General features: G+C 39.3%; 1 protein-coding gene across 1 annotated transcript; it reads left to right on the plus strand.

Annotated features, from left to right (window-relative positions):
• Positions 1-2307: 2307 nt before the first annotated feature.
• On the plus strand, positions 2308-19744 carry LOC114274707 (uncharacterized). Its single transcript, XM_082922898.1, has 7 exons — positions 2308-3480; positions 17370-17504; positions 17622-17788; positions 18268-18478; positions 18714-18951; positions 19037-19187; positions 19281-19744. The coding sequence occupies exons 1-7, from the start codon at positions 2388-2390 to the stop codon at positions 19587-19589; spliced, it is 2304 nt and encodes a 767-aa protein (XP_082779024.1). The 5' UTR covers positions 2308-2387; the 3' UTR covers positions 19590-19744.
• The last annotated feature ends 52345 nt before the right edge of the window (positions 19745-72089 follow it).

A 72089-nucleotide genomic window follows, 5' to 3' on the forward strand; every position in this document is an offset into this window, starting at 1 on the left:
TATTGTTTCACTTTTTTCATTTATCAAAAAATCAATATATTGATAATTTTTTTTTTAAAAAAAAAATTCATACTCCATATTAATTTTGTTTGAAAGATCTCAAAAGAATAAATCCACACATATCAATTTTGTTAAAAATAGATTTGTAGAACTCAAATCTTTCAATTTAAAAAAAAATTAGTACAAAATACACATAAAGGGCAAAAATGTCAATAATTGTCCTCGTCACCACATGTTTGGACTTTACCAACTCATCACCACATGTTTGGACTTTACCAACTGAGAAGTGGCGTGCCTCTGTCCTTATAACCAACAAAATCGAAAGCTTGAACCTAATACCTAACGCACCATTCAACTTGGATTTATCATCAATTTTTCATGTTAAATAAAAAGACAAATTCAACATAATTGAAATTATAAGGATCAAATTAACATGAGAAAAATTATGAAGACTATAGCCTTGTTTGTTTAGAGAGTTAGCGGGGGGATTGAGATTAGTAGTGAGGTGAGATCTACTAATATTATGTTTGTTTTGAGAAATGGGGAGATGATTGATAGTGAGCTTCAGATTAGGATGGGCCTCCCTAAGAGGATTCAGACGGGCCTCCAGGACTTGGTATTAGAAAAATAGTCCGGCGGACTAGAAATTTTTTATTTTTATTTATTTTTTATTTTATTTTTTACATGTCGGACATTTATTTTTGAACATTAACATTTAATTTTTTATATTTTTTGTTAAGTAAAAATTATTATTTTATTTGTTTTATTTTTTTCTAGAATTTTTTTTTTTATTTTTATTTTTTAAATTTTTTTTACATGTTGGACATTTTTTTTTTAAAACATTAAAGTTTAATCTTTTTGTATTTTTTTATTTGTTTTATTATTTTATATTTATTTTGTATAAAAATAATTTAACAATCTCTACACTAACAACTATCATCAAAACAAACACAATTTTATTTAATTCCTTCACTATTAATCCCTTCATTAACAATCTCCTCACTATCAATCTTCTCTATTCTACATCGGAAAACAAACGGAGTCTATAAGTATAATTTACCCTTTTATGAGTATAATTTTTTTTTCTCAAAATATCCGTGGATCATTTAAATACACATTTAATACTTAAAATAAATAAATAAATAAATAAAATATTAGGAAAACGACACCAATAGTTTAAGAAACAATACTGTAATTAACCCAAATAATAATACTATTTTAGATAGGAGTCTCGATATTTGTATTTGAAAAATCTATGACCATAGAAAATTTTAAATATGGATTGCACAGATGTAACATATATGTTCGCAATTACAAATGTAAATATTTTTTGCATCTTCTTTTTATTTATTTATTTAATTTTTTTTTTTATGGATGACAATTTAGGAGAGCGTTTGGGCTTAACAGACCATTTTGAAACTGATTTCGATTATCTAAATAATTCATTTTTAAAAACTTGTTAAGAAGAATATTTATGTAAAAAAATAAGATAATTGAATATCAACAACTATATATTTGAATTATATTTATTTAAAAAAATAGATGACAAATATAATTTTAAGAATAATTATTCATTTTTTATAATTTAAATTTGATTAAAATATATAATTATTGATATTCGATTATTTATTTATTTTTATTTTTTTTATGGACACTCTATTCAGCGAGTTCTAAAAAATAATAATTTAAATCCCCAAAGTTAGGGATTGTTTGGGGTGTCCTAAATAAGTGTACTTTTTGTCTTTTTGGACTAAAAAATTGAGGAAAAGAATATGGATGTTTGGGTTAACTTTTTGACTTTTTATGAAAAAATATGTATTAAAAAATTGTATAAATTAGTGTGTAGGGAAAAATTAAGATTGAGAGTTGTGCAACCATAATTTTTGACTTTTGATGAATAGTAATAGCTTTTTAACTTTTTGAATAACTTTTTGACTTTTTAACTTTTTTTCAACTTGTCAAACTTGGCATTAGTTCCAAACCCAAACACTTCTTTTAATTGAGATAGCAAATATGAAAAAAGCATCACCCTTATTTTACGCAACAATGATTCATCCCCCTTTTCCCCCACCCTTTTGACACCCTCTCTCTCTCATTGGCTACCTTTTCTTTTTCTTTTTCTTTTTCTTTTTTTTCCTGCTCCTCCAATCACCCCCCACCGCGTGACAAAGAGGTGAGGAGGTGACCCCAAAAAGGGGTCCCAAGCATTATTCTATTTTACGGAAGTCCATTCTGTATTTGAAACCTTTTATTCCTTTCACAGTTCTTAAGAGTAAAACAAAAATAAAAACCAAAAGCTATCTAGTACTCTACTATATTTTACTGATTAGATTCACATATATTTATCTACCTGCTCTGTAAAATATCTGCTAGCTACCATATTTTCAATGGCGTTGACTATTATCACGACCACCCTCCTCTTCTTCATCCTCATCCGTTCTAAACTTCCATCTTCAATTGCACAACAACAACCGTGGATCCAAGCCGGTTACTGGTTCTCCGGCAGCGAATTCCCCATCTCCGACATAAACTCAGCTCTCTTCACTCACCTCATTTGTGCTTTTGCAAACCTCAACTCTTCCACATACCAACTTTCAATCTCTTCATCAGACAACCAGCTCTTCTCCAACTTCACCAATACTGTCAAACAAAAAAACCCATCAATCAAAACCCTGTTATCGATCGGCGGAGGATCAGCCAACGGTTCAGATTACTCCTCAATGATCAGCCATTCTTCTTACAGGAAATCTTTCATTGACTCCTCAATAAAAACAGCAAGATCATATGGGTTTCATGGCATAGACTTTTGTTGGGTTTCAGTCAGTACAGACTCTGAAATGGCCAACATGGCAATCCTATTCGACGAATGGCGTGTCGCAATTGAATCCGAGTCAAGAAACTCAAATGGGTCGACTCAGCTTATCTTAACAGAGGCTGTTCAGTACTCTCCATATGTAGATAATGGAACTTTTCCAATTGAGTCTATAAACAAGAACTTGAATTGGGTACATGTGATGGCATATGACTATTACATGCCTGAATGGTGGAATCAAACAGGTGCTCAAGCAGCTTTATATGATCCAGGGAGTGAAACAAGCACAGATTATGGTATTAATACATGGGTTAACCAAGGATTACCCCCGAATAAGCTTGTTTTGGGCTTGCCTTTCTATGGCTACGCATGGACACTTGGGAATCCAAAAGATAGTGCAATTGGTGCTCCGGCAAAGGGGCCGGCTATTACAGACGATGGATCGATGAGTTATAAGGATATTAAGGGATATATTCAGAGATATGGAGGTGTTTCGCAGTACAATGCAACTTATGTAGTGAATTACTGCACAATTGGATCGAGTTGGATCGGGTTTGATGATGTTGAGGTTGTGAAGATTAAGGTTGCCTATGCTAAGAAGAAGAATTTGCTGGGTTATTTTGTGTGGCAAGTCCCATATGATGACAATTGGGTGCTTTCTCAAGCAGGTTAGTATCAAGTGTGGTCACTTTGCTTGGTTCAATTTTTTAAAAACAGTTTTCAAAAAATTTTACACTCTTATTTTTCATGTTTTTTTGTTTTTACTAATTTTTTAAAATATTTTATGCAAATTTTTTACTTTTTAGACACACCTAACATAAATACACCTAAAAAGTAAAAAAATTATAAAAAAAATCTTTTAAAAATTCACTAAATACCAAAAATACAAAAAAAAATACAAAAATTTAGTACATTTTTTGTATTTTTATGTATTTCTTAATTTTTAAAAATATTTTTTCACAATTTTTTTACTTTTTAGACACATCTAAGTAAGGTGCATCTAAAAAAGTAAAAAAAATGTTTAAAATTTTAAAAATATTTACGAAAAACAAGAAAACAAGAAAACAAGAAAACAAGAAAATCAAAAAATTCAGTTTTCAAAAAACTTAATCTAGAAAACTCAAACCAAACATAGTGAATTTTTTTTTTTTTTTTTTTTTTTTAATATGGGAAAAATATCATATCAGTGTGTACTCACAAAAACAATTCATATCTATAGCATTCATTATAAACATTAATATGCAGAATTATAAATTTTTTTCATGATTTTGTAATTAAGTTTCGAACTCACCACTAATAAGTAGTTTCATCATTTTTTATTCATTTATATTGCCATTCACAACAAACATAGGAAATATAGAATACATAACTCGGCACGACTCTACTCTATTATAATATGTTGGATAATTTATTCTAATGGTCCATAAAGTTTCATTCTGCCCATTAAATCTTCATTTTTGTATCAAATAAGAATGAAGGTTTTCCATTTTTAATTATGTGTTTGATCATTGATATTTAAATTGTATCAATTTAGTTTCTCATTATATAAAATTATTTAATTTAGTCTCTAATATTTAATTTGTGTCAATCATCAAGTGTTTCAATTTAGTCATTCAATTCTTCAATCTAACTTTGTTAATAGATACGTTTTAAACATTGAATGATTAAATTAATTTTTTTTTTTTTTATACATTGAGAATCAAATTAAAACACTTTTATACATTAAAGACAAATTTAACATAATTTAAATATTAAAAATCAAATAACACAAATCTTATACTTTGAAGAGTAAAAATTAATTAAACCTAACAATAATTGATAAGGGGACACAATTTTTTGACCCAAAAAAAAAAAAAAAAAAAAATAGGGGCAAACTTCAACCACTTTCACTACCTTTTGCCGGCCATTAATTTATTTTTAACGTTGTTTCTCTCTTTTTCTCTCGTCTCTCTCACGTATTTCTTCCCTACACCACAACCATGAAAACACACCAACCCATGGAATTAAAACTAACAATAATTGATAAAGGGAACACAATATTTTGACAAAAAAACAAACTTCAACCACTTTCTCCCACCTTCCTTGCACCATATAAGAGTATTAGAAATTAAATATTTTAATCTCTAAAAAGAAAAAATTTGTTATAAAAGACATTTAGGGATAAATTTTTATCATCGTGAGGATAATCGCTAAAAAGCCGTCTTGAAAATTCAAAAAAAAGGCTTTTAGAGACAAAATTTTAAAAATGTCACTAATAAATAAACTTTTAGGGACAATAATTTGGTCTCAAAATAGTTTAATTTTTTAGACAAAAAAATTAGTTCTTAAAGGATAATAATTTATCACTAATATCTAATTTTCATTGCTAAAAATATAATAATGACACTTTTCGCAATAAAAATATTTAAATCTTAAAAAATAATTTTATTTCTAAATTTTAATGTCTAAAATCTTAATTTTTTGTTGGGCTTGCTGCTCGCTTTTTCTCTCTTGTCGCTCTCACCTATTTCTTCCCCACCCCACAACCATGAAAACACAACCCTTCTTCTCTTCCAATCCCCATTGTCCTACAAAACCACGATTCCACATGAAAGCATATAAAAATTCAGGAACATGATTTTTTTAAAAGTGAGTCTGACCAACAAATTAAATTCTTGGTTACAAAAATGTAGGGACGAAATATCTCAATTATTAAAAGTGTAATTATTATATTTTTAATAATAAAATTGAATATTTAGTAATATTTTTTTTGAGATTATTATTCTTTTGAGATTAATTTTTTTTTTCTTTTCTAAAACTGAAAAATATTTTTGCGAAATTATTTTTCTCTTAAAGGGATTGGTCTGGTGATGAAGGACTAGAGTCCGAGGATGTGTTCCTCCAATGTTTTAGATTTAAAACCTCCTAGATGTAAGCATTTTTTTGGAGCCAGTCCATACGGGGACTTACTTAAACTTTAATTAGGTCTTCCGCTAGTGGAAGGTGGAATTGGTCATTTAGATTAGTCATTCTAATAGACTTGATATCAAGTTATCAAGAAAACGTACATTTACTAGCAAAATTTTTAAAATTTTGTCGTTAATTTTTTTGTTCTTTTAGACTTTTTGGGATGACCTTTCCAGATGACAAGAAATGGTCTCCTAATACATTTTTACATCAAAATTTACTTTTAGAAACAAAATGTTTAATTTTGAAAACTCTTATTTGTTGTAGAGTTATGTTCAATTTTTATTTATTTATTTATTTTATATCTTATTCATTCATATATATATATATATATATATATATATATATTTGTTTCTTTTGGTACTTAGTTTTGAAAAATTTATTTATAAATCCCATCTTAAGGAATGACAATCCGATTAGTCCTAAGAGTTTGTTTTTTTTTTTTAATAAACCAATTGGTCTTATTGATTTTGGAAATGCATATTTAATATATAATTTAAAATTTTTATTTATGGTTATACTCCTATTTTTTATTTTATTTTATTTATTTATTTATTTTTTTGTGTTAGAAAGATAATATACACAACCTATAAGAATCAAATTTATGATGAATTTTTATATGTTTTTTTATTGGCAATGACTTAAAATGTAAGATTTTTCAAATATTCCAAAAGGATGTGAGATTTTTTTTTCAAAAGGAGTACAAAACCTGCTTAGTAACCTTTGAACAAATGTATAATTTTAATCTGTAACATTCCAATGTAACACTTAAACGTAACACTCCATTGTAACATTAAAAAAAACTTCTCATTATACTTTTTCTAAATGTAACACTTTAAAAATTTGTTTTAGTGTAACACTCCAATATAACAAATAAAATTATTTCTTAGTATATTTTTTTCCAAACGTAATATTCCAATATAACACTTCAAAAAAAAAAAAGTACAAAAAATCCTTAGCAACATTTTAATGTAACACTAAAAAAACTTTTTATTATACTTTTTTCAATCGTAACACTTTAATATAACACTTCCAAATAACTCGTTAATGTAACACTTCAATATAACACAAAAAAATTTCTCCGTATACTTTTTCCAAACATAATATTCCGATATAACACTCCAAAAAAAGGAGTCCAAAAGGGTGAGATTTTTCAAATCATTTCAAAAGAAGTACAAAAATTTTTAGAAAGTTTTGGATAAATATATAATTTCAAACTGTGAATGTTACATTTGAAAAAAGTACACTAAGTAGGTTTTTAGTGTTTTTATGTGCGTTATATTGGAGTGTTACGCTTGAGATTACATTGATTGGAGTATTAGGTTTGGAAAAAGTACACTAAAGAATTTTTTTTGTGTTATATTGGAGTGTTACATTTGGAAAAAGTTTAGAGTGTTACGTTGTTATATTTGGTAAAAGTACACTAAGGAGTTTTTTTAATGTGTTACATTAGAGTGCTACGTTATTGGACTGTTATATTGAAGTGTTACGTTCTTATTTATAATGTAGGATTTGTTCCAGAAGGAGGAAAAATCCAAAACATTTATAGTGTAGATTGTCCAAATATGTAATTTCACATTTGAAACTCACTTTTATTCCACAAAAATTTAATCCAAACGTGTAAGTGACTACCTTTTTATGTAATTTCTACTTTAATGGAACCATTGGGTTCATAAGGAAAAAAATGAAGGGCTAAATCGTTTACATGATTACATTTTAAAATTTATTAGTGTTTAATTTTTGTGTTGATAACATAATTGATTAATTAAAGTTATCGTATATATGTTACGCTTTCCTCACCAAGTTTTGATGAGGGTAATGTTGTCATAAATATGAAATAGAAAGTTTACATTGCAATATATTATGGAAGATAAAGGGATATTATCTATGAGGACAAAGTAGAAAGTAGAAAACCGAAATTTTCTACTTTCAGAGTATATGTAAACTGTTATATAAATCTTTTGGGATTTTACAAAATGACACCATTACAATTAAGAAACATAAAAGATTTTATAAATTGACCCCGATGGAATAGGAAAAAAAATATAAAAATAAACTTAGATAGTGTTTGTGTCACGCCTCCGAAATATATGGTCCAACCCACCATTAAATAAACTTGAATAACGATAAGAGGTGATAATTAACATAGTAAAAAGGGTCTGTCTCATTTATATGCAAGTTAATCATTCAATATATAAGGGTTTCAAATACAATATGGAATTCATACAATAAAAAATTCAAAAGCACTAACTATACAACTGAAATTAAAATATCATTAGGCTTACATGAACAAAACAAGAAAGGGTGTAACTCTTAATACACAAATGACATTCAGCCTACAAATAAAAGCTCCATGGCCACAATCAAAGAGTTGCTCCAGCTCGCACTCAACTCCCATACCGACTCATAGTTGTGGTTCACTGTCAATACTTGAAATGATTTTAAAAACGTGGGATGAACATACAGCCCAGTAAGCAAAATCTTTTATTCCAATTAATATAACCCTATACATATATATAACTATGACACTCCATATTATACATATATAATACGTCTTTTATCATTTTTAACACACTTTAAACATGTCCATAATTTCTCCATTTGTATTTCAAAACTTACATCCATGACTACTCTGTAATAAGTCTACTCAATTTATAATAAACTCTAATACATACGTGATTTGTCACTGATCTCAATACATGTACATAATCCATAGTAGATTCCTAACACACACACACATACATATCACCAATGAATCACAGCACATGTACATCTCCGTGGTCTTGCCAAGCCCTACATAAACAACTCCACTTTACTAGTTGCTAGCTAGAAATAACGCGGTACCTCTATATAGCACACCCTCACTTTATCGGGTGCCAACTGGAAGGAATGCAATATCTCTATATAGTACAACACATTTCACATTCCGTGTGTACCTCAAAGTATTCTGATTTATCACCGTTGAAGTTACATAATTTCACAACTCATAAAATACATTGTTATCAACACATTATTTTCTACATCACTAATCATTTACAATTGGGTTTCAGTTCACTTTTGTTTGAAATATTTCTACAATAATACACCAATTACCAATAGTTATCTCTATCAAAATATTCCAATTAAGCAATATTAGAGTATAACTAACAACAATATATAATATTACTCTCAACGAATTCAATAAATGTATAAAGTGTCTAAATTGTTATCAATCTTAATCAATTATCCAAAATATGTGCTCTCTATTCTCATCATTCTTTCAGTTAATAATATTCAATTCCAATTTTTCAAAATGACCATAAATTTCCAATTTCTACAATTTATACAATTTAAAGAAAAAGTAGGGTTTGTATTAGATGTTTAGGGCTTTCCAATTTTAAAGAGTCCACATATATTTAAGCTTCTAAACTCACATTTTTATAGAGAAAATTTAAGATAATACACAACACACATCAAACCCTAGGTCCTCGTCATACATGCTTTGAAATCTCTACAAAATTTCTATAATTTATGCAATAAAATACTACATATCCATCTATAAAATCATATTAAGAAAAATTAAAGAAATACTTACCTCAAATTGAAGAGAGAGAACAAAAAATTTCAAAATCCAAAAGTACCGAAATGACGATCGGCTCCAGCGAAATCGAAGCTCCCGATGCACTCTACACTATATATCAAAGGAACAAGGGAGGATTTTGATTCTAAGTGCGGTTGATCAAAGATTTTGTATAAAATGGTTAAGTTTTAGACAGGGAGAAGAGTATGCTCTCGGAGTAGAGAGAAAGAGAAAAAGGAGAAGTAAGAAGAAAGAGAGAAAGAAACAGTATTAAATCTAATTTTGGTAAAAGCGATCAATCGCACTTACCAAAGCGATCAATCGCTCTAAATGAGATGGATTGGCTATCAATCGGAGTATATATTCTGCGGAAAACACATCCAACATAAATAATCAGAGTAATCAATCCCCGCCGTGTGATCGATCCCCTTTCGATCGCAACGTTTTTCTTTTTATACTAGACGAAATTCAAGTATGGCGATCGATCGCTCCTAAGTGTGATCGATTGCTCTGTTGCCATAAACACCAAACTTTTCTGCACCAATCCACATGTGCGGGACAACCCCGCCACACATGTGGCCACATCTACCCAAGTTGAAGTCTTATAGAGGGGCTTCTACACTTATGTTTTGCGTCCTTACGCCCAAAACTTGAATATTAAAGATGTCATACACTAAATGGGACACTAACTCGACCATATTCATCAAAACACAACCCGTCGTACCAAGGGTCTGAAAACGTATTAAGGCATCCATATAAGTGGGCTCAAGTAGGGTTTAAGACCCGGGACACTACAATTTCATTTACTGAAATGAAGGTAAAAAGGTAAAACAATTATTATTTAGTTTTTATATGGAATGCTCATAACCATACAATGTGAATCATGATTCTATTTGAAATAAATCAATCATTACTATTTTAGGGGATCAAACGTGAGAATGAACGTTCTAATCATTCCATTGCACTTCATTTTTGTGAACCAAACATTAAAACTGACCTACCAAGATTGTGAAAACCTGCATCCAGCGTTCTCACTTTTTGTCTCAATTTTCCTTCTCTTCTTGTCACCATCTTCAAATAACCCATAGATGATTGGCCTCTAAAGGATTTGCAAATTGGCATGACATGACTAAATCAAGCATTTCAAGAGGCGTTGTAACACCGCAAAATATTAACATTCGATAAACCCGAATTAACTCATAAACGTAATCAAATGCCATTAATCCCCATTATTTACAAGTAAACAAGATAGGTAACTCCATCAACTTTAATTTTTAAATCTCTTCATTTCTATTCATGATATTCTCAAGAGATTTAAAAAAAATAAAAATAAAAAAAATCACATGCATTCATACATTCATCATTCATCATTCATCATTCATCATTCATATGACATGAATATATAGTGTGTAATCTACATGATAAGAGTTTAAATAGACACAAATCATGCCCTAAGGGTTACAGGTTCCATGGCTTATGCCCAAGTACACATAATGTTTATTAAACCCATACATATATCGCCCTTTCCTTGATAGAATAAAAGCAAATAAGAAATGGACCTCGTGCTCCAAAAAGAATGCTTCACGCCTTTTACTTCGGCAGAGTCACAATATCTTTACCTGAATGGTTCCGACTAAAGGGTGAGATTAAAACCCATCAAAGATAATCTAAACAAAGTGCATGCAGTTTAACAATAACATGAAGTGTAATGAAATGCTAGGCCAATGCCTAAATCATACATTCTTTCCATTTTGAAATCATATCATGCACTTTGTTTGTACCCTTTTTGACAAATTTGTCACGTGGCAATTTCCCATATTATTTAATGTCATGTGGCAATGGAAGATGAAGAGTCAGAGATTTTATGGGACCCACTACTAAGGTTAAATGAAGTGGCGGCTGTGCAAAGGGAAATTATTTTGTTATGTATTTAATTAATTAACCAAGTTTTTTGGTTAATTAATTAATTAAATAATTATTTAAGGACAATGAAGCCTCAACCGTTCCTAAAGATTGGGAGGTTATTGAGGCTTATCTCCTAAAATGGTGCCTTATCCCCTAGTTTGTTACAAAATGGCTACTGAGGATAAAGATTACATGGGATTTGAAGATTTGGCAAAATCAACTATAAGGCTATAATATAGGAACCAAATTCCCCAAATCATGCAAAATCAGGATTGAGGATTTGTATGGATAAACACACATGGCAAATGAATAGGTTTTGAGGATCAATCCAAATGAGCCTTTTCCCTAAATCATGCAAAATAAATTCAAATTTGATTCTTGAGGGACACATGGCAGCTTCAAGGAGCTTGATAGACCAAGTCAAAGCTACAAAGATAGGCATTAGGCTTTGGAGGTCAAAACCGTTCCTAATCTTGAGGATCAAGATCAGGATCAATGACACATGTCACCAGGAGAGACTGCCACATTCCTGGCAGTTAAGCAGCAATAAGGGTTTCCTCAACACTATATAAAGGGCTCTAAGTGTAACATTTAAGGGGTCCTCGACCAACAATTCGGCTAATAGTCTTTCAATACATTTATCTTAGTTTCATTGCTTTACTTAGCTTCTTAGCTTTATCTATCATAGCTTCGTAGCTATAAGTGAGCTTAGTTTCTTAGCTTAATTTGATTAGTCAATTGTACTTTATTTATCAATCAGTGAAAGTTCAATTCTAGTTTATTCTATTTTTAGCACCTATAGTAAAAGTCATTTTCATTGAAGCATGATCCGAACCAATGGTCGTTCCACTTGGCCACATACAATCATTTCTCTATGTTAGAAATTAGAAATGGTCAAACATTCCTACACCTTAAACTAGGTTCACAAGTTTTGTCACGCCTGTATTCAATTTAATCAACAAGTGTATGCATTCACACCTCCTCAGGACTTTTCAAGTGGCAAGCGGTAATTCCTAAGTGGCGGTAAACACTTTTGACACACCCAGTGGGATGTTACGTGCCATCTTTATCATGGTAAAGGAAGAGGAAAATGTGTCATGCGTCAATCAAGAGTAGTGTTGCCTCCTAATAGTCCAGGATTAAGCGATTTCACGGCGTTAGTAGCACAACACACTTTTGAAGGATTCCAAGATATGATTGAAAATCTGAGACATTTCTTTATCATGACCAATAGGGAGCTTTCTATGGAACTCTCTCATTTTTTGGCCGTTCTGCTACATAGAATGAGGCAATCTCAAACAGATCTAATGAAAACAATTGCTAATATGACGATGACTTTGGGAGACAAGCTTTCTACAATTCTTCCACCAACTCTGTTTCTACCTACAATAGGAATTTTCAATGTCGTTGTGGAGCAAAATCCTTAGAGCAGGCCAGTTCCTATTGAACCACCGCCTTAAGAGCTTTTCAAGCCTCTTCTTCCGACAACCCCATTTCTTAGGGGCAAGGAGGACAAGACATTGAACGAGGGGAACAAGGCAATAAGACTGAAGGACAACTTCCTTGGTTTTGGCCATTCGAAATCAGGGGGGCCTAGACTCCTTTGAACCTCCAGAATCCACAAAATCTACAATATCAGGACCCTCCAAACCAGAACCTTCACGACCAAAACCTTTAGAACCAAAATCTGCAAAACGTCTAAGGAGTTGGTCCTAGGCCTAGGTAGAGCGGTCAACCTCAGTTCTAGCAAAGTTGGTTAGAAGTTAACCCTTTACTCATTGTTCCAGTACAAAAAGAATTGAATTACACTCCGATTCCAGAACTGAGAGGGCATAACTTTACTTTGATTCCTGAACAAAGAGGGCACTCTTATGCTTCAATTCCGGAACTGAGAGGGAAAAACTTTGCTTCGATTCCTAAACATAGAGTGTATAATTTTATTTCAATTCCAGAACAGAGAAAACAGAATTATGTCCCGATTCTTGAACCGATGGGGCAGAACTTTGCTTTTGTTTCTGAAAAAAGAATGCATAATTTTGGTCTAGATCCAAGAGGCCAGAACTTTGCTCTGATTCCTAAATAGAGAAGGTAGAACTTTGTGCCAATTCCTAGAGGAAGGGGTTAGAATTTCTACAACTAACCACGATATGGAGCTTATTAGGGGATACATCATCTGAATTGACCATGAATAGGGATTAGATTGTGGATCTCATCCAGAAACAATTTGGTCTTGTATTCAGATGTGTTGGCAGGCCCATCTATCAAAAGCCTTATCTAGAAGCAATCAATAGAAATTACGATTTTCCTAGAGGGTATAAAGTTCTTGATTTTGTTCTATTTTTTGGTGAAGATAATCATTCTACTGTTGAGTATGTTTCCAAGTTTACTGTATAATGTGGTGAGGTAGGAAAGAATGACTTCTTGAAGTTGAGGTTGTTCGCCAATTCCTTAACTGGAACGACCTTCACTTGGTACATTAATCTGCAGCTAGACTTAGTCCATTTATGACAGCAAATAGAGGAGATGTTCCACCAGCAGTTCTACAGAATGAAACTTGAAGTCATGATGGCCGACTTGTCAAGAATCATCCAAGTTCCTGGTGAGATAATGGAAGCTTACATTTCAGGGTTCAACAGAGCTATATTCAAATGTCACATTGTTCTTCTAGAAACGGAGTATGTCAGGCTGGCTCAAAACAACATTGACTTCGAACTTCGCAAAGAAATTCGAAGTCATGGAATTTAGATTGGCTGCGAGATTAACTAGGTATGAGCAGATCCTTAGAGAGCACCAAGACCAGAGGAATGCATCGAAGGCACCTATTACAGGGATCCTAATTATTTGGTAGCAAATGCAAATGCAGAGTTGAACCATGAGGTTGCTGTGGCAAAAATTCTAACCAGAAAGCCTTATGTGTTCAAGGCATTTGTCAATGTGGAACCAATGAAAGCACGAGGGAATTCCACAATGACAAAGACAACTCGTTCCTACATTTTTGATATTATCAAAGCGGAAGTAATTTTTGACCAGTTGATGCCAGACAATGTAAGACCCCTAGATTTTGTATTTCCATTAAGGTCCGTACTTTTGGGTTATAATGAAAACCCTCGATTTCTCATTTAGTTGCAATGTTAACCCTAGAATCGAGAACGCGTCCCAATCGAAACCATGCGAACTCTAATCGATTCCTGTAATTTAGGAATCATTTCTTATACCCTAATATTAATTAATTAACTCCCTAATTATAGATTGATCACTCAAAACCCTAAATTTATGGTTCTCTATATGTTTCGTTCAATTTATCGTCTTTTAATTCAAAACAAGAAGCCTAAACCGAATTGTTTTTCCTAACTCTAATTTAATTAAATTCTACATTTAAATAAATATTCTAATTCATAAATTAAGCTTTAGTCCCAACATCTTATTTGATTTACACTTTGACCCCAAAATCGAGTACCTTTATATATATATATATATATATATGTTTGTGCCTTTATTCTTATTTATTTATTTTTTTTTTGTACACAAAATGTACAAGATATATATCAAATTGTGCACATGTAAAATTGAGAAAATCACCTCAAATCCTCCATGTGTTGTCCTTTTGAAATATATTGCTTGATTTAGGGAAGAATATTTGACCTAGGGCACCAATTTGATTATATATTGATATATATATGTATTGAACTTGTAACCAGCTCAAACTTAATTAATCAAAACCCTAACAAGATCATGTTTTGGTACACAACTAGGCTTCTTAATCATCTTATATTCCATTGAATTCAAACTAAATTCAAACTTTTTCATTCCTTTGAAACCAAGGCCATTTTGGAGTTTTCACACCAATTTTTCTATAAATACACCACCATCCTCCACACATTTGCACATCAAGCACTACACACACTCACACGACATAGAGAGAGGGAGAGGAGTGAAAAGTGAGCATGTAGAAGGGACAAAACTAATTTTTGTATTACTCCAAATTAAAAATAAATATTTTACAAATGTACAATGCCAAAGCCAAAGTCGTATCCGTACCTGTACCCGTACTTTACTTTTTTATATTTTACCATACGAATGTATCCATATTATACCAATACCTATATCCGCATCCGTACATGCACTTCATAAATATCAATTGTCTTTATTTGATGCAAATTAAAAATTAAAGGCTACAACTAAAATGATAAAATCATATTGATATGAGGAAAAAGTGTCATGACACTCATATATTTTTTTTGTTCTTTATTTTTAAACTTTTTGCAATAAACACTAGACATAGGGCAGACTTATATATATATATATATATATAAATTTGAAATTGCTTCATAAAAAATTTCAACATAATTTGAAACAATTACACAAACTGTTCTTTATCTCGCATTGCCATATTGTCTGCCAGGAAGCACGGGTGCAGGTACGAGTATGATATGGGTACGTCGATATTGTAAATTCTAAAAAAAGTAAGGTACGGGTACGACTGGGGTATGCCAATATTTTTTATTTTTATTTTTTAATTTATATATAAACAATCAACATACAAATCAAAATTTAATATCATAATTAAAAAGAGAAATTAAAAAATCAAAAAATAAATCATTCCTCGACAATTAAAGTATATAATTTTTAAATATTCAAACAACAATTCAAAAACATCAATACTCCATTATGAAAGTAAATAATTTTTTTTATCTTTTATTTTATATAATTTTGAATGTCTACTACAAGACTATAACGGTAAGAAAAAAGGGTACATAGTGGGTAATTACCTATTAAAGAGGAATAAGGCTATAGCTTGTATCAAATTCCAGCTGCTATGGGAAAAAAATGTAAAAATACAAAAAAAAAAAAAAAACAAATCAGAAAAAAATCTGAAACAAATTGGAAATATGAAAAAGGAAGAAGAAGAAGAAAAAAATTTGAAACAAATTGGAAATATGAAAAAGAAAGAAGAAGAAGAAGAAGAAAGAGGAAGAAGGATCTTAAAAAAAATCTGAAATAAAATTAGAGAAAGAAGAATTGAAAAAAGAGGGAAAAAAATCCAAAGAATATAAGAAGGAAGAAGAAGAAGAAAAAGAATCGAAGAAGAAAGAGGAAGTAGAATTGAAGAAGAAAAAGAGGAACTCACAAGAATATCGAGCTTTAGTGTCGTGTTCAATGGCGAGCAGATTTGACGAACTCTATTCTTCAAATGGGTAGTCAACTCACTTTGATTCTTCAAATGATTTAGGGTTTCTTCAAAATGATAGATATAATATGCTTTTTATTATTATTACTAAACACCCCATATTTATTTGATTTTTCAAAATGGGCAAATAATAATTGCTCCGGTGCTCCTAAAAAATTATGAAATTTTGGTTTTGACCTCGGCGTACCCAACCACGTACATGGAGTACCCATTACGTACTGGATGTATACAAGTTATATAAAGTGTACCCGGTATGTCCGCAACTATACCAGTATGTGTACCCGTACTCGTTAAGTACCCTGTACTTAGACGACAATATTTTTGGAACACCCATGCTTCATAGGTCTGGAGTATAAATTATGATTTTAATATCAGACTTATGTTTTGTAAGTGAGTAGTGATTTGATGTAGACTAAGCGGCCTTGGTCTATTTGGCCCTACTGGATCATAGAGTGGCAAAATAATAAATAACTGTTTGATCTGTCAATGATGGACTGGTTTTGAAAGGCCATTGTTAGATTGGAAACGACCCAACAGTAAAAACTGTATATATTTGGCTAATTTTATCATTTAGGTTGTCCAATTTTGATTATTTTTGTTTTAGGAAAGTTTTATTTTTAACAGTTATACCTTTACTTTGTAAGTTCTATTTTAGTTGCCATTTGTTTTGGCATGTTTGTCAAGTCTAGTATCCAAATTTGAGCTTAACTCGATTTTTTGGTTTTTTCTTTTCTTTTCTTTTCTTTCTTTCTTTCTTTTTTCATTTTTTTTTAAAAGTTTGATTAGTAAGAAATTAGCTTAATTGGTTATTTCCTACTTAAAATAGTACTTATTTTATAAACGTTGGGCAAAGTAATTTTTTTGATTGTGTTTGTGTTTATTTTTGTTCCGCAATCCTTCTTTCTTACACACTTTCCTTGCATCTCACATTTCTGTATGTGTCATGAAAATGTTTGCAGCACAAGAAGACAAGAAAGTTAATAGTAACAAGAGAAGCTTGTTGTTAATCATCTTGCTCACAACAACCGCCGTAATTATTGTCATACTAGGTTCTACAATGTGGTATCTGCGAAAGAGAGTTCTAAGATATATAGGTAATATCTTCTTGATATGAGAATTTAACATTTATATATAACTATGGCATGGGAAAATTTGCATATTTCATTTTCATTTTTCTCTGTTAATTTTGTGCATGTTTGTTATGTTTACAGGATTGATGGATGAACAAAAAGAATCACAGAGAACTACTATGGCATTTGATGGAAATACTAATTCTCCTAATTTGCAAGTGTTTACTTTCACTAACATTGTATTGGCTACTAATAATTTTTCATTTGAAAATAAGCTCGGAGAGGGTGGATATGGACCTGTTTACAAGGTAATATAGACTAGGATTTGAATGATATTGTATAATATGGTTGAAATGACTTTTGGGTGTTGGGGGTGGTTTTTATTTCCTTTGCTTTTTGTTTGTTCGGTTGGTTTCTCTCCAGCCATGGTGTAGTGCTAGTAGATGATTGGCTTGCTTTCCGGTCCCAACCTAGTTGGAATCGTCTAGTTTGCTTTGATGCTTTGGCACTCGCCTTCCTTTATTGATGTTCATCTTTGTATTCTGTACATTTGATTTTTATGAATAAATTTTCTTTTGCTGATAAAAAAAAAAAATTGGTTGAAATGACTAAGGTTCCATATATATGACTCAGTTTGCGTGATTATTATCCTTAATTAGCAAGCAACTTTGTATATAACGTGGGGTATGAAAGAAATTGAACATATATATAGAAAATTTGACATACAGCTAGATATAGTGTCTTATGTGTGGTCAAAATTACCAATTAATAGTGTTTTCTTTTTCAGGGTACCTTACAGAATGAACAAGAAATTGCAGTAAAGAGACTTTCGAAGACTTCAACACAAGGATTTGAAGAGTTTAAGAACGAGGTTATGCTTACTGCGGAACTGCAACATGTAAATCTTTTAAAAGTTTTGGGATTTTGCACTGAAAAAGAAGAACAAATGCTCATCTATGAGTACATGCCTAACAAAAGTTTGGATTACTACATCTATGGTTAGTATATTTATTCCCTCTAACAACAAGTAAGAATAGTTATAGAGTGTAGTTCTAACACTAGGCGTGTACTAGTAGTGGGATGGCTCTACTGGACTTTCTTGTGGTTCCAAACACCTACCAAATTTGAAAGTAATGAATGAAGTATGCTCTTTTGTAGGTTTTGACATTATAACATTGTTTAATACTTTGTGTTGCTTATTTTAATTAATTTTAACTCAACAATTTCTTGTAGATCCAATTAGGTGCACACTTCTAGATTGGGAAAAACGAGTTCAAATCATTGAAGGAATAACTCAAGGGTTATTATACCTCCAAGAATACTCACGGTTAACAATAATTCATAGGGATTTGAAAGCGAGTAACATTTTGTTAGACAATGAGATGAAGGCCAAGATTGCAGATTTTGGAATGGCAAGGATTTTCCAAAAGGATGAACTTGAAGCAAACACTGGTCGGATTGTTGGAACCTAGTAAGTGAAATATTTCTCAAAACCATATCAATCATGATGAATTGTTAGAGCTAATATATCTTTAATGCTCACTCGTGCAATGCAGTGGTTATGCTCCTCCCGAATATGTAAAACAAGGCATATACTCCACAAAATCCGATGTTTATAGCTTTGGAGTTTTACTTTTACAAATCATAAGTGGAAAGCGGAATAATTGTTTACATGGCCTCCATGAAAACTTAAATCTTCTAGAATATGTAAGTTATCCTGAAATTGCATACATGGATACTGCAAATTGAATTTCTCAAAGTGAACTATAAAAATGGATGATTTTAATTATTTTATTTCAGGCATTTGAGTTATGGAAAGATGGTAAAGGCATGGAGTTTATGGATCCCTCACTTAACGATTTGTATTCTTCATGTAAGTTGATGAGATGCATGCAAATAGCTTTGTTATGTGTCCAAGAAAATCCAGTAGATAGACCGTCTATGTTGGAACTCTCATCAATGCTCAAAAATGAAACTACATCCATAGACATTCCTAAATGGCTTGCTTTTTCTACAAGAAGAGATCAAGATGAAGAAAAAGTATGTGCATCGAGACAAGAAATTTGGTCTGTTGATAATGCATCTATTACTCAAATTGTAGCTCGATAAAGATTTGACTATCTCTCACAATGATTCCTCTAGTATATACTACAACAAATTAGGGTTTTCCATTAGTTGGCCATATCTTTGTAATTTGGATAAATATAGTTATCTTTCTTTAGTGTATAAATTAAAAAAAATGTTACTTCTCTCCATGAACAAAATATGATTGCTTCGTTATCATAAAATTGTTCTTCTTTGATTTGACTATCCCTCACAATGATTCTTCTTCCTCTTTTCACAAATGAGTAATGTTATATATCTCAATTAGAAAGTTATTTTCTCACTCCTACACACAAAAGAAAGGGCCCGCGTTAATTAATACACTGAGACTCTCTCACTTGTGTTTATGAGTGAGGAAAAGATGTAAAAAATATAATTATATATAACATTTTTTTAAATACGTGTCTTCTATCTCGACTTATCTTCTTCCATAGTTGTTCTATTTACTAATAATAACTAACTTTTCAATATTTTTATAAAATTTAACCTCAAATTCCTTAATTAACTCACCCCAAAAAAGATAATATTAGAGACTCCAAAATTTTTACTAAAACACTCACACGGGTGTGGGATCTACACTCATTATGTGAGTGTTTGATAGACAAGTTGTTAGAATTCTTTGTATCCCTATCATTGCACCAAAAAAAAAAAAAAAAAAAAAAAAAAGAAAGGAAAAAAACAATTTCATTTTGGAGCAGGGCCTTTGGATAGGAGGTCATAGATTCAACTTTTAGTGTAAGGTCATGGTTCAATTTCTACAACCAGGAGGTTGATATTTTTGGTAGCAAAGTTGGTTGTATTTGGCTAGTTTCCATCTATATCACTTGTCACCACCACCTTCTTAGGTTGGATATCTACATTGTAGTTCTTTTTTTCTTTTTTTATTTTATTATTATTATTATTATTATTATTATTATTATTATTATTATTATTATTATTATTATTTTTTTTTTATTATTATTTTTTTTTAGATCGGTCCTACATTGTAGTTCTATCCTAAAAAAAAAAACATTTTGAGATTATTTATTTATTTGAAATAAGAATAAGAATAGATTATACAAAAAATGCAACATATATAAAAGTTGCTGTGTAAATTCAATAAGAATTGGATTCTCTCAAGTTAGCAAGTTGGATGACAAACTTGAGAGAGCGTTTGGGGGCCTATTTTGTAATGCCCTCCAAATAATAACTTAAAACCCAACAATAAAGACATGCATTAGTAATAAAGATTAACATTCTTCTATTCATCAGAGTTTCATTTACAAAAGGTATTACATGTTAACGACAAAAGCAAATGCCCTAAAGGCTTACAGCTTTCCAAGTTAACACTTGGTTATAACAAAGAGTACTAACTCATTTACACATTAAGCCCCTGGCTTGAATATACATGTAATACATCAAAAATAAACAACAAAAGTGTGTCCGCCTCTAGCCTTCCAAGCTATGTCCTTGGAGGTGGCATGCTACCTGTACCTGAAAATGATATTCCCATATAGGGTGAGCCACAGCCCAGTAGAAATACACTAAACCAAATATGAACAATGACTAAAAGATTAGTTGTTGATAGATGGCCAACACTGATATTTTCTCCTATCACACTTTACAATTTCTTGACATGCAAGTCCATTTTACAATTCATTTCCAGTTCCTTTCAATTCTCAATTTTTTTCAACCACGGCTCAGAACCTGGCCAAACAACTCATATGAGACAGAAACTCATATCAAACACTTCCCATTTCATATTAGATAAGCATACAAGCTATATCACACAACAACATATAAGCATATAAGCTATATCATCACTTCCACAGATATGCATATGAGCACTATCACACTTCCAATGACAAGCATATGAGCTCTGTCAACACATTAATAGATAAGCATATGAGCTCTATCTATGGAGTCCATCCCCTATCTCCTCCCAACACATCCGGTTTAGAGGTCCATCCCCTATCTTCCCCTAAACCGTGGAGTACATCCTCTATCTCCTCCAACACAACACAAAGCATATAAACAACAATTATACACATCATCACACAATACATAAATTTAATGTATTTTCTCAATTGTCAACCTCAATGACACATTCTAGTGATTAGTTTTAGTTTGCCTAATCATCATGCATTGTCTACAACAATCACGACTATCCACCACCGATAGCCCAAAGCAGTTATTTCTATACAGAAAATAAATGCAACAATGGATATAATCGACATTCCAACTAGGTGAGTGATAAATAATCCAACTACACCCTTTTTTCCCATGACTTCCCAAATCAATTCTTCATGTCTCATAATTAATTATGCAAATTAATTAACCAATGTAATTAGGGCATTTTCCATAATTCACATTACAACCCTTAGGTTCCATTTTCATTAATGTCTCAACATTAATTTCCACTTTCTCATGCCAAACATGCATCTAGGTTTTATATAAATAAAAACCCCACCTTTTTATAAAATTACACAAGGGCCCCAAACTTTAACCAAATTACCAAACCAACCCCAACATCTCAAATACCAAAATTTAAAGACAAAGTTCATAGAAAGGAGTAGGTTATCTCTATCTCAAATTCGGAGCCCCAAAGGAGAAGATGACAACACCCAACGTGCTCCAAAACCCGACGATCAACAACTCTTTTGTAAAGGCCAAAGACAAGGAACTCACCCTAGTTAGATCAAAATCTAGAGAGAAGGTAAGGTTTTAGAGAGAGAGGCTCTCAAAATGGTTTTTAGAAAAAGTAAGAGAGAGAAAGGAAAGTAAAAAGTGATTTAAAATCACCCAGCGGATAACTCATATACGTATGACCCGCACGAGCGGAGAACACGACGCTCGAGCGCCAAGAACAAAATCTGGACACGCTCGAGCGCAATAAGGCCCGCTCGAGCGCCAAGACACAAGAATAAAGCACATCCACTCGAGCGCGAAAACCAGTCTGCTCGAGCGTGGATTTCCCCCTCCCAGAACTTATACTCTGGAAGTACTACCCGCTCGAGCGCCCACCGACCCGCTCGAGCGCCACCGCTCGAGCGTAAACAAACCCGCTTGAGCGCAAAAATCACATCTGTAGAAGTTTTGCAGAGACAAGAAATACTGGAAGAGTGTAATCCCCGCTCGAGCGCAAGAAGACCCGCTCGAGCGGACAGGCCAAAATCTGGGCAACTAGTTTTGGTTTCTAAACTCAACCAACCCATAACAAACCTGCCCAACACATCCTATAACTCAAATACGAAGTAAAAAGGATGTAAACAAGATACTAATCAACTACCAACATTCACGGACACATGTCCGGATCACTGTTCAACAAGGGTAAACCCGGGATCGCTATATATTTAGGGGCCGATCTCAGTGAGCCAAACCTTTCATTTTTTAGGACGCGTTAAGTAGAATATTCATGTAAAAAATCATGATGATTGGATATCGATAAATATATATTTGAATCATATTTTGTTTTTTAATAAATGAACGATAAATATAATTTTGAGAATAACTATTCATTTTTTATAATTTAAATGTGATTCGAAAGTAAATTGTTTAAATCACCGAGATCAACCCCAAAATAGACCTTCCAAACGTTCAAGTTGAGATAATCCAATCTCATTACGAAAATGTGAAAGCGAGAAGATGTTCCGTGGTACAAATCTAATCTCTTTCCCTGTGATGTCCCATGGTCTTTTGAAAACAATTTAAGTATATTAATTTGAAAATTTTGTTCCTTTTGAATGTCTTGACTACTTTTGAGCTCTACAAGTCTCGTGTTGTATATGTTCTTTCCTTGTGGTTGTTCATGTACGTCCTAGTGTTTTCCTAGGTGTCAATTTACATCTTTGGGTGTTGGAGTGAATCCGGGAATGGTGAAAATGCCCTAAGGTTGCTTTCGTCTCACTTCAAAGTTGGGAGTACTCCGGTACTTTTGTCACTTGAGTGGTAAAGTCGTCCTTCCAATTCTTGGTTTTGAAGTTTGAAATACTGTGAGAGTGTTTTCACTGCTTGAGCGAATTTGTTTTCAGAGAACAAATATTCTAGGAGTTTGAATTTACCACTCGAGTGCAGGTTTCACCGCTCAAGCGGCTTGTCTAAAGTCAATTACGAGATTTGTGTCCAATCACTTAAAAGTTGAGCCATACACTCTTTTCCCCTCACTTTTCACTTCACACTCTATATTTTACTTTTCTCTCTTTTCTCTCATCTCTCTCTAGAAAACCATCTACCCACCCACCTTATTAATACCTTGATCTTTCCAAATCTATTATGGTGTTGAGCCTAGTGTCTTCATTAATATTGGAGAGCTCATTAAGGGCTACGTCGTGTGCACTGGTGATCAGATTTTGACTCTATCGATTTTGAAGCTTTTCTCATCTTTTCTTCTCAAATCTTGAGGTAGAGAGTTTCTTTGAATTATATATATGGCTTTAGTATGTCTTCATTATTTTGCTTTGATTTTGGAGTAGAGGGTTTGAGATTTGAAATGTGGGACCTTGGAAATGTTGAAAGTGATTTTATCATGATAAAGTTCAAATAAAATGGTTTTATGAACTTGTGAATCTCTTGAAAGTGTATGGAGGACAATGTCTTTGAAAATGAAAGGAAAACCCTATTTTGCTCAAACCCTAGATTTTGGGGAAGTTAAGAAAAATTAGATTTTTTTGTGAAATATTTATGAGATTGTTGGAAATTTCTTTAAGAAAAATGATGAATTCTTTACTTGTGATTTTGTTGTTTGGGATATCCATGGGATGGATGAGTTGTGTTGAAAATTTATGTATGAGTAAATGGTTTTAATTAACCTAGTCCTCGTGCAATTCCTATAACAATCAAAGCTATCCTTCACCGATAGCCCAAAACAAATATCTCTATACAAAAGATAAATTTCCAAGCAATAGATATAATTTCATAATTTCAATGTAGGAGTAACAATACATGTTTAACTCCACTCTCAAAACCAATAGATATAATCATAATATCAATTTCAAAATCTCAACCTCTTTTGCATTTTCCTTAGTTCAAAACATGAATACTTAAGGATTTTGAAATACCCTTGTAGGGGTCCCAGGGGTACCCGAGCGCGCCATACAAATCAGACTTCCGATTTCTGATCTGATATCACTAGTGCAATGTGAAAAAGAAAATGAGTCCAAATCTAGAAACTTTATAGAAAATTTATTTATTGCAAAATATGCCATAAATAGACTGCATCACCAAATCTTAGAGTCACCACCTAATCTTTTTGGGAAAACTAGAAAACTCGTGACTCATGCCAAAGGACACTGTTCATCATAATCAAAGATGCCTCAGGGAAGCATAGGTATGAAGGAAAAAGGTCATGAATTGAGCACACTTGCTCACTTTATCAAAAGATTAGCCTCTACTAAGCCATAATATGAGTTTTATAGACACTATATGCTCATATTCTGATTTATTAAATAATGATAGAAATTACTATGTGAAGCAAGCAATTTATAGATTGTGTCACTTGTTTTGGTTATGCTTTGATTCCATGCATTTTGAAAGGATTTTGAATAAATGTACAACTCACAAAAAGATTGAGCTCACATACATACCAATCAACATCATTTCAACCCAAGTAGCACAACTTTCATCCACTGGCATTCAAGGAGGTATATCATTTAAGTACTTAGCCGCATGGTAAGATGCTAGACATAGTAGTGATGACAAACATACACAAGATGCTAAAACTGGAAATGCTCATTTAGTACTTGTCCATGGCAAGCCAAAAATAATATGCTATAGACCTATGCATGATCCTATATACAAATAGCTAATACAATACATACACAAAATGCAACTAAGAATTCAGTTACTAATACATGACATGTGAATCATCTTAAGGCGAGAGGTAGTGCACAAAATCACGTTTCAACTGATAAATCTCTAATGCAAATGAACCGAACACGTATGCATGAAAAGTGGATGCAAGGCATAGATATGATAAATAAAACATGATGTTATACATACATAGAAAGCATATAAATAAAAGGGATAGAAAGATATGGGGTTAGGAGTTATTACAACAATTTGAATGAATAAGAAAGGGAGACGGGAGACGGGAGACGGGAGGCGGGAGGGGGGGGAGAGAGAGAGAGATTATTACAACAATTGGATAAATAATGAACAGAAAAGGCACGAGATTAGATGAATTATTACAACAATGAATAGATTCATCCAAATTACTACTAAATCTAAAAAATCATATTAAATAAATAAATAAAATTGATCAGCAGCTCCAGAACCATTCGGGAGAGCACTCCCCAAAAACTATTTGTTTTGTTCTTAGGAAAATCATCTGGCTAGACACGAAATGGGCCAGCCAACTGCTAATATGACCGACCGAACATAACCTCCGGGTAGAATTTAAATGGGTGCAGAAAGTCCAGAACAGAGACAAAAAATATCTTCCAAAGGGGTGCTTATCCCTTCTATCTCTCCCGCTCACATAAACAGTTAAGGAGGAGGTAGATGGGCCTCAACCCTCAACAACAATATGCAACAGATATGCACAACATATATTTTGCAACAATTCATCAAATTAAATGGATTAAGGCAAGATCAACTTCAAGCCTAAGAAATAGATGGAAACCTACATCATCTCTTTGTTAATACCCAAATCCATACTATTAATTAGAGAGAGTAGATTAATGCACATCATTTCTTAGTGAAAGGTTTGCTTTTAAAGCAATGGATTCATCAAAATCTATTGTGAACTCTTCTTCTATTCATGGAACAAGGATGTTTGAACCCCTTTCCATGTTCATGAATGATTGAGAAGAGAGATTTCAACACTCTTGACATAGAATCTCTTGTTTTGTTTCCAAAAAATTCAATGAAATGGAAAACCACAACCCTTTCAACATCAAATTGCAAGAAGCATCCAAGTAATCCTATGAAACAACCACTATTACTCACTAATATTGAGCATAGGTTGAAACACATGGATTAACATGCTTAGATGATGAGACATGTGAGGAGAAGATATGTAGCAAGAAAGAAATATACTCTACATATCAAACTTATGAATGGATGGCTATTTTCTATCCCCAATCACATCCACAAGGTCCCAAAAATATGTGACAACAATGAATTATAGCACTAGAAATCAAGAAAAGAGTACAAAAGTATAAGAGAGTAAAGAGAACAATCAACTCAATGGATGGGCGGCCACATCCTAGTTCCTTCCACATCCATGAGGACGCATCACTTGATTACAACATGCTAACAATGAGATACAAAGCTTATAAATGAAGAAAAAGAGAGAAGATGAAAAATAGTTCAAAGCTTCACCTCTAAAAAAGAAAAAAAACTTCTTGATTGCCAAACTTGTTTTCAAAAACCCGCAAGGTCCTTGGATATAGCTTGAATTATCAGCAAGAAGCTCCAAGTTCAAGCTTTAATGGTGTTTGGGTGGTGGGTTATGAAAGGGAGAGGTGGAGAAGTTGTAAGCTTTAGGTTCGAAGATTGTTTTTGCTCTAAGGCTCTTGGAATCCTTTTCTAACCTCTTGGAAAATATTTCTCAACCCTTTAGAATGAAATGGAGAGGTTGTATTTATAGAGTTTTGAGGCAAAAAATATCTAAGGCATTTTGTGGAAGATATTAGTGGAGAAAAATATCTAAGATAATATCTCCAAAAAAATATCTCTGAAAAATATCTCAACAAAATATCTCTGAAAATATCTTCAAGAAATATCTCCAAAAATATCTCTGAAAGTATCTCTGAAAATATCATTGGAAAATATCTTACGTGCATGGAAGCCAATTTTCCAAAAAAAATGCTCTGTTTTACGGACAACTTATTCGGCCGGCACACTTTTAAGTCGGGCAACCACTTTACATCCAACCATAGGTTTTTCTGTATGGCCAAATAGAAAAGTGTATGGCCAGATTAAATATTGTATAGCTAGACTAGTTTTGAAGGAAAAAAAAAAGGGTTTTCCAGATAATTATCCTCTTTCCACTCATTTTCACTTTGTCTTTTGTTCGGTTTATCGGAAAAGCATAACACTTGAATTTTGAAAATGCGAGCCTTGGAACTTTGTATAAATGTTTGAATCCACACCAGAAAATTTTTTTTGAAAAGGATTTTAAGAGGGTCTAAAATGGTTTGGCTAAAACAGGTGTAAGGTTGGGATTAAAGTTTGAACCCGGTTCTCCTACTAAGAAATTTGTAAGATATTACATTCCAACTTTCGTCATCGGGTGTTCGAAAGAAAGCCCAAGTTTTAAGGCCGGTCAAAATGGGGTGTCTACAACCCCCAAACAAATCTTCTTTTCCACAGTTTACATTTTTAAAGAATTTCCCAAATTCTCAATACAAGAAACCATTCCATGATCATTTCAATAAAAAACGCTCATTTAAAGCCCAAATCCAACCCAAATCAAATCAAAGTCTACCCTAAATCAAACCCACAACTCCCAAAACACCACTCCTTTCAAAGAACACATAACATATTAAATTCCATACAAAACACACTAAAGAAACCCCTAACTCAAAATAGAAAGAGAAAAGGAATAAAACCCCAAAGATTTGACGAAGACCAAAGCTCGAAGTTTTCATATTGAAATGATCACCACAACAAGCTCTACCATTTTCCTCAAAGTACCAAGGTGACAAGGCCAACAGATTAGGTGTATGAGAGAGTTTATGTGAGATTTTAGAGAGAGAAAACAAGAAATTTCGCTTAGAAAGGAAATAAAGTAGAAAAGAAAAGCAAAAAAGTGAAAATAAGATCTTTTCCCGAGTTTTATACTAACAGACCACTTGAGAGACCAAAACACCGCTCCAGCATCAGACATAGAACATCGCTTGAGCGACGAAACCATGGCCTGAGCGAAGAAACAAAATCCCAAAACATCAACCCTGCAGAACAATCGCTCGAGTGAACTAACCATCGCTCGAGCGAAGAATGACCCCCTCCTAGAAGTTCAAACCTGCAAAGAGATCGCTTGAGTGAAGAAAAGACCGCTCAAGTGAAGAATACCCCACTCCCAACAGTTCAAACTACAAACACATATTATAGGAGAAATGAAAAACCACTCGAGTGAACTGAACAACAAATAGATAGAATTTCCATTGAAATACTAACTCCCAACCTGTTAAAAACATAACTCAACAATCCAAATAACCATTCCCAATCAACTACAAGACTAGAAGAAGCATAGACAACTACCACAGGTATCATATTCTAAATCAAAGAGTATAAAAGGGTCAGGTCTTAACCCAGGCCGCTATAACCTACCCCCTTTAGGAAATTATGTCCCCAAAATTGAACCAAGGCAACGACAACAAAACAACACATCAACAACAAACAATAACGCATGCACCACAGTATAAAAGACATAACATTCCAGCTCAACACATATTGATCTCAAATCTTGAATTTATTCACATATTATAACAAATCATGAAATAAATACAAAAGGCTCAAACATCAACAAACGAGTCTGGATACTTCTCTCGGACCTTAGCCTCACGCTCTCAAGTCGCCTCCTCGACCCTGTGGTGATGCCACAACACCTTAACCAACGGAATAGTCTTGCCTCATAAAACTCGCTCCCGAAATTCTGAGACTTGAACCGGTCTCTCCTTATACGTGGCATTCTTGTCTACCTCTAAATTAGTCCAATCCAGTGCATGCGAAGGATCAAGCTCGTACTTCCGGAGCATACAGATATGAAATACGTCGTGAAACCCAGAAAGTTGGGGTGATAAGGTCAATTGATAAGTTACCTCCCCGATTTACTCTAGAGTCTCAAAAGGCGCAATGAATCTCGGAGACAACATCGTGTTATTCCCAAATCTCATCAAACCCCGTCTTGGAGAAATTTTAAGAAATACATGATCTCCCACCTCAAAAGATAAGGGTCTCCTCCTCTGGTCGGCATAGCTCTTCTGACAACTCTGAGCCAAAACCAACCTTTTATGGACAAATGTGACCTTCTCTGTCATTTTCCAAACTAATTCCAGACCCAACATAGGTGCATCACCCACCTCGGCCCAACATAAAGGCGATCTACACAGTCGTCCATACAGGACCTTAAATGTAATGCCCCAGAATAATTACAATAAAACCATCCACAATATTAATAAATAATCATACCATTCTGAAGACATTGTCCCTTCCATTCCATATGATCTCATAATACAAAAGATAACACATGCAGTTATACATTCATAAGCTCTAACCTTGAATCTATAGCATGTCTTACATGTTAAAGATATGAAATACAAGTTAAACAATTAAGAAATGCCCTAAGGGCTTACAGCTTTCCAAGACAATACTTGGTTACAACAAAAGTGAGTTTAAACTCAATACAAATATAGCCCTAGGCTTGTAAAAAAATAAATAAACAAATGGACAAAACGAAGCTCTTGCTCCAAGTCCTCCCAAGCTATTGCCTTGACGGAGGCATATCATCAGCACCTAAAATGGTTTTCCCTCATAGGATGAGCCAAAGCCCAGTAGAAATATTCTAACACAGTTTATGAATCTTATCAAAGGTATAAGGTGTTATGCATATGCAATGCTTGTGCCAAAACATTTTATGTCACTTTCCCAAAACTATGCAATGCCAGGTTTATCACAATTGCAAAACCATTTCCTTTACAATAGAAAACAAGGCAGTTAATCACAATCTCCAGGAATGTCAAAACAAATACAACCTTTCATGGAAATTTCATCCGTAGGAAATTGTAGACCGGCACCCATGTAAACGAAGGCTATACAAGCATTACTATTGTCATTTTACGAAAATTATCCGCGGGATCGGCACCCATGTAAACGTACGGTTTTTAAGACTTTCACCATGGACACACAGGCCAACTTATTTAACACGACAACACTTACTTCCCAGATTCATCCCTTCTTCTCAAATCAATGCACATTTTCAATGTAGTATGTATACAACAATGCTCTATGCAAAAGGATGAGAAATAGTTTCAATTCTCATAATTCTCATGCAATTTCTATACCAATCATAGCTATCCTCCACCGATAGCCCAAAACAGATATCTCTAAGAAATAATTAATTTCCATAAAGGTAAACTTCCCAAATTTTAAGAAGTGAGTGGTAATACATACCCAACTCCATCATCCACATCAATATCAACCCAATTTCACATTTCTAGCATCAATTCCAATTATTTATACAAAATCAAAATTTGAGATATTTACGGCCAAAACCCCTTTTTTCTTTAAAAACCAAATCCAAGGATGAAAATGCATCCTTTTATCAGAACTCATCATTGTTTACAAACCCATAACCTTTTTTAAGAATCCATTTGAAAACCACTCTTTTGATTTCAAACCAAAACCGTAGATTTATCCAAAAATTTCCAAATCACAATATTGTTTTAGAAATAGCAAATACCTAAGTTAAAAATCATAAAAAAATGTGGAGAATCCCTACCTTAAGCTTACAAGGGTGGAAGAGAAGAACTCGGAAAAGCCCAATGTTGGTGAAACCACAAACCTCTTGGATCAAAAGGAAGCTCTTGTCACGATCTACAATCTATCTCAAAGAATCAAGGTGAAAAGATACCTCTAGGTGAGTAGATCTAAAGATCTAAGCAGAAAAAGTAGAGTTTAGAGAGAGAAAAGAGAAACCCACAGTGTAGAGAGGAACAGAGAAGGAAAAAATGAGAGGAAAGTGTTTTTTAGCCTATTTATAGTGGCTAGATACTAATAGAATAATAGCCCCAAGGTCAACAAAAAGAATAAGTCAAAACCCCCAAAAGTAGAGCCCAAAACCGTCCCAAAATCTGGAAAATACACACGAGGGTCAGCCCTCAAGATAGTGGTGTCGACTCTCAAGAAGAAAAGTTGAGACACTAGTGTTTTATAGCAAACAAGGGCCGACCTTAGGAACCTGTGGTGTCGACCCTATATTTCAGTAAAAAACCCAAAACAAGATAGCAAGGGAAGGGACGACCCTACGAACCCATGGTGTTGACCTTATATTTCAGTAGTGATTTCCAAGATTAGCAGTAAGTGTAGACGTCCCCGAACGCCCCTGGAGGACGAGCCCCCGTTCTGTTCATTTTTTTGGGTTCACTACAGTTTGGACTCTCCAATTGTCACGGTCCTTAATCTGAACCAAAGAGTCCAAATCCAACAAATCGTTTTGAGAAAACAGATTTTTGAAAAGAAGTGCCAAACATGGACTGCTTTGCCAGTTATAGAGTCGCCACCTAAATATTTTGTTTTCGGAAATTTAGGAAACCCTGACTCGGTGCCAAAGGCCACGTGTCCGTCATCACCAAAGTTATCTCGGCTCGGGAGCTTGGGTACGATTGGGGAATGTCAGCTTTGAGCACCCCCTCTCGTCCGATCCGAAGATCGGCCTCTAGTAACTGTGATATCCGTTTTTGAAAACGTTATGTGTTCTTATTCCGGTTATTAGCCTAGATTTACTACATTATGCGCACAGCAAACAAGTATAGACTAGATCGCCTAATTTGGAACAAAACATTGCATATCCGTATGTTTGGAAAACGCTTTGGAATTTGCTACTCACAAGTAGGCTAAAATACGGATTTCAACGAGTTATCCCAACTCAAACAATCCAACCTTCACCCACAGGCATTCAAGCAGTTCATCAAATAAGCATCTACCCTCATGGTAATCATGCTATCATGTTAACGTTCACACTCATGTGAGATGCTAAAGCATAAAGTGCTCACCTAGTACTCCGTGCCAACACAAGAACATGTTAGTAATCATGCATGATCCAAGTCCATGTTTAAATGCCTAATGCAACGCATACAGAATGTCACTAGAGTAGGCTCGGCTAATCTATAAATGACATGTGAAAATGCACAGGTAGCATGTATTCAAGTTAGATTTGAAATACTTTATGCAGTTAGCATGATGCGCCAAGCCTGGTGCATGCAAGACTAATGAATGATGCACGCATGCATAGCATGAGGTATGCTAAAGTAAACATGTCCTAATGCTAACCATCAAAAGCAGGTAAGTAAAAGGGAGAAAGAAGTGGGGGTTGGAAGACATGCACACACGCACCCACACTTATTACAGATTTGCCCTCGCTTGGAGGGACCGAAAGAATAATACAAGTTAATTAACCTACAAGCTAATTAAATATTACAGACCAATTAATTAATTAACAAATTAACTAATCTAGTGAAAGCAGTAAACAACCTCGGGAAGAGGGCCCAATGCAATGCGCGCTCGACTCCGCTCAGAAAGTCACTGCCACGCACAAGTTGGCTCTGCTTTGCCCTGCTATACTCCTCTGAAGACTGCCAAAATCCCAGAGTGTTCTCTCTGGATGCTGTGGAACACCACCGGCTGAAGGAATTGGTCACCGGCCATGGAGAATGGTCATCGGCTAAACATTACGCTCTCGGCCAAACATTCTTTGCCGGTCGGCACTCAACACTGCCGGCCGTCCTAATCTTCCTGCTGAATCTGTTTTTGACAGCAGCAGAGGGCAAAACATAGCATGGCAATGCATTTCAAGTAATGTATGCACCAATCACACCCCTTATCATATTCATGACTCAAAGGGATATGATTCTCGATTCTCGGACCACCAATCGCGCATTTCCATGCATGATGGCCCAAGGAATCAAGTGTGCATTTTGATTTCAAATGAAATGCAATGCGCATAAACAAACAAAGGAGCTTTCAACCTCTATCATGGCTTGATCAAGAGGTGAAGCATGCATGTCAATGCAATGCAATCCTAAGCACGTGAGCCTAAGTGTGCAATATGGGCATGCAAGCAAGTAATGCGAAGATGCAACTAACCAAGTATGCAAAGTGTAACCACAACATGCACACATGCAAGGTGCAATATGGACAACATGTTGGATACAAAGCATGCCAAATGCAACAACACAAAAGTGTGCAACATTGTGTCATGAGCCAAGTATCTACATATATAAGCATGCATGCAAACATGGCTTAAAACTTTAAACATCAAAAAGTAACTCTCAAGCACACTTAAGAGGATGCAATCATGGACAAATGGCATGCACCTTAAGCTTTGAAATTGCACAGAAAAGAGGTGCTAAACAACTAATCAAAGCAAGCAAAGCATGTAATTGGTCCAAGGACCTAAAGCATGGTCATACGACACATGAAGCAAATGACCAAAATAGATCAAAACAGTCCTAAATCATGTTAAGGCAAGTCCTAAAAACCACCTAGATGGCATCTAAATGATCTACACATGGAGGCATGCACAAATGCTTAAACATGGAGCATACAACACAACCTCTTAAAGCATCAAAGGAGCATTAAATGCAAGCATGCAAGCATATTATAAGGACTGAAATAACATGGTAAGTGGTTCCAAACCACTGAAACACTGCAAGTAATGCATGCTACACACTCACACGCCCAAGGCTAACAAGCCAAAATGCAAGGTGGCTATACTAAGCATGTGATGGTCGACCAAAACAACCAAAAACAGAGCTTGAGAATGCTAAAACAAACACAAAAGCTTCACAAAGCTTGGCCAAAATCATGCTAGAACAAGGATCAAAACCTAAAGCATGTTAAGACCTAAACATGGCATTACAAGGCATGTATGCTAAGCAAGCATGGTGTACCAAAACCAACTAAAAACAGAGCTATATCATGACATAATAAGCATAAATATCAGTCAAGGCATGGCCAACATGAACCTAAACACGATGCTCACTAAAGAGGCAAAAATGGCCCTTTTCAAGGACAACAAGGAGAGGGGGTGGCCCTCTCCTTCCTAGGACCTTAAGGCACCATCCTCACCTCTGAAATCCCTCAAGATTTCAGTGGTGAGGAGGCCCAAACACAATGGTCTCGGAGCTCAACCAAAATGGCACAAAACAAAGGCCAAACAAGCCTTAAGAGGGGTCAAACGACCCCAAAGCTTAAGGCAACCTTAACCAACTATTTAGAGCACTAAAAATCAGAACTTTTATATGTTATACACAAAGCTCAAAAATAGATGCAAGGTAGGCAAAAATGCAATGGAAAAAAGGGGAATAAAGGGACAAGTTTCTTACCCTTGTAGACCTTCTTCACCAATGGTGAACCAGCTGGTTCTTCAAGCTCAAACCAGCTACACAACTCCAAAAACAACCCTCAAGGGCCTCAGCTCCAAGAAAAGGTGTGATGGTGGCTGTTTGTGTGCAAAACTAAGACAAAACACACACAAAACACAAGAGAGAGAGAGAGAGATATAGAGATGGAGGATATATGAACCCTAACCCTAAAACTCAAAACCCTCTGAAAATGCTGTCTAAATTTTCTAACCTCTAAAAGAGGGAGAGGAGGCCTCCTCTTATAGAGCTTCAATCTTGTAAGCTTACAAGACAAGCTAGCTAAGAGGGAAATCCCTCCATACACGTGTATGGAGGGGAGCCAAATGCATGCCAGCTGCATGAAAATGTCTGCAAAAGCAGATGCACAGTAGTCGGCCGGCCAAAAATGCAATTGACCAAAAAAAGATAGCCGGCCGGCCATCTATAGTGCCGGCCAGCCAATCATTTGGCCGGTGGCAACAAAACACAGCCGGTGGCCTCAAGCCATGGCCGGTGGAGTGTGGGGATGGCTCACAAGCCATTCCCTGCCCCTCCAAGGCAAAGCACAAGTGTTTGGTGCAAAACCAGACACAAAACAGTCGAGTCGAGAGATCTTGAGGCAAGGCGCGTAGCCGAGACCTCCGGGAACTCAAGACGAACACAAACATGGATGATCACCGAGTGTTCAAGCGGTGACGTCCAAGTCTTGAGGACGGTCAAAAATGGGGTGTCTACAGTTGCCCCTCTTTGACAGAACTCGAAAGTCATAACAATGACGGGAGTGAATGTCAAAACCCAGAGACGACCCATTTTTGACAAGGCCGAAGACTTAGACAAACATGCAAGACAAACAAGATATGCGCCCGAAGGCAGGGGCAAAATGCAAGACAATGCACAAAGCCGATCATAGCTTATGATCATGCAAAGAAAGCTGTGACGAAGCATAACATGCGACCGTTTTAAGCTAGCATACACCAAACTACACTACAATGCAGAAAGGATGTAAGAGAATTATGTGATTCTCGATACGTCTCACTCGGAGGATACAATACCTGTCCGGTTCGTCTGGTTGCACCAGCCTCAAATGAACCGTACATACAATATCATGCCTGAAAAGAAAGAAAGCTTAACAGGTACAATATTGTTAGCAACATGCATAACAATGCAAAATGAATGCAAAATGATATGCAATATATACAAAACTATGTATAAACAATGCAAATGAAAATGCAATGCAATTGAAACAATGCAAACGATATGCAATGCAATTGAATCATGATCCAATCATGAGCGGTTCAAAACCACACAAATGTCAAATAGATTGATGGAAGTAACAAGTCCGTCTACCATAGAAAAGGTCACACAAAACTATGAGTGATGTAGACGGACACAAGAACAAGTAATTGGGTGGAATGACATAAGTGGGGAATGACCCGCTAACGAAAGAACATGATCCTAATGCAGGATGCAAAAATTACACTACAATGTAATATGTGTGATGGATATGGCACGTGGGCCAAACCAAATCTTGCCTAGGAAAGGCATGGACACAAACAAACCACGTCTAACATAGAACGGTTATACAGAACTATGAGTGTATAGACGTGAAAAGTATGGGCACATACCAGACCAAAGCTCAACAAGGAAAGACGCAAACCTTAGATGGAAGTGATGTAGTGGATGTATGCAAGCTATAATGCAGCATGCACTGGAATGGAATATATACAATGGGTAAGGCACGCGGGCCAAACCAAATCTTGCCTAGGAAAGGCATGTACACAAACAAACCACGTCTAACATAGAACGGTCATACAGAATTATGAGTGTATAGACGTGAAAAGTATGGGCACATACCAGACCAAGCTTAACAAGGAAAGGCGCAAACCCTAGACGGAAGTGATGCAGTGAATGCATGCAAGCTACAATGCAACATCTACAATGTGCAATGGAATGGATATAGTGGATTAAGGCCTACGGCCAAACCGTATCTTGCCTAGGAAAGGCATGGACACAGACAAACCACGTCTAACATAGAACGATCATACAGAACTATGAGTGTATAGACGTGAAAAGTATGGGCACATACCAGTCCAAGCTCAACAAGGAAAGGCGCAAACCCTAGATGGAGGTGACGCAATGAATGATGTAAGCTACAATGCAACATCTACAATATGCAACGGAATGGATATAGTGGAATGCATGACATATGCAATATATTACAATGAAATGCATGACATATGCAATATATACAATGTAATACATGTCATATGCACTATTTACGATGCAATGCATGACATATGCAATATATACAATGTAATGCATGACATATGCACTATTTACGATGCAATGCATGACATATGCATGTTGTTTTTTTTTTTTTTTGGTTTTGTTTGAAATGCATGTTGATGAATGCTGATGTAAACGCATGACAATGCACGTCTTGTGATATGCATGACAATGCAAATGATCTTGAATATGCGCACGCGTGTCGCTCGAAATGCTTATGAACTCGAATGCGCGACGACGCGCGTCGCTTGAAATGCATGATAATGCAAGCATAATGACGTATGACTCGACACGTGTTCGCAAAACAATGCGTATGGGGAAACTTTCGAATCTTAAAAGAGACAAAAGGATACAAAAAAAGGATACACCTTACACATATTCGAGTGCCATGCACAGAAGACACGGTCCGAGGTCAAAACGGAGGTCGGTTGAGCTTCGGAAAGGCACTATCTTGCGCTATCTTGAGAAATAAATGCCCCAAACTATACATCTGACCCAAAACAAGGTTATAGGAGGCTCACCGGCCATCAGGGGAGGTCACCGGCCATCCACCGGCCATCAAAACATATCACCGGCCAAATATTTGGCCGACCGGCCAACAATTTGGCCAACCGGACAAATGTTGCTGAGTCGGGACAGTTTGGTCTTTTTGCCTCGGGTCTTTTAAAATAGGGCTTCAAACCCTATTTTTCTCATTTCCTCTTAGCCAAAATTTCTCCCTCTCTCTCTCCCTAGAGTATTTCCCGAGCCTCCATTCTCCGTTTTTCTCGGTTTTAGGGCCCATTTCGTTGTTTGATTCGCGAAGTTCTTTGCATTTCGAACATTTTGAACCGAACATTTCTTCGTTCCGGTGTCTCCTTTGCTATTTCCACCTCTTGGGGTTTGTTTTCCCCGAGTTTCTCTCGATTTCCGTGCCTCTCCCATTTCCCAGCTTTTTCGGCCATTTTCTGCCCTCTCGGGGTTGACTTTTTGTTGACTCTTCGCATTCTAGGCTGATTTTCTCTCTTCCGGCCATTTTACACCACTTTTGACGTGGCGGATGATATTCCACGGGGCAGGACTCCTCCAGAGCATGAGATGGATCCGGAGTCCGAGCTCCTCCCCTTGATCGTCCGCCCGTTCAACCCAGCGACCTACCGGCAGGCGATTCACGTGCTTCCTCCGACGGACTTCGCCAGTTCTGGGATTTTGCGAGAGGTATGCCACTAGAGCTTCTTTTGTGTGAGCCCGAGACGCACTTTTCATACGGCGCTTCTGAGGTATACTCTCCCCCGTTTCATTTTTCGCAATGTAGAACACTTAACTACCATAGTTGATTCTGCTCTTTAATTGCTTAGCCCAGATAAACCGATACACTATATATTGTAGTTGACTGTGAATACACTTGCATTTGATATCCATTTGAATCTGAACACGTGCACACACACTACATTTGTACTGAACCACACAAACATACTGACACATCATATGTTGTAGTTCACTGCGAGCATACCGGCACTCGGTACCTATTTGAATCTGAACACGTGCACACACGCTATATCTGTATTGAACCACTCAAACACACTGGCATATCACATGTTGTAGTTTCCTGCTAGCACACCGGCACTCGGTACCTATTTGAATCTGAACACGTGCACACACGCTATATCTGTGCTGAACCACTCAAACACACTGGCACATCATATGCTGTAGTTCCCTGCTAGCACACCGGCACCCGATGTTTGTTTGAACCTGAAAACGTGCACACACGCTATATTGCCACCAATTCTGAATACTCTTCAAAACTGTACATTTTATATTCTTCGCAACTATTTGCTTTTGAGCAGGGAGATTCCCATACTGTCCGCGGGTATGGGAATGTTGCAGCTAGGGATTGGTACATGGAGTTACCGGACGCGGTCCGTTGCATTGTTGACCAGGTCGAATTTGGCGCATTCTGCAGGGGACTCTCGCGCCTTACTGTGAGCAAGCCTCTCCTTGCTGCTTTAGTGTCTTTTCACTTTTCTGCTACGGGAGACATGACGATGACTCCCTACGATTTCTCGATGCTCACCGGCATCGGGGTAGGGGTTATCCGATCCCCTTCGACACCGACATGGACGAGTGGGAGGCTGCTCAGATCTACCTGCTTGGTGAGGTACCGCCTCTCGCACGTCCCGGCTTCGTTCGATATTCATGGTTCGAGGTCCAGTTTAGAGTCCAGCCAGCCTTAGTCGAGGCGGCTCTGATGACTCAGGAGGCGGTGGAGCGATACGAACGCGGATTTCTCATGTTCCTGCTGGGGACGACTATTTTCGCCGACCAGGCGAACACTGTGCCCTTTTGCCTGCTTAGCGCTCTCGTGGACGTCACCCGGATTTTGCGCTATGACTGGGGTGGCGCTGCCTTGGCCACTCTGTACGGGTACATGAGCTTAGCCTCCCGTTGCAGCGGACAGCTGCTCGGGGGCTACTGGCGAGCTTGGGAGGTATGTTTTCTCCTCTGCTTTTCATTTCTGGTTTACATTTTCTGTACTCTGTACACTGCACACACTGTGGTCTGCTTTACACTGATTGTATACTGCACACACGGCACACACATACTCTGCTTTACACTGACTGTACACTGCACACACTATACACTCTGCTCAATACACTGCACAATACACGGTCCTGTAATTTTTGCTTTATTTTGTGTTCTTCTTTATCTGATAACCCGTCTGGTATTTGCTCTGCAGTTGTGGGTCTACGCCTACTTCCCGAGACTCGCCCCAATGCCAGATGTGGAGACCCCTCTCGTCGTTCCGTTCTCGCGCCGCTTTGACGTGAGGTGCGTGCAGAGGCCCCGGGAGACGTTCATCTTTTTCCGCCGCTACTTTGACACTATTACCCCGCAGAGGTATGTTCAACTTTTAGAGTTTTATTTAAGCTTCGCTTTACACTGTGTTTTCAATATCAGTAGATAACAAACTGCGTGTCATTTACAGATCACTTGGCAACCTTGGGCTCCATTGCCAGAGATTATTCGAGATCGATTTGCTGGTGCAGAGGAGACTGCACGTTTCAGGATTTTGCTGGAGGGCCCGGTCTGTCGGGCTTGGTACCTGGGTGAGCGTTTCCTACGCCAGACCCTGGGCTTGCCAGAGCAGATAGTTCCGGGTCCGCCTCCTACCCACATGAGGGACACCGAAAGATGCACTGCCGAGGAGATGGCCGATTACACGATCGGTTGGGACGCGGAGGGCTTTAGGGGCAAGGGTGACTACTCAGAGTATGTTCGGACGTACATTATGCGGCCTCTGAGTAGTGGCCGCCGAGCTGAGAGAGGGGGACCTGCGGCGCCAGTAGCTGGAGCAGGAGCGGGAGTGGGGGTAGGAGCGTCGAGGAGAGCTCGGGTCCGTGGCAGGGGTGGAGTTCAGAGAGGGCGAGGGGGTGGCTGGCCTGCACTGCCCACTTCGCTGACATACAGAGGGCAGTGTGGGGCGACCTACCAGATCCCCTTTGCTCCTCCTCCGACAGACCACGAGTTGGTCGGTTTCCATGACTTGCCTCCGGTATGTATTACTACATTTTATGCATCTTGTATTGGCATTTCATTTCAGTTTATTTGATATTTCGCAGAATACTGATGCATCTGATACTTTTGCAGGCTTCTTCCGAGTATACCCGGCAGTCCTTGGAGCTGAATGCCTCCATGATGGGGATGTTGCAGCGGACTTTCGACCTCCTGGCCCTCTATAGCATTCCGGTATGTTCTTCTGATCACGGTCCCAAACCATACACATAAGTTGCTTCACATAATCTGGTGCACAACACAACACTTGATAAGCGGCTCACGGCATTTCATATACTGTAACCCATAGGCTGTTCAAAACACTACTCGCGGCATTCATACACTGCACTCAAAACACTGCATTTTGCACTGATAAACTGCTCACGGCATTCGCACACTGTACTCATACACTGCATTCTGCACTGATAAACTGCTCACAGTATTCACACACTACATTCATACATTGCATTCTGGACTGATAAACTGCTCACAGTATTCACACACTGTATTCACACAACTACATTCTGTAGCATACTGATACACTGCTCACAGTATTCTGATGCGTTTGTCTTTTGTGTTTTTCAGCCTCCCTTCCAGATTCCCACTGTGGGAGGTGTTCTAGCCAGGCCTTCTGTTCCTGCCGGAGGAGATGGAGAGGGCAGAGTATTCCACCGCACCAAGGCGGGGCGCACTCACGTCGGGAGTAGCTCGTGGGTTCCAGTCCCTGATGACGATGACGAGGAGTCGGAGGCGGAGGCGGAGGCGGAGGCAGAGTCGTCATCGTCGGAGACCGGAGACGGCTCGGACTCGGGCTCAGATGACAGCGCTGATGATGCTCCTGGACCTTCATCCAGGAAGAGGACGATGACGGACCCCTAGACCCACGGCCTTTTGACATTGATCCAGACTTTTGCTGTTTTTTCTTTTTCTTTTTCTTTTGTACCTTTTGCTGGTAACTAGAGTACCTTGTACTGCCGCAGGCAGGTTTTTATTTCCAAAACCATATACTTGAAAAAGATGATGAAATGAAACAAACCTTTTGTCTGAAAAAGTGTTGCATTTGTACATTCCATATATTGCATCGCATTTGCATCATGTTGCACCTCAATGTAAATGCAATTGATCTGTTGTCTGAAAATTGAACACTTGCATTGTAACAATCAGATAACGAACCAGCCAACAGCAAAACAACCCATACCAACCACTGCTCATTCCGAACACTCGGCTCATACTTTACTGGGGATTAATCTGCATACAGCTCATAACACAGCGCTTGGTTCATTTTGCACACAGCGGATCCTGAACAAACAGCCCAATTCTGACAAGACGGACCATGAAGGTTGAATCTACTGAAGTTGAAGCATACTAGGATGCGATCTGAAACCCAGAAGCTTCAAAGAGGCCCAGGTTTTCCTGTTCACACTTATCGGGAGTGAACCCTGCAGTTGTATGAAAGAACCAAATCATGTTTTTGCACAAATGTGGAGAATGGCACAGCATTCTGAGCACAAAACGATTAATTTTTGAAATTGAAGAAGGGTATTTCGACCGGGTATTGAGCCTACAACTGAACACAGTGAGAATGACTCAACAGCGTAGACAAAAAAGGTAAACAACTTAAACACAACGAGACACACTCGGAAAAGACTCAAAACAAAGGTTGAAGTAAACAAGACAAAAGACACGACATACAGACACGTTAACGAAGACGGGGGACCTCAGATCACGAGGAGTCAGTTTCTCTGGGTATTGTCTCCCACCCTTTCTTATTTGTGGTTCTCACACCACTTTGGCACTCAAGCTCGGTTTTTCTCTCAAGACCCTTCGGCTCGCTTTTTCTCTCAACTTACACCTCTCTATTCTATATTCTTTCATTTTTCATCCCTCCCTAGGGTGTTTAATGGATGAATAGGAAGTTGTGGGTTCACGCCCGACATGGTTAGCTCACGGCTGTTCCTTCTGGTGACGCTTGGTCGATGCCCCAAGTAAGGGACGGAGTACCTTGATTCCTTCAGATTCGTGCTTCACACTTGGTTCGATACCTCGTTGCTCGGAGGTTGAGAGAGCTTTCAGCCCTTTAATAACAGCTTGAGTTGTGCTCTTCTTGGCAAGTATGTTGGCGATGGGGGAAAAACAGGAAGCCTGACTCAACCGTGCCCGTAGTTCATCATTATGACCATTTTTGTTTTGGTTTTCTACTAAAACAATTTTGACCAATATGAGAGTTAGATTAACATACTTGTTCAATTTTCTGATTTAAAATCATGTAAGTCAGGCTATGAGCACTGAAAATTTTCCTTTTTGGGTCCAAAACGGTCTAAGTTTTGGAGAAATGAAATAGTTTTCAAGAAAATAGTCAACCTCAGTAAAAATTTTCAAAAACTATTTTCGCAAACGGCCGATGCTAAACAAGCACGGAACTTACCCTCGAGATGTGCAACCTCGGTTCGGAGGCAACGGAAAATTGCCCTTTGTTCAAAGGGCGCTGCACGGCAATGGAAAGTTGCCCCTGGTTTGAACGGCGACTCATGGCAACGGAAAGTTGCCCCTTGTCTAGATGATGCCACAGCATATTGTAAACAGTCCTCACTAGTGATGATCCCGACCGAACTTCCTCGGATACAGAGAAAACGAAGATGGTCAAAACCAATATTTGGACACAGTCACGTTGAAAGTGCGTAGGACTGGACTTCAGGGCGAAGCTACCTAGATATTCTGGTTATCACAACCGAACTATTGGATTCGGGGAGGGCAAGAATAATCAAAACCATTACATGGACTGAGGCGCTATGAGAGCGTTGGGGGCTGGTCTTCAGGACGAAGTTGCCTACGTATCCCAAACATGGGAATCAAGCCTTACGTAGTTCCGGTTAAGGTACACTCGGGTATTTTAACCTTCACCTTTTAGGCTCTAACTTTTGCCAAGGCGCCCGAAAGCTCGCGAGCTTTTCTTTCCTTTTTCTTTCTTCCCTTTCTTTTTTCTCTCTTTTGTATATTTTTATTATTTTTTTTTGTATTTTTCTATCTTTTGTATATTTTATTTTGCTCTAACTTTTGCCTGGGTCGCCCTTCCGGGTTTTCGGCCCAGCGAGCCGCTCAAAGGGTAAAAGTGTAACAAGTCCATGCCAAATGGTTTTAGGGTTTTGAAGCCATCCGTATCCAGGAGCATGGCTGTTGCATTGACTTACTGAAGGACCCATCTTTGGCTCTTCGAGCAAATCGGACATTTTTGCCCCTAGTTTGGAGGGGTGCTTCTGTTCTAGCTTTACAGGCTTCTTTTGGCGACATCTGATCCCCTTGATCTGACTTTTCTTGCCCCTAGTTCGAGGGCTTCTTTAAATATGGCCGCACAGGCCTCCTTTGATGGTTGACCATTGACCATTCTGAATTTAAGTCCAAGGTTTGAAAATGAGGGGTCGAGTCTCGAGGCTGAGAGTGATCCTAGGCTGTACAATCTCAAGAGTGATTCCACACAGGTCTTCGCAGGATCGCGCAAAACATTTTTTTTTTTTTGTTTTTTGTTTTGAAATCTTTTAAGAAAGCGACTAGTCGCTCGCGCTGAAGACAGTGTGAGACCAATCTGGATCAAGCCAGGATCCTTCTCAGTACTCGCATTAACAAGCATGATCTCGATCATTAAAGGCTTAACATGCATCTCTTTCTCTCAAATGATCAAATTTTTGCAAAAACCCGAGGAATTCCTTCCTCTTCGTTTTCATCACAATGTTCAAAAACAGCTTTGAAAAATTTAGGTCAACGCAATGACTTAAAAGCACAGAAAAGCAGGTGAAATGCACTGTCGTTCCATTCGACTTTCTGGCACAACTGGCACAAGGCAGAAGTAAGCACAAAAGCATGAAAAATCACTGCTGTTTCATTCACAACTGTTGGTGTAACAGGCTCCATGGCAGAAACAGACTCAAAAGAAAGTGAAAAGACAAACACAAAACAAAATAGTGATGCCCGAGTTAACACCCCCGGAATCACCTGACTCTAACAAACAGGACTGACTCGATACAACAAGACAGACCCAAAACAAAAAAAGGCTAACTCAAAACAAAGAGACAGACTCAAAACAACACAATAAAATTGACCTAAATACCCAAGTCAGAAACTAGCATTCGCAAATGCTCAACACAGTGCGTGCCATACGCCACATCTGGAGTAAATCGAGCGCCACCCGCAGCTGGTTCATCCCCCGATCACATATTCACATTATCCCCCAAGTTCACTGATCCAATGACGATAGACTTTGCTGAGTTGGTGCGACGATGACCTTATTGTCAATCAGATCTTATATTTCGTGGCGAAGAGGGAAACAACTATCAGTGACATGGCCGACTTGCTGATGAAAGGCACAGTACTTGGCCGGATCATGGGAGGGAGGAAGTCTATCTGGCAGTGGTCGCGGCTCCAGGGGTTTTAGATCCCCCTCTTTAATCAGAACCCTCAAAGCCGCTGATAGAGACATGTACAGTGGTGCGAACACCCTCTAGCCTTGAGGTGGGTGTTTTCAGGTTTGTGGAGTTTTGCTGGATGCACCAGCAAAGGGATTGGTAGGCGCTAACTGGGTTTGCTGATCTCTTCCGAGCGAGGATTTAGAGCTGAAAGGAACATTCCTGGTACAACGGCCCTTCTCCCGGCTTGCCCCTTGATTTGAACTGCTCTCATTCCGAGTGGCGAAAGTGTCATCTACAATTTTTGCAACAACTGCGAGTACTTGTTGTTTGTTTAGCCCTTCGGCTTTCAAAGCCTCAATATCCCACTGAAGGTGTTAATGGGGACCAATGCCTGCCCCTACCTTGTTCTTACCACTTGCCTCTACTTTGCCAAGGCAGTGGCCTTCTTCCAATGCAACTCGTCCCAAGGTTGGGGAGCCTTTAGACATGAACTCCCTGGTACGTGATGTGGTCGATGATGGGGCCAAAACCCCAAAGGCCAGATCTGCCACAGTTCTCTGAAGGTCTTCAATCATTTTCATCAGCTCAGAAGTAGTGGGTTCGTGGGTTTGAGATGATTGGGGTTCAAATGCACTCATCATGCATAAGTCCAGGCTCTCTGGGATAAACACATTAGGCTTGGGTAGATAGACTGGGGTGATGTATACGCTGGGGTCGTAAGGGACGGCCAGTGTGTGGATTAGATTGAGATGTGGATGAGGTACTTGGTCATTGGGGTCTGAAGGTGGAGCTATCGTACGGTTGTCGATGAGATTTTGGACCTCATGACGAAGGCGGTAGCAACGGTCGGTGCCATGACCGCGCTGCTGATGGTACACACAGTTCTTGGAGGGGTTATGTCTGGCTGGGAGTGGGTCAGGAAGAGGTTAAGGATCGAGGGGTTTGAGATGCCCTCTTTCCATCAGGACTTTTAGTGCGCTAGTCAGGCTCATATAGAGGGGGGTGAAAGTTCTACCCTGAGCCCGGGCTGGGCCAGCTGTTTGTAGGCTTGGATTGGCAAAAGGGTTGGCTGTGGCGACTGTATTGATTTCGGTGGGTTTGGGAATAGTGCTACTACCAGCATTGGTACTCCCTAAAATCACTCTCCTTGTCGGTTCACTTGTTCTGGGAATGATCCCACGGTTGAACGCATTCTTGATCTGAACCCCCAGTTCATGCAAACTTTTGAAAGTGAATAGCGGAACGACTATCAACTTTTGCAACATATCATGCTCGAGGTTTCGCACCATCATCTACACTTGATCCCTCTCAGAAGGGCGATCTGTCATCTATGCTGCCTTTGCCCTCTACCTCGCAACAAATTCCACAAAAGGCTCTGTTAGGTTCTGGCGGGTTGTTTCAAGCTCTTGCATGGTCATTTCAACTTGGGTATTGTAGGAATACTGATCGACAAAGGCCTCAGCCAATTCTTCCCAGTCTTGCTTCACTTTGTCCTCCAACTTAGTATACCAAGTGGCTGTTACACCCGACAGGGTTCTTCCATACAGAGAGAGTTTCTGTGGCTTGGTCAGACCCATCGGCTTCAGGATATCCAAGAAAAGTCAGATATGTACCATTGGATCTCCAGACCCGTCGAAACGGTCAATATATGGCATTTTGAATCTGTTTGGGAGCCGAACAGCAGCCTCGGTGTGCCCATCCTCAATGTCGGGAATGGAGTTAAGGCCCTGTGCCTTTTTGAATTGCTTGTCAAGGTTCGCAATCTTCACTGCAGTCGGATTGAGCTCACTAACATCAAGGGAATAAAGCCTCTCATTAGGCTGCACCAGGGTCTGAGCACCTGAGCTTGAGTTAGCCTTTCTCGAGGATTCGGACACTGCAAATCTTCAACTGGCAGAAGTGGGTCAAAGTTTGGCTAGGGTCCCAAAGCTGGATGTGAGGCAGATGCCCCAGATGGATGCTACATTTCAATACTGGTCTCAGCTTGCATGGCAGTTCCTTGATTTAATGCTGCTATCACGGCCACAAATTCTTCCGAACCCTGTGCCATCATGGTCTGCCGAGTCTGAACAAAGGTGATGTGACTGGCGGCTGACAGATCAGATGAACCGGTGAGCCCTGACTGGCCTTTCTTTGCCTTACCTCAGCGAAAGAACACTGGTTGCCCTTGAATTGAATTTCTGACCTAACAAAGTCTATCAGCACTAGTCCAATGTACCCGGGGGATATCGAAGCCTTCTGAAGCTATAGGACTACCTAGAAAAAGAGAAAACATGCAGCATCTCAGCCTGATTTCACCAAAACAGATTTGACTCTTTACTGAATTCTGCCCCAAAGTTCTGCCTGTAAACTGATACCCTCAGGTAGAACTGATTGCCCCAAAATACTGATGCTGGTGCCTGCAGGCCTGACACTCAGACTTGCGAACTGATATGTGTGTTCCCTGCATAGATACACTCTAAAAACATATAGCAAGTAAAAGAGAGCCAAAACACCCCTAAGTTGGGGTAGGGTTTCCCTGTCCTATTTTTGTCAGGAGCTAGGGTTTCACTATGCACGCAACAGTTTTCAAATAACCTAACATCGGGTAAGCAACCTGTCCTAGTTTGGAATAGTCACTATGGATTTCGATATGCACTAGGTCGAATGGTCGAAAAGGGTGCCTCGGTAAAACCGGGGTTTGTGTTCCCATACTGTCAGAGCCCACAACCGGTCAGCCTTATGGCATGCTTTGACAAAGTCAAGCCTCCGGCAAACCGTTCAGGAATGGCAAATAGCAAACACGGTGTCCTAGGCGCACCAATGCACATGCAATGCAAAGAGACACATAAATGAAATCAAAACAGGATATCATGAGTTCGAATCAAGCTCTCTAAAATCTCCAGCAGAGTCACCAGAAACTGTAGACGTCCCCGAACGCCCCGGGAGGACGAGCCCCAGTTCTGTTCATTTTTTGGGTTCACTACAGTTTGGACTCTCCAATTGTCACGGTCCTTAATCTGAACCAAAGAGTCCAAATCCGACAAATCGTTTTGAGAAAACAGATTTTTGAAAAGAAGTGCCAAACATGGACTGCTTTGCCAGATACAGAGTCGCCACCTAAATATTTTGTTTTGGGAAATTTAGGAAACCCTGACTCGGTGCCAAAGGCCACGTGTCCGTCATCACCAAAGTTATCTCGGCTCGGGAGCTTGGGTACGATTGGGGAAGGTCAGCTATGAGCACCCCCTCTCGCCCGATCTGAAGATCGGCCTCTACTAACCGTGATATCTGTTTTTGAAAACGTTATGTGTTCTTATTTCGGTTATTAGCGTAGATTTACTACATTATGCGCACAGCAAACAAGTATAGACTAAATTGCCTAATTTGGAACAAAACATTGCATATCCGTTTGTTTGGAAAACGCTTTGGAATTTGTTACTCACAAGTAGGCTAAAATACGGATTTCAACGAGTTATCCCAACTCAAACAATCCAACCTTCACCCATAGGCATTCAAGCAGTTCATCAAATAAGCATCTAGCCTCATGGTAATCATGCTATCATGTTAACGTTCACACTCATGTGAGATGCTAAAGCATAAAGTGCTCACCTAGTACTTCGTGCCAAAACAAGAACATGTTAGTAATCATGCATGATCCAAGTCCATGTTTAAATGCCTAATGCAACACATACAAAATGTCACTAGAGTAGGCTCGGCTAATCTATAAATGACATGTGAAAATACACAGGTAGCATGTATTCAAGTTAGATTTGAAATACTTTATGCAGTTAGCATGACGCGCCGAGCCTGGTGCATGCAAGACTAATGAATGATGCACGCATGCATAGCATGAGGTATGCTAAAGTAAACATGTCCTAATACTAACCATCAAAAGGAGGTAAGTAAAAGGGAGAAAGAAGTGGGGGTTGGAAGACATGCACACACGCACCCACACTTATTACAGATTTACCCTCGCTCGGAGGGACCAAAAGAATAATACAAGTTAATTAACCTACAAGCTAATTAAATATTACAGACCAATTAATTAATTAACAAATTAACTAATCTAGTGAAAGCAGTAAACAGCCTCGGGAAGAGGGCCCAATGCAATGCGCGCTCGGCTCCGCTCGGAAAGTCACTGCCAGGCACAAGTTGCCTCTGCTTTGCCCTGCTATACTCCTCTGAAGACTGCCAAAATCCCAGAGTGTGCTCTCTGGATGCTATGGAACACCACCGGCTGAAGGAATTGGTCACCGGCCATGGAAAATGGTCATCGGCTAAATATTACGCTCTCGGCCAAACATTCTTTGCCGGTCGGCACTCAACACTGCCGGCCGTCCTAATCTTCCTGCTGAATCTGTTTTTGACAGCAGCAGAGGGCAAAACATAGCATGGCAATGCATTTCAAGCAATGTATGCACCAATCACACCCCTTATCATATTCATGACTCAAAGGGATATGATTCTCGATTCTCGGACCACCAATTGCGCATTTCCATGCATGATGGCCCAAAGAATCAAGTGTGCATTTTGATTTCAAATGAAATGCAATGCACATAAACAAACAAAGGGGCTTTCAACCTCTATCATGGCTTGATCAAGAGGTGAAGCATGCATGCCAATGCAATGCAATCCTAAGCACGTGAGCCTAAGTGTGCAATATGGGCATGCAAGCAAGTAATACGAAGATGCAACTAACCAAGTATGCAAAGTGTAACCACAACATGCACACATGCAAGGTGCAATATGGACAACATGTTGGATACAAAGCATGTCAAATGCAAGAACACAAAAGTGTGCAACAATGTGTCATGAGCCAAGTATCTACATATATAAGCATGCATGCAAACATGGCTTAAAACTTTAAACATCAAAAAGTAACTCTCAAGCACACTTAAGAGGATGCAATCATGGACAAATGGCATGCACCTTAAGCTTTGAAATTGCATAGAAAAGAGGTGCTAAACAACTAATCAAAGCATGCAAAGCATGTAATTGGTCCAAGGACCTAAAGCATGGTCATACGACACATGAAGCAAATCACCAAAATAGATCAAAACAGTCCTAAATCATGTTAAGGCAAGTCCTAAAAACCACCTAGATGGCATCTAAATGATCTACACATGGAGTCATGCACAAATGCTTAAACATGGAGCATACAACACAACCTCTTAAAGCATCAAAGGAGCATTAAATGCAAGCATGCAAGCATATTATAAGGACTGAAATAACATGGTAAGTGGTTCCAAACCACTGAAACACTGCAAGTAATGCATGCTACACACTCACACGCCCAAGGCTAACAAGCCAAAATGCAAGGTGGCTATACTAAGCATGTGATGGTCGACCAAAACAACCAAAAACAGAGCTTGAGCATGCTAAAACAAACACAAAAGCTTCACAAAGCTTGGCCAAAATCATGCTAGAACAAGGATCAAAACCTAAAGCATGTTAAGACCTAAACATGGCATTACAAGGCATGTATACTAAGCAAGCATGGTGTACCAAAACCAACTAAAAACAGAGCTATATCATGACATAATAAGCATAAATATCAGTCAAGGCATGGCCAACATGAACCTAAACATGATGCTCACTAAAGAGGCAAAAATGGCCCTTTTCAAGGACAACAATGAGAGGGGGTGGCCCTCTCCTTCCTAGGACCTTAAGGCACCATCCTCACCTCTGAAATCCCTCAAGATTTCAGTGGTGAGGAGGCCCAAACACAATGGTCCCGGAGCTCAACCAAAATGGCACAAAACAAAGGCCAAACAAGCCTTAAGAGGGGTCAAATGACCCCAAAGCTTAAGGCAACCTTAACCAACTATTTAGAGCACTAAAAATCAGAACTTTTATATGTTATACACAAAGCTCAAAAACAGATGCAAGGTAGGCAAAAATGTAATGCAAAAAAGGGGAATAAAGGGACAAGTTTCTTACCCTTGTAGACCCTCTTCACCAATGGTGAACCAGCTGGTTCTTCAAGCTCAAACCAGCTACACAACTCCAAAAACAACCCTCAAGGGCCTCAGCTCCAAGAAAAGGTGTGATGGTGGGAGTTTGTGTGCAAAACTAAGACAAAACACAAACAAAACACAAGAGAGAGAGAGATATATAGAGATGGAGGATATATGAACCCTAACCCTAAAACTCAAAACCCTCTGAAAATGCTTTCTAAATTTTCTAACCTCTAAAAGAGGGAGAGGAGGCCTCCTCTTATAGAGCTTCAATCTTGTAAGCTTACAAGACAAGCTAGCTAAGAGGGAAATCCCTCCATACACGTGTATGGAGGGGAGCCAAGTGCATGCCAGCTGCATGAAAATATCTGCAAAAGCAGATGCACAGTAGTCGGCCGGCCAAAAATGCAATTGACCAAAAAAAGATAGCCGGCCGGCCATCTATAGTGCCGGCCGGCCAATCATTTGGCCGGTGGCAACAAAACACAGCCGGTGGCCTCAAGCCATGGCCGGTGGAGTGTGGGGATGGCTCACAAGCCATTCCCTGCCCCTCCAAGGCAAAGCACAAGTGTTTGGTGCAAAACCAGACACAAAACAGTCGAGTCGAGAGATCCTGAGGCAAGACGCGTAGCCGAGACCTCCGGGAACTCAAGACGAACACAAACATGGATGATCACCGAGTGTTCAAGCGGTGACGTCCAAGTCTTGAGGGCGGTCAAAAATGGGGTGTCTATAGTAAGACAAGTGTCGACACCACCATGACTGGTGTCGACGCCAGAGACCAACAACAAGACAAGTGTCGACTCTAGAAACTCTAGTGTCGACGTTGGATGTTGAATCAGAATAAGAAAAAGGAACGAACAATAGCTACAGATATGGTTCCTCGGATTCAAAACCAATAAATGGGTCAGGTCCAAATCAGAATCGCTATAACCTCCCTCTTAAGGAATTTCGTCCCCGAAATTAAAAATCAAACCACAAAACCATGTTTAAACCAATTTCAACAATGATAGTAAATTAAATTCATCCCCATAACCCATCCATTGGTCATTCATTCTTATTAACATGATAAACATGTGCTCGTCAATTCACATTTTCAAAACATATACAATGTTTATATTATCTTAACACAACAATGCTTCAATACATGTTCAAACATTAACAAATAGGTCTGGATACTTCTCATGGATTTCCAACTCATGCTCCCAAGTTGCTTCTTCAATCCCATGGTGTCTTCACAACACCTTTACCAAAGGAATTATCTTGCCACGTAAGGCTTGGTTTTGAGTATCTAAAACTCTAATCGGTGTCTCCTCATATGGGGCATCCTCATCTACCTCTAGCTTGGTCCAATCCAACATGTGTAATGGATCCGACTTATACTTCCGGAGCATACAAATATGAAACACGCCATGAATCCCAAAAAGTTGTGGCGGCAAGGCCAAATGATGAGCTACCTCCTTAATTCGCTTTAGGATCTCAAAAGGTCCAATAAATCTAGGAGATAACTTCCTGCTTATCCCAAATCTCATCAAACCCTTTCTAGGTGATATCTTCAAGAAAACATGATCTCCTACCTCAAAGGACAATGGTTTCCTCCTACAGTTAGCAAAGTTTTTCTGGTGATTTTGTGCTGTAACCAGCCTCTTACGAATAACCGCACCCTTCTCCGTAATTTTCTGGACTATCTTAGGACCTATCATAGGTGCATCACCCATCTCGGCCCAACACATAGGAAATCTATATGGTCGGGCATACAGGGCCTCAAAAGGTGCTGTGCCAATGCTTGCCTAAAAGCTATTGTTATAGACAAAGTCCATTAAGGGAAAGTGCCTCTCCCACGACCGCTTAAAGTCAAGAACACAACCCTGAAGCATATCCTTAAGGATCTGAATCGTACGCTCTCACTGCTCGTCATTCTGAGGATGATAAGCAGTGCTAAAAGTCAACTTAGTGCGCAAGGCATTTTGTAGGCTCTGCCACAACTGAGCCATGAAACGCGGATCTCTATCCGAAACAATAGTTATATGGATCCTGTGAAGTCGAACAATGTCCCTAACATAAAGGTCGGTAAGAAAATCTATCGAGTCACTCTTGTGTATAGGTACAAAGTGAGCTAACTTAGTTAACCGAGCAACTATCACCCAAATGGCATCATTACTCCGTAGAGTCCTCGAAAGACCCATAACAAAATCCATTGTGACATGCTTCTACTTTCACTCGGCTATAGGCAAGGGTTATAACAAACCCGCTGGCCTCTGATGCTTGGCCTTCAATTGTGGACAAGTAAGGCACCTTGATACAAATACGACTACATCCTTCTTCATCCCCTTTCACAAAAACTGGCAACTAAGGCTGTCATACATCTTTGTGCCTCCGGGTGTATCGCAAGGCGCGAATGGTGAAACTCTCAAAGTACCTCCTCTTGACAAGACTCCGGCACCAAAAGATGGTCAAGGTATCTAACACTTGAGTCAGAATACACGATCAAGCCCTTCTCTACCTTCTCACTAGATATCTTCTTCCAGAGGGTTTCTACCTCTTGATCACCCCTCCGTGCTTCTATAACTCGGCTCACAAGTGTAGGTTGTGTAACTATATTAAACAAGGTAGCCGATTTAATGGACTTGCTAAAATGCAAGTCAAACTTACCAATAGCGCCCAACATCTTCCATTATCGGATGGCAATACTCACTACACAGCTAAACGACTTTCTCAGATGATAGTGCAACCCAAAATCTTAGGCCTCTAGCTAAAGGACGTTCTCAGATGATAGTGCAACTCAAAATCATAGATCTGCATAAACTCCATCCACCTCTCGGGCCTTCCCCAAATAACAGTGCAACTCAAAATCATAGTCCTCCATAAACTCCATCAACCTCTTTGCCTCAAATGCAGATCTTTTTGTAAAAACAAGTACTTCAAACTCTTGTGATAGGAGAATACCTCAAACTTATCACCATATAAGTAATGCCTCCAAATCTTCAAGGAAAAGATCACCGTTGCTAGCTCTAGGTCATATGCAAGATAGTTTCTTTCGTGTGTTTTCAACTGACATGAGCCATAAGCAACTACCTTCCTCTCTTGCATCAAAACACAACCCAAACTTTCCCATGACGCATCAAAATACACAGAATAGTCCAAACCCCTCTCTGAAATAATCAACACCGGTGCTGTGGTAAGTTTAACCTTAAGCTCCTGAAATGACTTCGCACAAGTCTCATTCCACATAAACTTAACTCCCTTCCTCGTAAGCCTAGTCAATGGTGAGGCTAATCTAGAGAAATTCTTCACAAACCGACGGTAATACCCAGCCAACCCCAAGAAACTACAAATCTCAAAGGCATTCTTAGGTTGTTCCCAATCTTGTACTGCTTCTATTTTGAAAGAATCTACTGTCACCCCTTCCCCGAATACCACATGGCCTAGGAACTTCACTTCTTTCAACCAGAACTCACACTTCCCGAACTTAGCATACAACTTGTGGGCTCTAATCAACTCAAGCACAACTCACATGTGCTCCTCGTGCTCCTCCTCAGAGGGCGAGTAAATCAAAATGTCATCAATGAAGACAAGCACAAAATGGTCTAGAAAGTCACAAAAGATCCGATTCATCAAATCCATAAACAAGGCTGGTGTGTTGGTTAACCTAAAAGGCACCACTAGGAACTCGTAATGGCCATACCGTGTGCGGAATGTTGTTTTCTAGATATCCTCCTCCTTTACTCTCAATTGGTGATAACTCGATCTCAGGTCTATGTTAGAGAAGCAACAAGACCCCTTTTAACTGGTCAAAAAAATCATCTATACGAGGCATTGGATATTTGTTCTTAACAGTTACCCGGTTCAATTTTTGATAGTTAATACAAAGTCATAATGTGTCATCCTTCTTGGCAAAGAGAGCCGGTGCTTCCCAAGGTGAAGTACTAGGGTGGATAAAGCCTTTATCTAATAATTCCTGGAGTTGAATCTTCAACTCATTCATCTTAGTAGGTGAAAACCTATACAGTGCCACAAAAATCGGTGTCGTGCCAGGCACTAAATCGATAGAGAACTCAATCTCACGGTGAGGTGGTAAACTAGTGAGATCCTCAGGGAAAACATCCAGGTATTCAGAAACTACCCTTGGCAACTTAACTCGAACTGTATCACACTCAACACCCAAGAATGTAGCAAGTAGGAGACTAAGCTTGCCCCGACCACGTGGATCATACACTGTCCATAAGGCTTTATCAACTTTGTCCTCCAAGAAGTAAAAACAATCACCACTCGAGATACATACAGTTACCTTTTGACGGTAGCAGTCTATAACATTCTGATAAGATGACAACCAATCCATACCCAATATAATATCAAAACTCAGCATATTAATCAACGTAAATGCAGAAGGAAGTCGGTGACCGACAACCTCTATCTGATAACCCCGACACCCCGGATCCAACACAACCTCATCATCAACTAGTGACTCTACCCTGAGTGGAGATGCTAACTGAGCCATTTCTAAACCCAATGTCGATGCAAATGCAGATGAAATAAAAGAATGGGATGCATTCATATCAATCAACACATTGACAATAGAATTACATAACAAGAAGTTACCTCTCACTACTGAAGGTGCTGGCACTAAATCTGGCGTAATAACAGCATACACACGCCTTGTAGGTCTCTACTCTACCTGCTCACCCCTCAGAGCATAAGTCAGATACACAAATTGAGCCAAAGAGGCCCCCTGATTGGCTCTTGAGGGCTGTACTAACTGGGTAGGCTGATGGTTCTGTGTCTGCCTCGAACTAGATGCGCCACGCAACTAAGGGTAAAACCTGCTCACATGCTCTGACTGCCCACACTGATAACAGGCAAGCAGCTGCTCTCTTCCCTGACTTTGGCTTTGAGAACGAGCCGCAGATGGTGCAGACTATTGCCCTTCTCCTATTTGAGGGCAAGCTGGAGACTTGTGACCCAACTAGCCACAGCTAAAACAAGTGAAACCTCCCTGATTAACTCTCTCTAAACCTAAACTCGGTACAAGAAAAATGGATCTAGATTGTGCGGCCTGGGACTATTGTGGGGTAGAACCCCTCTGCTTCTTATTGTCTCGAATCTCCCCTTGAACCTTCTGACCCCTCTGCCTAGAGCCCCTCATCCTCTCCTCATCGGTCTGAATCACGGTCTCTAAGTGAGCCGCGGCCTCCACAAGATGGTCATAATCCCTAATCATAGACACGGCCACCTTGAAAAGAAGACTAGTTCTCAACCGCTTCTCAAACTCCAAGTAATGGTGTTCCTCCGTTGCCACAAGCTCAGGTGCAAACCTCGATAAGTTGGTAAAGGTAGCCTCAAACTCAGCCACCGGTGTGCTAAGCTGCTTGAGTTTCAAGAACTGCTTCCTCAGCTTCTCCCTAACAGTGGGAGGCAAATACTTAACCTAGAAAGCATTGACAAAGGCCTCCCAAGTCACCCCAATGCACCCCCGCACAAACTTCCACCATTGACTTGTATCTTGCTTCAGCTGGAAGGATGCCAAGGTCACTCCTCAAAGCCAAGCATCTCGAACATCTATACCATCTGCTCGAGCCATTCATCTGTTTTCAAAGGTGATGGACAACTGTGCTGAAGCTAGCTCATTCGCGTTCTAAAGCAATGGACAACAATTAATTCACTCCACATTAGCACACAATCACATAAACACATACGAATTTCCTTTCTAAATAATGATTGTCCTGCGGCACTGCCAGAGTTCCAGTTAGAAATAACAGTGATCAACTGCTCTTCTAACAGGACTTCTAGAAACCCGTAGGCCTAATGTACATCTTAGAAATTAAATTCCAGACCCACTTAGCCACATAAGCATGTTATCACATAGCATAGCAAACATACAAATATCTCCATCAAGCGAGATAAACCCATTTTGGTAAGAACCACTTTCCATGTACCCAAAGTATTCAAACCCGGTACGCTCTGATACCAAGTTGTAACACCCTGGAATAATTACAATAAAACCATCCATAATATTAATAAATAATCATACTATTCTAAATACATTGTCCCTTCCATTCCATATGATCTCATAATACAAAAGATAACACATGCAGTTATACTTTCACAAGCCCTAATCTTGAATCTATAGCATGTGTTACATGTTAAAGATAAGAAATACTAGTCAAACAATTAATAAATGCCCTAAGGGCTGACAGCTTTCCAAGACAATACTTGGTAACAACAAAAGTGAATTTAAACTCAATATAAATAAAGCCCTAGGCTTGTACAAAAATAAATACACAAATGAACAAAATGAAGCACTTGCTCCAAGTCTTCCTGAGCACCTGAAATGGTTTTCCCACATATGGTGAGCCAAAGTCTAGTAGAAATATTCCAACACAGTTTATGAATCTTAACCAAGGTATAAGGTATTATGCATATGCAATGCTCATGCCAAAACATTTTATGCCACTTTTCCAAAACCATGCAATGCCAGGTTTATCACAATTACGAAACCATTTCCTTTACAATAGAAAACAGGGCAGTGAATCACAATTTCTGGGAATATCAAAACAAATACAATCTTTCAATGAAATTTCATCCATAGGAAACTATAGACCAACACCCATGTAAACGTAGGCTATACAAGCACTATTATTGCTATTTCACAGAAATTTCATCCACAGGATTGGCACCTATGTCAATGTGCGATTTTTAGGACTTTTTACCATGGACACACAGGCCAACTTATTTCAATGAGACAACACTTCCCAGATTGACACCTTTTTCTCAAAATAATGCACATTTTCAATGTAGTATATATACAACAATGCTCCATGCGAAAGGATGAGAAATAGTTTCAATTCTCCTAATTCTCGTGTAATTTCTATAACAATCATAGCTACCCTCCACCAATAGCCCAAAATAGATATCTCTAACAAATAATTTATTTCCATAAAGGTAAACTTTTTAAATTTCAAGATGTAAGCGGTAATACATACCCAACTTCACTATTGTCATCAATATCAATCCAATTTCACGTTTCCAACTTTAATTCCAATTATTTATACAAAATCAACATTTGAGATATTTAGGGCCAAAACCCCTTTTTTCTTTAAAAACCAAATCCAAGGATGAAAACACATCCTTTTATCACAACTCATCATTGTTTGCAAACTCATAACCATTTTTAAAAATCCATTTGAAAACCACTCTTTTGATTTCAAACAAAACCTTAGATTTATGCAAAAATCCCTAAATCACAATATTGTTTTAGAAATAGCAAATAACTAAGTTAAAAATCATAAGAAAGTGCAGACAATTCCTACCTCAAGCTTAGAAGGGTGGAAGAGAAGAACTCGCAAAAACTCAACGTTGGTGAAACCACAAACCTCTTGAATAAAAAAGAAGCTCTTGACACGATCTACAATCTATCTCTAAGAATTAAGGTGAAACGATACCTCTAGGTGAGTAGATATGAAGTTCTAAGTGGAAAAACTAGAGTTTAGAGAGACAGAAGAGGAACCCACGGTGTAGAGAGGCATAAAGAAGGAAAAAAAATGAGAGGAAAGTGTTTTGGAGCCTATTTATAGTGGCTACATACTAATAGAATAATAGCCCCAAGGTCAACAAAAGGAATAAGTTAAAACCCCCAAAAGTAGAGCCCAAAACCATCCCAAAATCTGGAAAATACACACAGGGGTCAACCCTCAAGACAGTGGTGTTGACCTTCAAGAAGAAAAGTTAATACACTAGTGTTTTGCACTAGACAAGGGCTGACCCTAGGGACCTGTGGTGTTGACCCTATATTTCAATAGACAACCCAAAACAAGATAGCAAGGGAAGGGTTGACCCTAGGAACCCGTGGTGTCGACCTTATATTTTAGTAGCGATTTCCAAGATTAGCAGTAAGACAAGTGTCAACACCACCAAGACTGGTGTCGACCCCAGAGGCCAACAAGAAGACAAGTGTCGACTCTAGAAATTCTAGTGTCGACCTTGGATGTTGAATTAGAATAAGAAAAAGGAACAAACAATAGCTACGAATATGGTTTCCCGGATTCAAAATGTAGACACCCCATTTTTGACCGTCCTCAAGACTTGGATGTCACCGTTTGAACACCAGGTGATCATCCATGTTTGTGTTCGTTTGGAGTTCTCGGAGGTCTCGGCTACGCGCCTTGCCTCAGGATCTCCGAACTCGACGGTTTAGTGTCTAGTTTTGAACCAAACACTTGTGTTTTGCCTTGGAAGGGCAGGGAATGCCTTGTGAGGCATCCCCACACATCACCGGCCATGGCAGAGCCCACCGGCTGGTGTTTTGTTACCATCGGCAATGTATACTGCCGGTCAGCACTATTTGTTGTCGGTCGGCAGTACACTTTGACAAAATGGCATTTTTGAGCTGACGACTACTGTTCATCTGCTTTTGCAAATATTTTAGTACAGCTGTCTTGCATTTGGCTCCCCTCCATACACGTGTATGGAGGGATCTCTCTCTTTAGAAGCTTGTCTTGTAAGCATTACAAGACAAAAGCTCTATAAAAGGAGCCCTCCTCTCCCTTGTTTAGGGTTAGAGATTTTAAACAGCCATATTAGGGTTTTCAGTTCTAGGGTTAGGATATACACATTCTATCTCTATACCTCTCTCTCATTTGGCCTTTGTGTGTGTATAAGTGTGTTTGTGTCTTACTATTCCACACAAACACATAGTGTTACACCTTCCCTTGGCTACTAAGGTTCTAAGAGGTTGTTCTTGAAGTTCTTGGGTGGTTTTGAGCTTGAAGAACCAGCTGGTCCATCATTTTTGAAGAAAGTCTTCAAGGGTAAGAAACTAGTCCTTTTATTCCCCATTTTTGCATTGTATTTTTGCCTGTCTTAGAACTGTTTTTGTGCTTAGTATATAACATAAAAAAGTTCTGTTTTTTGGCCCTCTAAATAGTTGGTTTAGAGTGTTTTGTGGTTTGGAGGTGTTTGACCCCTCTTAGGCCTTGGGAGGCCCCATTTTGTGCTATTTTGAGTGAGCTCCGGGACCTTAGTGTTTGGGCCTCCTCACCACTGAAATCTTGAGGGATTTCAGAGGTGAGGATGGTGCCTTGATGTCCTAGGGAGGAGAGGGCCACCCCCTCTCCTTGTTGTCCTTGAAAAGGACCATTTTTGGCCTCTTGAGGGAGCACCTAGCTAAGCTTCATGTTGGCCATGCCTTAGTTGTTTTTTGTGCTTATTATGTCATAATATGCCTCTGTTTTTAATTGGTTTTGGTACACCATACATGCTTAGCATACCTACCTTGTAATGCCATGTTTAGGCCTTAATATGCCTTAGGTTGTAAACCATTGTCCTAGCATGTTTTAGGTCTAGCTTTGTGAAGCTTTTGTGCTTATTTTGCCATGCTTGAGGTCTGTCCATAGTTGTTTGGGTCGGCCATGGCATGCATTGTATAGCCCCTTTGTATTTTTGGCTTGTTGGCCTTAAGTGTGTGAATGTGTAGCATGCATCCTTGCTCTATTTTAGTGATTTGGGACCATTTGCCATGCTATTTCAGTCCCTTTAACATGCTCGTATGCTTGCCTTGGACACCTCTTCAATGTTTTGAAAGCTTGTGTAGCATGCTCCATGTTTTGGCATTTGTGCATGCCTTTGAATTTAGGTCATTTGGATGCCATCTAAGTGATCTTTAGGCCTTGTCTTAACATGCTAAAATTCTGTTTTTAGTCATTTAATTCATGCTATGTGTGGTTGCACTAAGTGTAGTTCAATGCTTCTTTGGTGGGCCTTAGGAATCGGACCATGTTTGCATACATGTGTGCGCGTGTTTTGGGCCTCACTTCCTTGGCTTTGGCCACTGTTTTGGGCCTAGCATAGGGCTGTCCAAATTAGTGTAAGACCATCCTCTTATGTCATTGCATGCATGCCTTGCATACCATCACATATTCGCTCCATTTCACCTTATGATTGTATGCCATGCGTAAATGCATGTTGTTGAAGTGCTTGAGTTGCATGATATATTGTTGTATGCTTAGGTTGTAATACATTTGGCATGTATTCTTTCCTTTAGCCACTTAACTTGTTGTTGCATGTTTGTGCATTGCCCATGTTCATGCTTGTATGCTAGTTTGCATGCCTAGGATTGCATTCCACTTGCATGCATGCTTGGCCTCTTGAAATGTTTGTGATAGAGGTTGAGTTCCTCATTTGGTTTGTTGGTTTGCATTACATTTGACATCAAAGTGCATCACTTGGTCTCTTGGCCCATCACGTATTGAAATGCGCGATTGATGGTCCAAGAACCAAGGAGCATGTCCCCTTGAGTCACTAACATGATAAGGGACATGATTGGTGCATACATTGCTTGAATTGTATTGACATGCTCTGCCTTGCCCTCTGTTGCTGTCAATTGCAGATTCTGCAGGAGCTCTCCGCCGACCGGCAGTGCTAAGTGCCGACCGGCAATCCTCCCTCTGCCGATAGCTTCACCAATGGCCGGTGGCCACATACCACTGCCGGTGGCAATCCTACTCAGCCGGTGGCACTCCTCAATGTTCAGGGAAGCAATCCTGAGACTTTGGCAGTCTTCAGAGGAGCAAAGCAGGGAAAACAGAGGCAGCTTGCGCATGGCAGTGTACTTTCGAGCAGGACCGAGCATGCATTGCGTCGGGCTCACTTCCCGAGGCGGTTTACTATTTTTCCTAGCTTAGTTAGTTTGTTGACTAATTAGGTAATTTGTAATAATTAATTAGCTAGGATAGTTAATTCATTATTCAATTTGTATTATTCTTTTGGTCCCTCCGAGCGAGGGCAAATCTGTAATAAGTGTGGGTGCGTGTGTGTGCATGTCTTCCAATCCCCACTTCTTTCTTCCCTTTTACTTACCTGCTTTGATGGTTAGTAATAGGTCATGTTTAAATTAGCATACCTTATGCTATGCATGCGTGCATCCATACATTCGTCTTGCATGCACCGGGCTCGGTACATCATGCTAACTGCATTTGTACTTCAATTCCAAATTGAATACGTGCATCAATGGATTGCATTTCACATGCCATGTCTAGGTTAGCCGAGCCTACTCTAAATGCATCCTGTATGTGTTGCATTAGACATTTAAACATGGACTTGGATCATGCATTGATCACTAACCAGTTCTTTGTTTTGGCACGGAGTACGATGTAAGTATTTTCCTGCTTTAGCATATCGCATGCGTGTGAATGCTATCATGACAGTATGATTACCATGTGGCTAGATGCTTATGTGATAAGCTGTTTGAATGCCTGTGGGTGAAGGTTGGATTGTCTGAGTTGGAAAAACTCGTTGAAATCCGTATTTTAGCCTAGTTGCGAGTAGCAAATTCCAAAGTGTTTTTTCAAGACAAACGGATATGCAATGCTTATTTCCAAATTAGGCAATCTAGTCTATACTTGTGTGCTGTGCGCATAACATAGTAATTCTAGGCAAATAAATGGGATAAGAACACATAACGTTTTCAAAACTGGATATCACGGTTAGTAGAGGCCAATCTTCGGATCGGGCGAGAGGGGGTGCTCATAGCTGACCTTCCCCAATCGCACCCAAGCTGCCGAGCCAAGGCAACTTTGGTGATGACGGACACGTGGCCTTTGGCACCGAGTCAGGGTTTCCTAAATTCCCCCATTTTAAAATATTTAGGTGGCGACTCTGTATCTGGCAAAGCAGTCCATGTTTGGCACTTCTTTTCAAAAAAATCTGTTTCTCAAAACGATTTGCCGGATTTGGACTCTTTGGTTCAGATTAAGAACCGTAACACAAATCGAGTCCGAACTGTAGCGAGGTCCCCACGCGGACTTGTTACAGTTTCTGGCGACTCTGCTGGGGATTTAGAGAGCTTGACTCGAACTCGTGATATCCTGTGTTGATTTCATTTATGTGTCTCTTTGCATTGCATGTGCATTGGTGTGCCTAGGACACCGTGTTTGCCATCTGCCATTCCTGAACGGTTTCCCGGAGGCTTGTCTTGTCAAGGCATGACCATAAGGCTGACCGGTTATGGGCTCTGACAGTATGGGAACACAAACCCCGGTTTTACCGGGGCACCCTTTTCGACCATTCGACCTAGTGCATATTCGGATCCGTAGTGACCATTCCAAGATAGGACAGGTTGCTTACTCGATGTTAGGTTGTTTGAAAACTGCTGCGTGCATAGTGGAACCCTAGCTCATGACAAAATAGGACAGGGAAACCCTAACCCAACGTAGGGGTATTTTGGCTCTCTTTACTTGCTATGTGCTTTTAGGGTGTATCTCTACAGGAACGTGCATATCAGCTTGCAAGTTCGAGTATCGGACCCAAGGGTACCAGTATCAGTATTGTTGAGAATAAGTTATCTGCGGGTATCAGGTTCAGTTTTGGGGACAGTTATTCTGGGGAATAGTGATCAGTAGTGGAGTGCAGTTGTTCGGCTACACCTGTATTTGATCCGTTTGGGCTGAAATGCTGCTTGTTTTCCCTTTCAGTTCAGAAAGTTCAGAGAGTTGATACAGAATAGCCAGTGTTTCCCCTTGCTGAGGTAGGACCTATGACGACACAGAATTCAGAAGAGATCATGGTTATGACGGCTGCATTAGATCAAGGGATCACTCTGCAAAGTGAGACCAACATTGATATGTCACATCCACCCAGGTCGCCTGTTGCTCACCTGGTCTGGGTCCCCCAGCTATACCAGGCTCGCGAGCCTACTACATTTGAACTAATGGGGATGATAGGTGATCTCCAGAGGTCTGTGGCGGATCTCGCCTACGGAATGTCAGCTTCACCTCCAGCTGCACCATATGCCAGAAGTTTTGTACCCTAGGAGCCCCCGTTGTTGGGGTGGATTGTGATTGAACTTAGCCAACCGGAGATGGCCTCCGGCTATGGTAATGACATATCAACATCAACCCAAACCCTCGATCAGGCTGAGACCAGAGGAAAAGACAAAATGAAGGCAGATGCCGATCCCATTGAACAACTGCTGCGGGCAGTCAAGGCTTTGAAAGCCGGGGGGATGAATAAGCAACAGATATCCACAGTTGTGGCAAAAATTGTGGAGGATGCTTTCCCTGCTCCACCTGAGGGTAGTTCAAGTCAGTCAGAAAATCGGGATAGGCCCCGTCATGCCAGAACAGTTCCTCCTATTCCCAGCCTTGCACCCGGGAAAGATCAGAAAGCCAAGATGGCGTCTGCCGACCCTTTCGCTTGTGCGTCTAGTAAGAACGCTCAGACTTCAAAACACCTGCCCCGAGGGCGCAGTGTCTTTCATGCTCTCTACATGCCTTTGTCTAAGGCACTTTAGATCCTTGCCGAGAGGGGACACCTTAAACCCTTGGAGCCTCGGCCTCTCCCGAAGAATCTCCCTGCCACGTATGATGCTGCTCAGTACTGCGCGTACCACCAGCAGACAGGCCATGCAACCGACAATTGTTTCCGCCTCCGTCATGAGGTGCAAGATTTGATCGACAACGAGGTTATCCTCCCGCCCACCTCAGCCAAGTCCGTTACTACCCAGTTATTGGATTTTGAGGACACAGATACTGCAAGTATGTAATCAGAAAGTGAACCACCTGCGGGCGGCGTTTGGTATATTTTGGATGTGGCGTCTGGCACGCATTTTGAGCATCGGTGAACGCTAGTTTTGTAAATTCTGGCTTGGGTATTGAGTCAGTCTTTTGTTTCGAGTCTGTCTCTTTGTCTTGAGTCAGTCTTTTTGCTTAAGGGTCTGTCTTGTTGTATCGAGTCAGTCCCCTTTGTATAGAATACCAGGTGATTCCGGGGTTGTTGCCTCGAACACCGTTTTTGTCTTGTAATTACCCATTTTTGTTTTTGAGTCTGTTTCTGCCAAGGGGCCAGTTATACCGACAAATCTGAATGAAACAGTTGTGGCTATCTCATTTTCATGCTTGCTTCCGGTGTAAGTTAATTGTGCCAGAGGACTTGAATGGACTAACAGTACATCTCGCCCATTCTCCTGTGCGCCGAACTCATTGCATTAGCCTAAGTTTTTCAAAAACCTTTTGAACACTGCGGTGATAAAAATGAAAAGGAAGGAATTCCTCGGGTTTTGCAAAAATTTTGATCATTTTGAGAGAAAGAGAAGCATGCTAAGCCCTTAATGAATGAAATCATGCTTGTCAGCGTGAGTACTGGGAAGGACCTTGGCTTGATTCAGATTGGTTCAACACTATCTTCGGCACGAGCGATTTGTCGCTTTCTTAAAAACTTTCAAAAACAAATGTTTTACGCGGCCCTATGAAGACCTGTGTGGAACTGCTCCTGAGATTGTGCAGCCTAGGATCGCTCTCAGCCTCAAGATTCGACCTGTTAGTTTCGAAACTCGAATTCATTCGGAACATTCAACGGTCAACTGTCGGAGGAGGCCCGCGTGGCCAGTTCAGAAGCAGCCCTCGAGCAAGAGGCACCAAAGCCGAATCAGAAGGATTAGATCTCACCGGAACAAGCTTGTGGAGCAACCGGGATGGATTCTTCTATAAATCATTGCAACAGCCGTTCTCCTAGATACAGAGAGGCTTCAACTCCAAAAACCATTCGGCATGGACTTGCTACACTTTTACCCTTTGAGAGGCTCGCTGGGCCGAAAACTCGGAAGGGCGTCCTAGGCAAAAGTTAGAGCAAGAGAAAAATACAAAAAACCAAAGAAAATGCAAAAAAAAGAAAGGAAAAGAAAAGAAAAAAATGCGAAAAAGAAAAAAAAGAAATGAACTAAAGAAAATGAAAAGAAGCTCGCAAGGTCGAAAACCCGCATCGGGCACCTTGGCAAAAGTTAGAGCCTGAAAAGTGAAGGTTAAAATACCCGAGTGTACCTTAACCGGAACTACGTAAGGCTTGATTCCCATGTTTGGGATACGTAGGCAACTTCATTCTGAAGTCCAGCCCCCAACGCTTTCGTAGCGTCTCGGTCCATGCAATGGTTTCAACTTCATCCCAAAGTCTAGTCGCCAACACCTTCCAAGGTGATTGTGTCCATATATCTGTTATAAGCGTCTTCGTCATCTCTGTGTCCAAGAGTTCGACCACCACCAATGAAGACTGTTTGCGGACTGCTGCGGCACCATCCAAACAAGGGGCAACTTTCCGTTGCCACGAGTCGTTGTGAGCCGCCATTCAAACCAGGGGCAACTTTCCGTTGCCGTGCGGCGTTCTTCAAGCTAGGGGCAATTTTTCATTGCCTCCGATCCGAGGTTGCGTATCTCAAAGAGTAGGTTCCATGCTCGTTGAGCATCAGCCGTTTGCAAAAATAGTTTTTGAAAATTTTTACTGAGGTTGACTATTTTCTCGAAAACTATTTCATTTTCCAAAACTGGACCATTTTCTAGGACCCAAGAAAGGAAAATTTTCAGTGCATACAGCCTGACTTGCATGGTTTTCAAATCAAAAATCGAACGAGTACGTTAATCCGACTCTCATCTTGATCAAAACTGTTTTAGTAGAACCAAAACAAAAAATGGTCAAAATGATGAACTAGGGGCACAGTTGAGTCAGGCGTTCTGTCTTTTCCCCATCGTCAACATACTTGCCAGGAGGGCACTCTACCCACCAGAAGAAATAGCTGTGAGCTAATGGCATTGGGCATGAACCCGCAACTTCCTATTCGTTCATTAATCACCTTGGGGAGGGACGAAAAAATGAGAGAATAAAGAATAGAGAGGTGTAAGTTGAGAGAAAAGTAAGAAAAAGGGTTTTGAGAGAAAAACCGAGCTTGAGTGCCAGAGTGATGTGAGAATCACAAGTGAGAAAAGGGTGGGAAACAATACCTAGAGAAACTGGCTCCTCGTGATCTGAGGTCCCCCGTCTTCGTTAATGCGTCTGTATGTCGGGTCTTTTGTTTTGTTTACCTCAACCTTTGTTTTAGGTCTTTTCTGAGCGTGTCTCGTTGTGTTTACGTCGTGTACCCTTTTGTTTGAGTCCTCCCTGCTGTGTTCAGTTGTAGGCTCGATACCCCGGTTTGAAAAACCCTTCTTCAATTTCAAAAATTAATCGTTTATGCTTAGAGTGCTGTGCCATTCTCTACATCTGTGCGAAGCAGAAGAAGAAGAAAAATTCAGGGCATCTGAGTGTGCTTCAACTTCAGTGGATTCAACCTTCACGGTCCGTCTTGTCAGATTTGGGCTGTCTGTTCAGGATCCGTTGTGTGCAAAATGAGCCAAGCGCTATGTTATGGGCTGTATGCAGATTAATCCCCAGTAGAGTATGAGCTGAGTGTCCAGAATGTGTAGTGGTTGGTACGGGTTGTTTTGCTGTTGGCTGGTCAGCAAAATAGTTTGCCGATGGAAATTGTATGAAGGCCGAGGGATGGCCGGTGATGCATTCTGATGGCCGATGGGCATCCGATGGCCTCTTACAATGGTTTTTGATCCTCCTACATCCTTGTTTGGGTTATATCTGTGGTTCAGGGCCTTCATTGCTCAAAACAGTGCAAAACAGTGCATTTCCGACGCTCAACCGGCCTCCGTTTTGACCTCGGGTCGTGTCTTCTGTGCGTGGCACTCGAATTCATGCAAGGTGTATCCTTCTTGTATCCTTTTGGCTTTTACAAAACTCAAAAGTTACCCCATGCGTATCGCATATCAATTGTACTGTCTTGTGCGCTCGCGTTGTCTAAAAACGCATCGCGCGGTTTTGCGCATCTCATTGCATTTTGCATGTTTGCATTCGATTTCATTACTTGCGTAGACCGCATGTTTCGCTTGCGTAGACCGAATGTTTGTTCAATTCATTAATTGCGTAGACTGCATGTTTTGCTTGCGTAGACCGCATGTTTGTTCAATTCATTACTTGCGTAGACCGCATGTTTGTTCAAATACATTACTTGCGTAGACCGCATGTTTTGCTTGCGTAGACCGCATGTTTGTTCAATTCATTACTTGCGTAGACCGCATGTTTTGCTTGCGTAGACCGCATTCTTTTGTTCAAATTTCATTACCTGCGTAGACCGCATGATTATTCAAATTTCAGTACCTGCGTAGACCGCATGTTTTGATTGCGTAGACCGCATGATTATTCAAATTTCATTACCTGCGTAGACCGCATGTTTTGATTATGTAGACCGCATGATTATTCAAATTTCATTACCTACGTAGACCGCATGTTTTGATTGCGTAGACCGCGTGATTATTCAATTTCATTACCTGCGTAGACCGCATGTTTTGATTGCGTAGACCGCATGATTATTCAAATTTCATTACCTACGTAGACCGCATGTTTTGATTGCGTAGACCGCATGATTATTCAATTTCATTACCTGCGTAGATCGCATGTTTTGCCTGCGTAGACCGCATGTTTTGATTGCGTAGACCGCATGATTATTCAAATTTCATTACCTGCGTAGACCGCATGTTCTGATTGCGTAGACCACATGATTATTCAAATTTCATTACCTGCGTAGACCGCATGTTTTGATTGCGTAGACCGCATGATTATTCAATTTCATTACCTGCGTAGACCGCATGTTTTGATTGTGTAGACCGCATGATTATATAAATTTCATTACCTGCGTAGACCGCATGTTTTGATTGTGTAGACCGCATGAGTATTCAAATTTCATTACCTGCGTAGACCGCATGTTTTGATTGCGTAGACCGCATTACTATTCAAATTCATTGCTTGCGTAGACTGCATGTTTTGCTTGCGTAGACCGCACGTTTGCAATCAACTTCGTTACTTGCGTAGACCGCATGTTTTTGTTTGCGTAGACTGCATATTTGTAATCAATTCCATTACTTGCGTAGACCGCATGCTTATGTCCAATTCCGTGGCTTGCGTAGACTGCATGCTTATGATCAATTTCGTTGCCCGCGTAGACCGCGTGCTCCACTTACATGTCTGTGCTTACACAGCATTGTTATGCTTCCCACTTGCTTTGCGTTGTCACGCATTTTCAAATACATTAATATGCATTGTACCTGTTAAGTTTGTTTTCTTTGCAGGCACGATATTGTATGTACGGTTCATTTGAGGCTGGTGCAACTAGACAAACCGGACAGGTATTATAACGGTCTAGGAGACCTTAAATCCTTGGAAGGTGCAAGACCTTTAGTGCATTGATGTGCACAATTCGCTTGCATTGTCATGCATCTCAAAAGCCGCGTGTTGTCGCGCATTCCATGCAACATGCATTTTATACATCATTTGCATTTCAAAAACAAAAACAAAAATAAAAAAACATGCATTGTCATGCATCATCGTAAATAGTTGCATTGTCATGCATCATTAGAACATAGTGCATATTGCATCGTTATTTGCATGCATTCATTGCATTATCTCCGTCTATGGCTTGCGCCTTTCCATGTTGAGCTTGGTCTGGTATGTGCCTATACTTCTCGTGTCAAAGCATAGTTCAGTGGACCGTTCTATGTTAGCCGCGGCTTGTTTGTGTACATGCCTTTCCTAGGCAAGATTTGGTTTGGCCCGCGTGCCATATCCATTGCATTGTAGATCGCATGCATTCATTGCATCACCTTCCATCTATGGCTTGCGCCTTTCCATGTTGAGCTTGGTTTGGTATGTGCCCATACTTTTCACGACGAAACATAGTTCAGTGGACCGTTCTATGTTAGCCGCGGCCTGTTTGTGTACATGCCTTTTCTAGGCAAGATTTGGTTTGGCCCGCGTGCCATATCCATTGCATCGTTATTTGCATGCATTCATTGCATTATCTCCGTCTATGGCTCGCGCCTTTCCATGATTGAGCTTGGTCTGGTATGTGCCCATACTTCTCACGTCGAAGCATAGTTCAGTGGACCGTTCTATGTTAGACATGGCTTGTATGCGTGCATGCCTTTCCTAGGCAAGATTTGGTTTGGCCCGCGTGCCATATCCATTGCCATCCCCCCAGCATATCTATATTACATTATAGTGTAATTTCTGCATCCGGCATTAGGATCGTTGTCCTTTACCCAGCAGGTCGCTTCCCCACCTTTGTCATCCCCCCCCCCCAATACTTGTTCTTGCGTCTGTCTACATTACTCATAGTTCAGTTGACCGTTCTATGGTAGATAGACTTGTTACCTCCGTCAATCTATTTGACATAGGTATGGTTTCGAACTGCTCGTGATTGGATCATGATTCAATTGCTTTGCATATAGTTTGCATTGTTTCAATTACATTGCATCTTCATTTGCATTGTTTATACATTGTTTTGTATACATTGCATATCATTTTGCATCCACTTTTGCATTGTCATGCATGTTGCTAATAACATCGTACCTGTTGAGTTGTTTTCTTTGCAGGCACGATATTGTATGTACGGTTCATTTGAGGCTGGTGCAACCAGACGAGCCGCACGGGTATTGTATCCTCCGAGTGAGACGTATCGAGAATTACATAATTCTCTTACATCCTTTCTGCATTGTAGTGTAGTTTGGTGTGTGCTACCTTAAAGTTGTCGCATGTATGCTTCATTACAGCTTTCTTTACATGATCATAAGTTATGTCCGGCTCTGTGCATTGTCTTGCATTTTGCCCCTGCCTTTGGGCGCATACCTTGTTTGTCTTGCATGTTTGTCTAAGTCTTCGGCCTTGTCAAAAATGGGTCGTCTCTGGGCTTTGACATTCACTCCCGTCATTGTTATGACTTTCGAGTTCTGTCAAAGAGGGGCAACTGTAGACACCCCATTTTTTACCGTCCTCAAGACTTGGACGTCACCGTTTGAACACCCGGTGATCATCCATGTTTGTGTTCGTTTGGAGTTCCCGGAGGTCTCGGCTACGCGCCTTGCCTCAGGATCTCTGAACTCGACTGTTTAGTGTCTGGTTTTGCACCAAACACTTGTGTTTTGCCTTGGAAGGGCAGGGAATGCCTTGTGAGGCATCCCCACACATCACCGGCCATGGCCAGAGGCCACCGGCTGGTGTTTTGTTGCCATCGGCAATGTATACTGCCGGTCAGCACTATTTGTTGCCGGTCGGCAGTACACTTTGACAAAATGGCATTTTTGAGCTGCCGATTACTGTTCATCTGTTTTTGCAAATATTTTAATACAGCTGTCTTGCATTTGGCTCCCCTCCATACACGTGTATGGAGGGATCTCTCTCTTTAGAAGCTTGTCTTGTAAGCTTTACAAGACAAAAGCTCTATAAGAGGAGCCCTCCTCTCCCTTGTTTAGGGTTAGAGATTTTAGACAGCCATATTAGGGTTTTGAGTTCTAGGGTTAGGATATACACATTCTATCTCTATACCTCTCTCTCATTTGGCCTTTGTGTGTGTATAAGTGTGTTTGTGTCTTACTATTGCACACAAACACATAGTGTTACACCTTCCCTTGGCTACTGAGGTTCTAAGAGGTTGTTCTTGAAGTTCTTGGGTGGTTTTGAGCTTGAAGAACCAGCTGGTCCACCATTTTTGAAGAAAGTCTTCAAGGGTAAGAAACTAGTCCTTTTATTCCCCATTTTTGCATTGTATTTTTGTCTATCTTAGAACTGTTTTTGTGCTTAGTATATAACATAAAAAAGTTCTGTTTTTTGGCCCTCTAAATAGTTGGTTTAGAGTGTTTTGTGGTTTGGAGGTGTTTGACCCCTCCCAAGCCTTGAGAGGCCCCATTTTGTGCTATTTTGAGTGAGCTCCGGGACCTTGGTGTTTGGGCCTCCTCACCACTGAAATCTTGAGGGATTTCAGAGGTGAGGATGGTGCCTTGAGGTCCTAGGGAGGAGAGGGCCACCCCCTCTCCTTGTTGTCCTTGAAAAGGACCATTTTTGGCCTCTTGAGGGAGCACCTAGCTAAGCTTCATGTTGGCCATGCCTTAGTTGTTTTTTGTGCTTATTATGTCATAATATGCCTCTGTTTTTAATTAGTTTTGGTACACCATGCATGCTTAGCATACCTACCTTGTAATGCCATGTTTAGGCCTTAGTATGCCTTAGGTTGTAAACCATTGTCCTAGCATGTTTTAGGTCTAGCTTTGTGAAGCTTTTGTGCTTATTTTGCCATGCTTGAGGTCTGTCCATAGTTGTTTGGGTCGGCCATGGCATGCATTGTATAGCCCCTTTGCATTTTTGGCTTGTTGGCCTTAAGTGTGTGAATGTGTAGCATGCATCCTTGCTCTATTTTAGTGATTTGGGACCATTTGCCATGCTATTTCAGTCCCTTTAACATGCTCGTATGCTTGCCTTGGACACCTCTTCAATGTTTTGAAAGCTTGTGTAGCATGCTCCATGTTTTGGCATTTGTGCATGCCTTTGAATTTAGGTCATTTGGATGCCATCTAAGTGATCTTTAGGCCTTGTCTTAACATGCTAAAATTCTGTTTTTAGTCATTTAATTCATGCCATGTGTGGTTGCACTAAGTGTAGTTCAATGCTTCTTTG

The sequence above is a fragment of the Camellia sinensis genome, chromosome 4, assembly GCF_055761805.1.
Source record: "Camellia sinensis isolate YWXY chromosome 4, ASM5576180v1, whole genome shotgun sequence".
Classification (NCBI taxonomy): domain Eukaryota; kingdom Viridiplantae; phylum Streptophyta; class Magnoliopsida; order Ericales; family Theaceae; genus Camellia; species Camellia sinensis.

What these genes read in the sequence shown, in the direction of transcription:
- LOC114274707 (XM_082922898.1), top strand. Translation starts at nt 2,388, where the DNA reads ATGGCGTTGACTATTATCACGACCACCCTCCTCTTCTTCATCCTCATC. An exon ending in TTGGGTGCTTTCTCAAGCAG is followed by an intron (nt 3,481 to 17,369) that starts GTTAGTATCAAG and finishes AAATGTTTGCAG; the next exon opens with CACAAGAAGACAAGAAAGTT. An exon ending in GATATGGACCTGTTTACAAG is followed by an intron (nt 17,789 to 18,267) that starts GTAATATAGACT and finishes TTTCTTTTTCAG; the next exon opens with GGTACCTTACAGAATGAACA.